We start from the raw sequence: 72,089 nt of genomic DNA, 5'->3' as shown, positions 1-72,089 counted from the left end.
GTTTTACGAGAATAGAATGACGGTGCTATATTTAGGAAGGCTGTGAGAGTGGCAGGAATTGATCTCGTGTTTCCCAGACTTTATACACAGGAACATAGGAACAGGAGGAGGCCATTTGGCAGCGAGTGGTTAAGATCCGGAATGCGCTGCCTGAAAGGGTGGCAGAGGCAGAATTAATCTTATCTTTCAAAATGGATTTGGATAAGTATCTGAAGGAAAAATATCTCAGGGGTACGGGTAAAGGCCGAAGGAGTGGGACTAGCTGAGAGTCGGCACGGGCTCGACAGGCCGAATGAACTACTTCCGTGCTGTAACCGTTCCATGATTCTATATTATGTTTAAACTTGCTGTCGATGAACAATCGGAGGCGAGCTTAGTTTCCTGGTAAAAACGCTGATGCTGTCTGACCAGCTGAGATTTCCAGCAATTCTGTTTTTATTTGTTATTTATGGATTGAGTCGGTACAACTAGAGCTTTCTGATTCAGAAGATTCGAGGGGCACAGAAAGTTGGGAGTTTAACGACTTTGAAAGGAACATTTTTGACTTGTGCAGCTTCGGTCAGAGAAATGTTTGTGCAATGATTTTTTCACAGAAAGGGATTCAGAATTACACCTTCTGGCTTCACACTTCTCTCTGGGCAGGAAGTTAAACAGGGTTTCCGTAGTGTCGCGGTTATCATCTTAGTTTCTCACACTCAAACGGTCTCATGTTCAAACACAGGCAGAAACATTATTTTAGAATATATTTGCTGTGAAATAAATTGAAACATCAACCTGCAGATGGCCACATACAGCATGAAATAGTCAGGATGGCCGAGCGGTCTCAGGTGCTGTGTTCAGTTTGTCGTTTTTTCTGGAAGTGCGGGTTCGAATCCCACTTCTTCCTTTTCGTCATTGAGCAAAACCCATTTGCTTGGCACCACGACCAATTCCTTTAAAGTGGGATTCAGCAGTTCACCTGCTCGCTTAACATTTCATTCTGACCTGGTGCTGAAAGTGGAGATGTTTCCACAGTGTAGCGGTTAACACGTTCGCCTCACACGCGAAATCTCACCGGGTGGGAATATTGAATATTTTCTGGAGCTTTCTCCTCATACATGCTCAGGGTTGCGTTTGTTCTTCTGTGGAAGGTCATAAGATCATAAACATGTAAGGATCAGGAGCAGGTAAAAATACATCTCCTCACCCCACATCCCCCGCCCCGGATTTTTCCTTTTTCCAATTATCTTCTGTCTGTGTCCTCTGGAAACAGTTTCCCAATAATTCTGAAAATCTCTATTAAATATCCCATTGACTGTGATTACTGGGGTTCAATGTGGGGAATGGTCAGTTCATCCACTTTGCACCGAAGAATGATCGACCAGTGCATGATCTAAAAACATTATGTTAGAGAAGAGTTTTTCTGTGAAATAGTTGCTCCTGTTAATTTGAACAAAAGTTGCACCGGATTCCTGGAGTCATAAGTGATACGTCCTTCCTGTACAGTTTAAATGCACACGAGGCCAATGCTTGAGAGAAGGTCAGTCTGTGACCTGTCCTTTATTCCTTAGCACACAAGTGATGGAAGTGAGTGGAGCTTCCCCTTTTATACCTGAACGTCCAGGTTAGGAGTGTCTCCCACAAGTTCACCACCGAGTGGTCATTGTTCTCACAGTGTACAACTTGTCAGTTTATACATGGGTTGCAATGCTGGTTGAATACATGACATCACCTCCTACGCCAAAGTCTTTTTGGGATCACAGGTTGAGTCTCTCTGGTGGTTTACGCTCTCTTGTAGAGCGCCTGAGTTGGGGCTCCGGTTGTTGGGCGCTGGCCTGCGTGTCTGCTGTTTGCGGTGCCACAGGCCTATCCGGACTGCTCACAGTGACTGGGCTCTCCTCCCTTTGGTTCCGATGTTCGGTCACCTGTGCTGGAGTGAACTCTATATCGTGTTCTTCCTCTGCTTCTACTATGGGGTTGCTGAACCTCCTTTTAGTTTGATCCACGTGTTTGCGGCAGATTTGTCCATTGGTAAGTTTAACTGCAGAATCCTATTGCCCTCTTTGGCAATCACAGTGCCTGCGAGCCATTTAGGCCCTGCAGTGTAGTTATGGACAACAACAGGGTCGTTTACACCAATATATCGAGCCCTCGCATTCCTGCCATCGTAGTTATATTGTGATTGGCGCCTGCTCTCAACAATTTCTTTCATGGTGGGGTGTATAAAGAATAACGGGTTTTGAGCGTCCTTATCATTAGCAGCCCTGCGGGTGGAACCCCTGTGAGCGAGTGTGGTCGGGATCTATTGGCCAACAGGAGGCGTGATAAGTGGCTTTGTAGGGAACCCCCTTGGATTCTGAGCATCCCCTGTTTGATTATCTGCACTTTTCGCTCTGCCTGGCCATTTGAGGCTGGCTTGAACGGTGCCTTTCTGACATGGTTAATTCCATTGCCTGCCATGAAGTCCTGGAATTCAGTGCTTGTGAAGCACGGGCCATTGTCGCTGACCAAGATGTCTGGTAGACCGTGGGCGGCGAACATTGCCCGTAGACTTTCTACCGTGGCAGAGGATGTGCTTGAATTTAAAATGTCACACTCGATTCATTTGGAATGGGTTTCTACTGCAACCAAAATCATTTTTCCGATGAAAGGACCTGCGTAGTCATCATGGATGCGTGACCAAGGCTTGGCGGGCCATGGCCAGGGGCTAAGGGGGGCTACCCTGGGTGCATTGCCCAGCTGGGCACACGTGTTGCACCTGCGAACACAAACTTCCAGATCTGCATCTATCCCTGGCCACCAAACGTGTGACCTGGCAATTGCCTTCATCATGACAATGCCCGGATGCTCATTGTGGAGTTCTCTGATGAACACCACTCTGCCCATCTGGGGCATGACTACGCGGTTTCCCCACAGTCGGCAATCGGCCTGAATCGAGAGGTTCATCCCTGCCCCTGTGAAATTGTTTAAATTCCTCAGGGCATGCCCTGTACGTGGCTGCCCAGTCCCCATTCAGGACACATTTCTTGACTAGGGTCTCTATTTGTCCAGACTTTAATCTGACGGGCTGTCACGGGTGAGCCATCGCTTGTGTAAGCTTCAACAGCCATGACCATCTCAGCAGCATGCTCGGTAGCCCCCTCAGTGGTGGCTAGTGGGAGCCTACTGAGTGCATCGGCGCAGTTTTCAGTGCCCGGTCTGTGCCGAATTGTGTAGTCATAGGTGGCTAACGTGAGTGCCCACCTCTGTATGCGGGCCGATAAGTTTGCATTTATGGCCTTGTTGTCGGCCAAAAGTGACGTGAGGGGTTTGTGATCTGTCTCCAGCTCAAATTTCCTGCCAAACAGGTACTGGTGCATTTTCTTTACCGAATATACACATGCGAGCGCCTCCTTTTCTATCATCCCGTAGCCCCTTTCGGCCTGGGACAGACTTCTGGAGGCATAAGCTACCAGCTGTAACTGACCCTTGGCATTGACCTGCTGCAACACACACCCGACACCATAGGACGACGCATCGCACGTTAACACAAGTTTCTTACATGGGTCATATCGTGTTAACAGATTGTTGGAACATCACAAATTGTGTGCTCTATTAAAAGCCCTTTCCTAGCTGTCCCCCCAGACCCATTCGCGACCTTTGCTTAGGAGGACGTGTAGCGGCTCTAGCAGCGTGCTCAATTTGGGAAGAAAGTTCCCAAATAGTTGGGGAGCCCCAGGAACAAACGCAGCTCCGTCGTATTACGGGTCTGGGTGCTCTCTGGATCGCTTCCGTCTTGGACACAGCAGGGCTCATCCCGTCTACTCCTACCCTCATCCTCAGGAATTCTACCTCTGGAGCTAGGAAGATGCACTTCGCCTTTTTCAGTCGCAGTCCAACCCGGTCCAGTCTGCGTCGCACCTCCTCCAGGTTGTGGAGGTGTTCTTCAGTATCGTAACCCGTGATGAGGATGTCGTCCTGAAAAACCACCGTCCCTGGAATCGACTTGAGGAGGCTTTCCATATTTCGTTGGAAGATCGCGGCGGCCAAGCTAATCCCGAACGGACATCTGTTGTACTCAAACAACCCCTTGTGTGTCGTGATGGTGGTCAGCTTTTTCAACTCTCTCGCCAGCTCCTGGGTCATGTAAGCTGAGGTCAGGTCCAATTTTGAAAAAACTTTGCCACCGGATAGTGTCGGAAAGAGGTCCTCCGCTTTCGATAACGGGTCCTGGTCTTGGAGTGACACCCGATTGATGGTGGCCTTTGTAATCAGCATATATCCTGACCGACCCAACCGCCTTGAGCACCGATACAATCGGGCACGCCCAGTCACTGAATTCGACTGGCAAGATGATGCCTTCTCTCAGCAGGCGGTCCAATTCGCCTTCTATTTTTTTCCCACATCACGTACGGCACCGCTCTGGCCTTGGGGTGCACTGGCCTGGCGTACCCCAGGTTCCTTGTCTTCTGAGCAATGAACATTTTAAACCAATTTCAAAAATTCAGAGTGTGTTAAGTCAGATAGGGAGTAAAATATCATCTATGATGAAAGCTCCTGAAATTATTACAGTTCAGTTATTTAAGTATTGACTGTAAGTCTGCAAAACAATCCGGGTGGGAATATTGGCCCAAAAATTCCGGTTGGAGGCTTCCCGCGGGCAATTCCTTTTCGATCGGTGATGTTTTAATCACCCCACCTCCCACAGAGTTTAATTAATTGCATGTAATTATTTGAAAAAAGTTTGAATTAAAAAGTTACTTTCCGAACTCGGGCTCCATCTGTGAATGCCTAACCACTAAACGAGCAGGATACACATTAAATAATTTCATTCCAGACTTCATATTTTCTTTGCTGTTTCACAATAACCAGACCTATGCTTCAAAATCTGTCTCACCGTTTCCCCGGTGTCGGTCAGAGAAGCACATGGGACTGAATCAGTGACTTTGCTTTTTCGTCCTGTCTTCTGAAGCGCCGCACGGTCCCACTCCGACAGTCAATGAGCTGTTGGGACGTTAGTGTATCCAGGCTGTGGGTGGCCACCCCGAGCGCAGCAGAGGGGTTTCTGCATTAGTTCTGGGTGGGGACAGTATTTCCCCTTCTCTCTTCCTCTTGTCTGTATCCCTCGGCTTTGTTTTCTGTATTTATTCCACCGGCCTCATTTTATGTGTTTAAAAGGGAACAAAAGATGAAGTGGGCGACACTCTGGAACAATTTCTCTCACTCAAATATATCTATTTAGTGACGTGAAATAAAGAGCAATTAAAGAATAAGGGAGAAGCGCACTGTCGCCCTTTTGACAGCAGAATAAACTCGCCCATGGTTGTTCATCCACAGCAAGTTTTAACATAATATTTCTGTGCGGGATCCTTTCACGTGGAAAGCAAACGTGATAACGGCTCCACTGCGGAAACCACTCTGACCAGAAGTACAGCAGAGGGCAGCTGACCAGTGAATGCCTTCTGTGCTGATCGGGAATGTGTTGGCTCACCTTAAACAACTTCTGTCCCTCACTGACAGCTGTCAATCCTTCTCCTCCGCTGCCCTTTACACAAACATGTCACTGATCCCCACCCACCGCCCCACATCCCACATCCCCATCGTGTTATCTTCCATGTTAGCACAGTGGGGCCGGGGAGGCACCTACTCTCTCCCCGCGGTTAGTGAACTCAGTCAGTCTGTAAAATTAAAGGGGAACAAGTGTTCCGCAAAGGGTACGGGAAGGAAGAGAGTCTGTAACCTTGGTTTAATTGTTTGTCAAAGGCTACCCGTCCTGTTGTGTATTTCCAGCAGTTTCCTACCTTCACAGGTGGAGATACCGGGGCTCGACCATGCTCCTAAAATACAATGAGGTCGGGATAAACGTTCCTCACGTACACAGGGCAAAATAAATGATTGAAGTTCTACAATGGATTAATTAATGATGTTTAAATCAATGAATCTTTTTTTCACATGAGATGCATGTAACTCTTTCTTCTAAGGTTTTAATTTTGATGGAAGTGCAATTTCCCTTGCCGGAAATCGACCCAGGGCCGCGGTGGTGAGAGCGCCGAATCCTAATCACTGGACCACCAGGGAACGCTGCATTGCTGCATCGCTGCATCGTAATGCTTGGTGTCATTAATATTCTTTTCAATCCACTTGTTTCACACCGAAACACATCGTAATCTTGATCTGAATTTAACGTCACGTGATTCTTTGAAATCACCTTTAAATGATTGGGTAAAACCACCCCTTATACCACCGAAAAACAGCTTCGATTCCAGGTCAGGGCGGTAACTTCTGTATCAGCTTTTTTCAATTCAAAACCTTATAAAATTGACGACATGCAGCTAATATGAAAACATAAGAATTCATTTAATCACAGTTAAATAACCGATAAACTTTTTCAGGATGAAATAAATAATAATATTGTTACTGAGGGACAGTAGTATCTTTAATCATTCATTTTCTCTTTACATGTGATGAACTTTTATCCCTATCTCATTGACATGCTGTATGAGAAATTGTAAGTGTTCATGACTCAGTTGTAAAACCATTGATTGTGTGTGTGTCTATTCTTGATAGGAGGAGCACTTGAGACCAAAGTTCCAGTTCGATATATTTATCAATAGAATCAATTTTCACCAGTTCCTTTAAACCCAATAAAATAATTTATTTTGATTGGACTAGATGGAGGAACATGATCCATGTAAACAATTGTTTTCATTTTACTTGTGCTGAATGCTCATAAAAGTATTGGAGTGGGAACTCACTGCATAACAGCACAGCTGGCAATGTTTGCGGAATATATTCGTGCAGCCAAAATGCACAATGACAACCCGGAACTGTGCGGCACCGAATCCTCGGGGAAAAACATTAAAAGGCTTCGCCCGGAGATGGGTTTGGATTACCCACCTTTCAGTTACCAGCCGAATGCACTAAACCATTGCGCCACAGATACACACTGCAAGACATGCAAAACCAGGGTGTCAGTCAGTTAAAGCTTCAGATTGCTCTGACCGGGATGGAACTTATCCACTCTCAGTTGTACTTTTCCCAAGTAAAGGGTGGGACATTCATTGTGGATGTGTGGAAGCAGTCTGGTCCCGCACACTGCAGACACTTCCATGTCACCAACCAGCTCTCCCACAACCGGTGTGATCTACTTTCCAGCCTTCCAGTGCCTTGTCTGTGACGAAGTATGTTTCAAAAGTTTTGGCATAGTTGGTTCCATGGTGTAATGGTGAGCTCTCTTGACTTTAAATCCAGTGATCTGAGTTCAAATCTTGGTGAAACCTAAAGACTTGTTGTCCCAGCTGCTGAAAATTTGGGACAAACAAGTGAAAGACACCTGCTGCTGGTGGGCAGTTTTGTTGCCTTTTTCATTGATGCTTGATCTACAAGTCGAGTTATCAAATTGTGTGCTCAACCGTCAGTTATCTGCTCCAAATCAGCGGAGGACAAATCACTTTGTTGTCTTATGCTGCCTTTGCCTGCACAATGTGTGCTGAGATTATCTGTGCAATATGCATTCCGCAGGATGAATAAAAGCAATGCTTTTTGAAATGCAGACACTGCATGTTTTGCACTCGACAAAACGTTGCATTTTCTTTGCATTCATTTTACATTAATGCATTGCAATGCCAACGCACTTTTTACGTGGCAAGGTCGATAATTAGCAGAGCAGAATGAAGAGATCGCAATGTTTCTGTTTAAAGAATGGACTCAGTTGAGAATATTTTGTGGATTTTATTTTTCTGAGGCTATTTTCCCTGTGCTGGGGACACCCTGCGCATATATGTGAAAAAGCTGGTTTTGTTAAAACTCCAGAGACCGCATGAAAGTTAGCTGGGACAAAAGACCTGTCAGTCATCCATTGACAAAAGAGCTGTCGGCCAGGAAGGGGGGCCATTGACAAAGCCACTCTAATTTGTAAAAGCACTTCTCACCTCCATCTCAGAAGGAGACAGAGAACAATGAACCCACCAGCCTGGCCAGCCAAGGAGGAGCTGGGTCTTTCCCAACACAAAGGCTCAGAGAGATGCCCAGACTAAGGGCCATCAGCCCAATGCATGGGTGGGATGGCCCATCACTGACGAAGTACCCGTGCTTAGAAACAAAGGGGTTTTAAAGATTGGCGGGAAAGATAGGGGTAGCAAGACTCCCAGTAAGACAGGGTGCTTTCCACTTTATTTTTAGCTTGGAGCTTGGTGTGAAGCTTGAAGCTTGCAGCTTGCAGCTTGTGTCTAGAGAGAGCCCCCTCTCGCTCTTGCTCTCACTCCACCGATCGATGTACCAGAGGAAGGGGCCGCAGTACTGCAGAAGAAGCCACCGAGACTGAAGACCAGGCAGTGACTTCCCACAGCTGAGCTGAGCAAGGAAACCGGCTGCGTGTGTTGGTGAACATGGTCGCGAGTGTCCCAAGCCAGTAACCAGATATCCCAGGCCAGCTGGGTAAGGGCTCAGGGTTTTCTCAGAAGTGAAGCTTTTCAGGGCTATTCTGGGGAGGGTAATTCATTGGTAGGGGTGGGGTTAGAATCCACCAGGGAATTACTGCATGTTACTAGATTCATTTCTGTACTGTATGTATGTTGTTTGGAACCGGGATTTTATTCTCCACAGAGACAGTGATTTCATTTAGCAGTGCATGTTTTAGACAGTGTATGTTAGACCAAATAAATATCCTACGATGTATTACCGAAGCATCCCTTTCCGTGACTCATTTAATTTACACTCTGAATACTAATTCCCAGATCTAGAACTTTCGTAAGGTGGGGACGATTCAAACCGTCCGTCTGGCAATTGGGCGAGGATCACAAACACTTACAATATTTACGAAAGGATATACTTGCTTTGGAGGCAGTTCAGAGAAGGTTCACTGGGTTGACTCCGGAGATGAGTGGTTGACTTATGAGAAAATGTTGAGTCGGTTGGGCCTCTACTCATTGGAATTCAGAAGAATGAGAGGTGATCTTATCGAAACGTATGAGGTAATGAGGGAGCTTGATAAGGTAGATGCAGAGAGGATGGTTCCACTGATAGGGGAGACTAAAACTAGGGGGCATAATCTCAGAATAAGGGGCCACCCATTTAAATCTGTGATGAGGAGGAATTTCTTCTCTCAGAGGGTTGTAAATCTGTCGAACTCACTGCCTCAGAGAGCTGAGAAAGCCACGACATTAAATAAATTTAAGACAGAGATAGCTTCTTAACTGATAAGGGAATAAGGCTTATGGGGAACGGGCAGGGATGTGGACTTGAGTCCATGATCGGATCAGCCATGATCATATTAAATGGCGGAACAGGCTCGAGGGGCCATATGGCCTACTCCTGCTCCTAGTTCTTAAGTTCTTATGTTCTGAATAGTGACAAACAAAAAAATGCTTTGAAATGGTTACACCTTATCTTCACGTTTGTCAAACAGTTGGCTCGTTGGTCTCGGGCTGTGATTCTCCCTTCGGAATTGTTAATTGAAATTTACGAGGGGTCCCAGAGGAGCCCTGATATTGCTCGCAAATTTTTAAATTGCATCGAACTTTTGCAAAGAAGGACTTGCATATCTGCAGCGCCTTTCAGGAACTCATGATGCCCCAAAGCGCTTTACAGCCATTGAGTTATGTTTGAAGTGTTGTAGTTTGGGGAAAGATGTGCCCAGATCACCAAACATGAACCTCAACTCTTTGCAAAGAGTTTGGTGCAAATAATCAGGCGTCTCAGGGACTTGGAATTTCTTTGAATAAGTTCTGCTTGTACCTGCATTCAAGCTTGAAACAGCAACTGGGCTTCCATCTCACGGGACGTTTGGGGTTGATGTGCGTCGCTTTCAATCTTTGAAATTTCACCAAGCAAAGAAACGGTGAATCCAACTGTCCCTGTAAACATTTAGTTCCCGTTTAATCACAGGAATATCTGCAGTCAGGAGCTGAAAAGGAATTCAAACCTAATACCGGCTTCGGGACAATCAGAATACTTTGTCACAGACAAGGCACCGGAAGGCTGGAAGGTAGATCACACCGGTTGTGGGAGAGCTGGTTGGTGGTGACATGGAAGTGTCTGCAGTGTGCGGAACCAGACTGCTTCCACGCATCCACAATGAATGTCTCTCCATTTATTTGGGAAAAGTACAACTGAGAGTGGACAAGTTCCATCCCGGTCGGAGCAATCTGAAGCTTTCACTGACTGACACCCTGGTTTGTGATGTCGTGCACATTATACTTCCATCAGTCTCTGTGGCGCAATGGGTTAGCGCGTTCGGCTGTTAACCGAAAGGTTGATGGTTCGAGCCCACCCAGAGACGAAGCCTTTAACTGTTTTTTCCCGAGTATTCGGTGCCGCACAGTCCCAGGTTGTCATTGTGCGTTTTGGCTGCATGAATATTTTCCACAAATGTTGCCAGCAGTGCTATTATCCAGTTAGTTCCCACTCCAATATTTTATGAGCATTCAGTTCAAGTAAAACGATAACAATGTTTTACATGGATCATATTCCTCCATTCAGCCCACTAGAAATAAATTATGTGATTGGGTTTAAAGAAACTGGTGGAAATTGATTCTATTGATACATTTCTGGGGCCCAAGTTTCCACATGATTTGCGCCTGATTTTTGGGAGCAACTGGTGGAGAACGGACTATCTGAGAAATCGCAATTCTCCACATTTTTTTTTCTGCTGTTCCAGTCAGGTAGAACAGTTCTACTTTGGAACAGAATTTTTTCTTCAAAAGGGTGCGTGTCCGGCCACTGACGCCTGATTTGAAAGTTTCCACAGTGAAAACGTACTCCAAACTAAGTTAGAATGTAGCAAGTGAAGATTTTTGTAGAACTGAAAAAACCTGTTCTACACATTAAAAAATCAGACGTAGGTTACAAATTAGGCGCCCAGAACGAGGTGGGGTGGGAAGGGAAGTCATTAAATTGTACAATAAATCCTTATTTATACTTCTACAAATATTATACAAATAAATCCAACCTGAATAAACATTTATAAGCAAAGATAAGATTAAATAAACCATCTTCCTACCTGTGTGAAAGTGCTTCAGGCACGGAGAATGCTGCAGTCAGCCTGAGGCGCCCGTTCTTTCCGCGGTGGGGGGGGGGTAGGAGGTGCCCGTTCTTTCCCGCGGGGGGGGGGGGTAGGAGGCGCCCGTTCTTTCCCGCAGGGGGCGGGGTATGAGGCGCCCGTTCTTCCCGCGGGGGTGGGGGGAGGGAAGAGGAGGCGCCCGTTCTTCCCGCGGGGTGGGTAAGAGGCGCCCGTTCTTCCCGCGGGGGGTGGGGGAGGGGAGAGGAGGCGCCCGTTTTTCCTGCAGGGGTGGGTAAGAGGCGCCCGTTCTTCCCGCGGTGGGGGGGAAGGAGACAGTGAGAAGGCTGATGTGCTAATGGCAATGTGCTTTTATTAAAAAAATGTTCAAAAATTAAACAGCTACAAAGAACTACAAAAATGGCCGAGTGCCAATGTTTTTTTCACACTGAGCATGCGCGAACGCTGCAAAGTGCACGCGCAGCGTTGCCGGCAGGAAAAAAACTAATTTAAATAGTATTCGCCCCCTCCCACTTACAAAATCGGCGCGAGTGTAGGCTCCGCCCCCCTGGGCGCTGCGCCAGGCAGACAAGGAGCTGCAGAACGCTCCAGAACCGCAAGGTTTTTTTTAGGCACCGTTTTAGGCGCGAAAAACGGGCGCCCAGCTCGGAGGGGCACCCGTTTCTTATCGTGTGGAAACTTGGGCTCATAGAACTGGAACTTCGGTCTCAAGTGCTCCACCTATCAAGAATAGACGCACACACAATCAATGGTTTTACAACTGAGTCATAAACACTTACAATTTTAAACCATTCTCATACAGCGTGTAAATGAGACAGGGATAAAACTTCATCACATGTAAAGAGAAAATGAATGATTGAAGATAACACTGTTCCTCAGTAATTATATTATTATTTATTTCATTCTGAAGAAGATTATCGGCTAATTAACGGTGATTAAAAGAATTCTTACTTTTGCACGTTGGCTGCATGTCATCAATTTTATAAGGTTTTGAATTTAAAAATGGTGTTACAAAAGTTATCGCCAAGACCTGGAATCAAAGCTGTTTTTCGATGGCATAAGGAGTGGTTTTACCCAATCATTTAAAAATGATTTCAAAGAATCACGTGGCGTTAAATTCACATCACGGTTACGATTTATTTCGGTGTGAAACAAGTGGATTGAAAAGGACAATAATGTGAAATAAAGAGTAAAGCTACCACTACACAGTCACATCAAAGCCTCCCAGGACAGTTACAGCACGTGTTAGACACAGAGTAATGCTCCCTCGACACTGTCCCATCAAACCCTCTCAGGACAGATACAGCCCGTGTTAGATACAAAGTAAAACTCCCTCTACACTGTCCCATCAAGCTCACCCAGGGCAGGTACAGTACGTGTTAGATACAGAGTAATGCTCCCTCTGCACTGACCCATCAACACTCCCAGGGCTGGTACAGAACGGGTTAGATACAGAGTAATGCTCCCTCTGCACTGACCCATCGACACTCCCAGGGCTGGTACAGAATGGGTAAAATACAGAGTAAAGCTCCCTCAATACTGTCCCATGAAACTCTCCAAGGGCAGGTACAGCATGCATTAAATACAGAGTAAAGATTCTTCTAAACTGTCCCATCAAACGCTCCAAGGGCAGATGCACCACGGGGTTAGATACAGAGGAAAGCTCCCTCTACATTGTCCCATCAAACTCTCAGGGCATGTACAGCACAAATTAGTTCCAACATAAATCTCCCGCTACACAGCCCCATCAAACTCTTCCAGGGGAAGATGCATGGTGCATATGCAATAACTCAGCAGGCTTACTACCGTGAACTCAATCAGGTGCATCCTGACCGTACTTTTCTAGCTCTCGAACAAAGGATTAAAGATGGAGGCTTTCTTTATATACAAGAGTTGCATGTGTGTGCCTGTGGCCCAATGACCTTCGACGGTCGGTCCCCCTGGTGGCAAGTAAACCCGGGCATATATACATTACAGTGCAGCACCTGTTTAAATCTCCCTCTACACTGTCCCATCAAACCCTCCCAGGGCAGGCACAGCACAGGATAGATACAGAGCAAAGCTCCCACTATACTGTCCCATCAAACCCGTCAGGGCAGGTACAGTATGGATTAGATACAGATTAAAGCCCCCTCTACAATGTCTCATCAAAGACTCAGAGGACAGGTACAGACTAAAGCTTCCTCGACACTGTCACATCAAACCCTCCCAGGGCAGGTACAGTATGTGTTATATACAGATTAAAGCTCCCCCTATATTGTCCCATCAAAGACTCACAGAGCAGATACAGCCCATCTAAGATATACAGTAAAGCTTCCTCTAACCTGTCCCATCAAACCCTCCCAGGGCAAGTACAGCATGGGTTAGATACCGAATAAATCTCCCTCTCCAATGTACCATCAATCTCTCCCAGGACAGATCCAGCACGGGGTTAGATACAGAGTAAAGCTCCCTCTACACTGTCGCATCAATCTCTCCCAGGACAGGTACAGCACGGGGTTAGATACAGAGTAAAGCTCCCTCTACACTGTCCCATCAATCTCTCCCAGGGCTGGTACAGCACGGGGTTAGATACAGAGTGAAGCTCCCTCTACACTGTCCCATCAATCTCTCCCAGGGCAGGTACAGCACGGGGTTAGATACAGAGTAACTCTCCCTCTGCACTCTCCCATCAATCTCTCCCAGGTCTGGCACAGCACGGGGTTAGATACAGAGTAAAGCTCCCTCTACACTGTCCCATCAATCTCTCCCAGGGCTGGTACAGCACGGGTTATGTTAGCACAAATCTTTTCCTGGAAGAATCACTCGACACTCGCGTCGGTTCCAATGCCAAAATGGCCTATATTACACCGGCGGGGAGAGAGCCTCTGGTCCAACTCAGGCACTCCACTCCACCGAACAAAGAAATTCATCGATATTTATATGTTTTACAAACAGTTCATTACAATTACTTAGCCCATGTCGGCAGGACACAATCCAATCTTAAGGACTATAAATTATAAATCGATTCCACTGGGCCAATGGAATTGGCCCCCAGGCACCAGGGGACTGCGTGATCACCTCATGTTTTAGCTGGGCCTTATTCATGGCCTAGTGAGATTCTCCAGATCCCCTTATCTCTACTGTCCTTGCGTTCTGTCTGCACCTAACCTCCTTATCCTTACACAGTCACAGGAATTTCTTTGTTCAGTATTCTGCTAGGACATCTTGTCTGTGGTTTGTTGCTTAAGGATGGTCTGCTGAGCTCGCTCTTTCCAGTGTTCCTGTACACGGAACTGCAGTGTCATCAGCTACCCAAAAATGTAGTCAAGCTAAATATTAGCTGAATTCCCCTAGTGCTTTGCAGAATCCCTGGCAGCCATTTTATATCTGTCTACCATTTTACACATACATATATGCATACATATATTCAGCAGGTGCCTTTGCCTTTGCCCTACAACAATCCTACCTTTCGGTAATGGACTAATCCTAGTCTCCTTTAACCGACAACATAATTTGTTGCTCGACTTATATTTTTATGTACCACCCGGTACTTCCTGCCTCAACGTGCTGGCATTGTAAGCCATTGTACCAATATAAATGTACCGTGGTAGAGACACAGTATTTTCCTTTGCCCCCGGAATCTGTTCTGGCAAAATGTCTGGGGGCAGGTACTATTTCCAATACATATCCATCGGTTGGATTAAATCCACATTCGACTAGTTCTCCCTGTCCCACCGGGTGAGGGCACACCGTAATGTCACCCGTCTGCTTGCATCCCGTCAGGGCGATCCCATAGATTGTGTTGTCTCTGCGGACAGCAGGGGCTGCGGTCAGATAGTAATGGAGGGAGGTGTTTTCCCGTATGATCCCGATATTCTACAGTTGATAAAGGGGAAACGGTCCTGAATCTTGTGTGACTATAGGTATCATCAGGGCTATTCAAACTCCGGCAGCTTTGCCCATTCGGCAGTTTGGGATCACTGGGCATACTCTGGTTTGTCCCTTCAGAGTGCAATTACCCAGTGTCCCCTTCAGTTTGGCCAACTGAGCCAGATGTGGGCTGTCTATCCAGTCTGGCAACTCCCCCCTTTGGATATGATCGAGGTTGTGTCGTATCTGTCCTACCATCCATAGGCCATAAGCGTGACAGAGTTGTCCCTGTCTAAGTTTTGTGGTATCTTCTCTCTCTCTGTTGATAAGGTGATTGATTGTTTTTGCCTGAGCTTCTAGGACCGAGAGGCCATCCAATTGGATTTCAGCACCCTCTCTTCCAAGTTCGGATTGACCTTCCTGAGTCTGCTCTGCCCGTTCTAATAATCCCTTCATCACCCCTTTAAGCTGCTCCACCCTTTCATTTAGCCTTTGTATGTCCAGTGAGTTTACTATGGTGGTTCCAGCATTAAAACCGGTCGCAACATCATTAACTATTTCCCTATTAGTCCTATGAACTGGCTCCTGACCTCGGAATCTACTGGCACCCATGGTATCGGCAGCCTGCTGCATTACAACTTTACTTAATACATTATACATATTTCTTGCCTGTTCTGTACAATATTCCAGCATCTGTATACCTGAGATATTGATCAGGACAGGCACAATTTCATGCTTGACATTATCATACAATAGTTCACCCTCGTTGGACAGCACAATCCCATTTTCCAGTCCCCTTATAATTGTTGGACATGGCAATTCCATGGGGAGTGTGGTGGTTCTTATGGGGCACGGTGTCGGAGGGGGTGAGAAGCATACATACAATGATATTGCGGCAGCCTCTACCTCCTCATAGTATCCACACAGCCCCACCCCCTCTTTGTGGGTGACTAACGGTTGTGGCTGGGCAGGAGGCGCGCAAATTATTCCAAAGGTACATTCATCGGGCCCCCCCGGCCTCCCTTCGTCTAATGCAACTGCTTCTTGTACCCGTGGAGCATCGCACACATACTCTATTCTTATCCGGATTCATTTGCAGCCACGCGTTAAAATAAGTTCTGTCCTTGCTCCAGTCCTTGGCTGCTGGAATGCATATTTCGTCAGTCAAAGTAAACAAAACCCCATAGTTGGTGCAGTTGTGTCTTTCTTGCGTGTGCTGTACCTCTCGTAGTCGGTCTGTATTATCCAGTGCTTGTGTGGGCCTCAAGGTTCCCAGTATCATGAGTCCCCAGAGTCGAAGTCAGCACTGCGGTCCCATCTCTGTGATGGTTGTATCTGCAAATTTTAAACAGATAGCCTGGGCGTCACCAGGTTTTAGGTTCTGGTCTACTTGTGTCGCGGTCACTCTGTGGAATCGGAGGTAAGGGTTAGGTTATCCATATTCTTTATAGTCGTACCATCTCGATCACTTCATGTCCCTGTCTGGGCTGCCGTTGGTTTTGTATTTGAGCCTGCTGTGCTCGAGCCTGCACGATGACCCATCTAAATATTATCCAAACTCTAATCAACACCAATGCCACCACTATTCCTCCAAACATCGCAGTGTGCTTTACTGTTCGGTTGGGTTTGTGGACTACATCTACCCACCGTGGGATACATTGGCTCGATTGCCATAGGTGATAGTGCTTTGGCTGCACACTGCACTATCCGTCTGCTCCTGTTTTTTAAATCTCTTCCAGCTTATTTATCTTAGCTTTTAACTCTTGACCAGCTAGTTCTGTTTTATTTTTATTCTGACTATCCCACCATTTCCACAGTCTGTCAGGTGAGTCTTCTTTATTTTCGGAAGAAATTCAAATTCGGAAGGTCCAGTGTAAAACAGCTGTCAATGGATAGGGTTAACTCCTTTACAGGTTTGTAAGAAGGCCTGATGTCATTACGTGACTTCGCGTAATCATCCAAATCTTTGTGTCTTCTAAACTTGCTTAGATATTAGGAATCCGTTAAAACAGCAGAAATCATTAGTAAACTGGTCATAATAAAAATCTTGTCATCGGGAAAGACAGCATTTTAGATTAACTCCAATTTTTTCCTGAACATCTAATTCAAGTACTTGCCTAAGATTTTTTTTTAAATGAGAGCACACATTTTTAATAGCTATTTTGTTGATTGAAATCCAATTTTTACACAAGCTGTATACATGCTAACATTTCGTTTATTTTTTAACGGTCCCGTTCATTGCGCAAATCTTGTGTTTAATATCTCTCTCCGCTGAGTTCGCATAGCTTAGATCTTTTCTCCTCGTTATTTTCAAAACCCTCCTGCTTGTTTAGACTGTTTGGGACTTTTCTTGATTAACAACGTCCATTCTGGAAATCTTTTCAAACTGCAGTGAAACTTTCTCGTAATTTAAAATCATTATCAATGGAGAGTGTCTTTTACCTCCTCCAATTTTTTTTTCCTTTTCCCAATTAAACCAATATCTTTTTCACAGCCAATATCAACTAGTATTTAGTAAGTTATGTCTTTTTCCATCGCAAACGCTTTTTTTTCAGCACTTATTTATTCGTACATTACGTCATTTTTTCCAAACCTTTTCGTTTTATTTTTTAAAAGAGATCAGATTTAACTTTTTGTTTTAAACGTATCGCATTTTCTTAACCAGTGGTACTTGAAATCTTGACAACAAAATTAACTCTTCACTGTTCCCATCCTAATTTCTGCTCCCCTTTTGTAGAATTTGTATTTATTATTGAATTTCAAAATGTCAAATATGGTATTACTGGATTTTTTTGCCTAACTTCCGTTTTAGAAGCTGATCAAAAACTCTAATCTTTTGCTCTGTAACTTCAATTTTGTGGTACTATATCTCATTAATTACATCTTTTTTAAGCTTCAGTTCCTGATGCAGTATGTGTACTTTTATTAAAAAGGCTTCCAAACCCAAGATTTTCCTATACAACCAAAATGTTTATCAACGAGAATCGCCTGAAATATCTCAAAATCCCAATTCAATATTGTACTGAAAATCTGCAATTTAAAAATCTCTTTCCTGAGCGAAAAGCTTTCGCATCAAGGTTTGACACAAAGGAAAAAGGGGAGCGTACTTCCCCAGCCTGCAGCCTCCAGAGACACAGGCTTTTTTAAAAGGCATTACAGCTTCCCTTCTCCATTCTTTATCTCATTCCTACACATTCACAAATGTCTCTTTTCATTCAACAAAGTTTATTGTTTGGCTGGCTCTATTATTGGATCCATACTTCTTTTCAGATAATCACGATCAGGTTTTTTTTATTTCTTACATACTGATTAACTTCCTCTGTTAATTTTATGTGGGCTTGAAGAATCAAGACCACGGCTTTCTCATCTTTATCTTTCCTTTCCTTCTCCCACCATTCCCGTTGATTTGCTGGCGGTTCCTGGGGGTTCCATCCTGACTTAATCATCTTCTCAATTAGTTTATTTTGTTTTTACGCCAGATGGCGGGTAAGGGACCCTTCTAGTCCCCCTCGAGATTACTTGCTGTATTGGCTATTCCTGGGTAGGACTAGAACCGTTAGGAATCGACTCTCAGAGATCCACTTTCTTCCTAGCGTAACTTGTAGCAGACCGTCTCCTGGCTACTGTCAGGTCACAAGTTCTGCTATTACACAAACTTATACAATTCTTAAAACGCGTTTAAGAAATTCCCGCAGTGCCCCACACCTCCTTAACGACTACCTATCACCGTTTTGTCTGTCGGTCCGACCCCGTTCACAGGTTTGGTTTCCTTTGGTCGCTGTGCACCGCCTGGTCTCCGGGGTATATTTTCAAATCACACGACTGGGTCTGGGAGATGTCGCTCGGTATCACAATCCCACGGTCTAAGTGCGTTCCCTACGCCTACTTAGTTCCTGGCCGTCACGTGGGACAAAAGTCCTCTTAATTCAGGCTCAGGCTAGGCGTTTGAGATATTAGACTGTCTCGTCGTGTCGATCAACCGGCCTCCACCTTCCGCACCCTTAATAATTAAAACATTTTTAGACTCACCCGGGTTTTTCCAAGGACGTCCAGCGACTCCGGGAAATCCTGTTCGTGACACCACTGTTAGCACAAATGTTTTTGTGGAAGAATCACTCGACACTCGGTGTCGGTTCCAATGCCAAAACGGCCTTTATTACGCCAGCGGGGAGAGAGCCTCTGGTCCAACTCCAGGCACTCTACTCCGCCGAACAAAGAAATTCATCGATATTTATATGTTTTACAATAGTTCATTACAGTTACTCAGCCCACTTCGGCTGGACACAATCCAATCATAATGATTATAGATTACATATAGGTTTAAATGGGCCAATAGAATTAACCTTGGTACATCAGGGGGCTGCATAATCAGTTCATGACAGTTGGGGGCTGATTCTTATCCATGTGATGTTTTCCAGACCCCCCTTATCTTCGTTAATCATGGGTTCCGCCGGTGCCTAGCTACTTATCTCCGTGGTTGCTCGGCACCCCATCTGGGGGTCACTGACTTGAGGACATTCCGTACTAGGTATCGCAGTGTTCTGTATACTATCTTGCCTCAAGTTGTTGATTCAACACATTCCTGGTACCAGGCTCTGCAGGGTCAGCGCTCAGTCAGCAGTTTTAGCTAACTTGGCTTACCGAGTCCCCATCATGCTTTGCTAAGCCCCCTGGCAGCCATTTTATATTTGGCTAACATTTTAAACATACATACATTTATATATTCAGCAGGTGCCTTTGCCTTCCTACAACAGTGTCTTTCAATGTGTTTATTTACCCTTTTTACCTGCTTGTTTTCTCTCTCTTTCAAACTCACTTTCTTTAATTTTGCTTTCTAATTCCAGCATTATTTCCTTGCCTATTGAATCTATTCTCACGTTCCAATCTCGCTGCCAAACTAGTTTAAACCCTCCCCAACAGCACGAGCAAACCACCCCGTGAGGATATTGGTCCCGGCTCTGTTTCGGTGCAACTGTCCGGCTTGTACAGATCCCACCTCGCCCAGAAGTGGTCCCGATGCCTCAGGAAACTAAAGGCCTCCTGCCTGCACCATCTCTCCAGCCACGTATTCATTTGCTCTATCCTGCTATTTCTGTACTCACTAGCTCGTGGCACCGGATGTAATCTGGAGATTACTACCTTTGAGGTCCTGCTTTTTAATCTCTCTCCTAGTTCCCTAAACTCTGTCTGCAGGACCTCATCTCTCTTGCTACCCATGTCATTGGTCCTGATATGGACCATGACCTCTGGCTGTTCACCCTCTCCCCCGAGAATGGAGGTGATGGTGTTCCCATGTGCCTGCTGCCCTTGTCCTTCTAGGCGGCAGAGGTCACGGATTTGGGAGTAGCTGCCGAAGAAGCCTTGGTGAGTTGCTGCAGTGCATCTTGTAGATGGAACACACTGCAGCCACGGTGCGCCGGTGGTGGAGGGAGTGAATGTTGAAGGTGTGGGCTGCTTTGTCCTGGATGGTGTCGAGCTTCTCGAGTGTTGGAACCGCACTCATCCAGGCAAGTGGAGAGTATTCCATCAGACTCCTGACTTGTGCCTTGTAGATGGTGGAAAGGCTTTGGGGAGTCAGGAAGTGAGACACTCGCCGCAGAATACCCAGCCTCTGACCTGCTCTTGTTGCCACAGTATTTATGTGGCTGGTCCAGTTAAGTTTCTGGTCAATGGTGACCCCCAGGATGTTGATGGTGGGGGATTCGGCGATGGTAATGCCGTTGATAGCCGGGCCTGCTTAAGTTGCATGTTCCTGTCGCTGATTGCTGCCAGGTGACTATTGGCTCCGCCCCGTGGGTTTACCTCGAACTTCAAACCACAAAATCAGTTCTCCTGAATCCCAAGTTGTGTACGGAAATCAACCATCAAATGCCCTGTCATTAACCCCGGGGATTCCGGCAATTTTCTGATCACAAAGCGCTTTCAGTCCTTGTCCTTGTCCAGAAAATTGCAGATGTGAAAATTCGGGAGTTTAATGACTTTGAAAGGAGAACATTGTTGTTTGGTGCAGTTCTGGTCAAAGAAATGTTTGTGAAAGGAACTTTTTGCAGAGAGAGGGATTGAGCATTTCAGCTTGTTGCTGAACACTTCTGTCTGGGCACTGAGCTAAGCAGCAGCTTGCGAAGTGCAGTGGTGATCACGTTCGCCTCACATGTGAAAAGTCCGCAGCTCGATCACGGACAGAAACATTGTTCTTGAAACAAAAACATGTCTGCAATAAAATTGTACAAAAGCATTCCAGGGTAAATTGATCCATGATGCAAACTACCTCAGGCCTGGGCCAAAGCTTCCTGTACACCGAGCACAGGCTGAGGAAAACCCCAGGGAAGAGAATATCCTGGTCACTGGGACTTCCAGCAACACTGAAGAAGTGCCCATTCTGAAACTATCCAGAGTAATAACTTGTAAAAAGAACATCCAACAGTTAGGATGGCTGAACGGTCTAAGGTGCTGTGTTCAGGTCACAGTCTTCTCCGGAGGCATGGGTTTGAATCCCACTCCTAACATTCATTGTGTTTAATTACAAAATCATTTGTTTTGACACCACTCTGAAGTGCTTTGGGACATCCATCTAATGTAATAAAATTACTCCACTTCAATTACAAAAGGTGATATCAAATTTACTTCCCAAACCAGGAATCGATCCCAGGTGGCTGTAGCGAAAGGAATAGTTTTGTGAAGCATTGAAAGGTGCCCTCTAAATATCTCGCACTGCTAATTTAAAAACACGGTTATAATTTGTTTCGGTGCAAAAGAAGGCAGGCTCGTAGGGCCAAATGGCAGACTCCTGCTCCTCGTTCTTGTGTTCTTATGCAGATCACAGAACAAATTATTAAATTATCAACTCTCCCTCAGTTTGCATTCCTTTTATTGTGCAAAGAAGATCATGGGTTCATTAAAGATGTTTTCCCGTGAATGCAACATAAAGTTTAAGGAAAATAATTCGCTCAAATCGAACCCACAACTTTGAGATCATGAATCTCATGCTCTACCAACTGAGCTAGCCGGGCTGCTCAACATTTATCTTGTCAATCCCCTTCAGAATATTATCCGTTTCAATGAGAATGTAAATGTAGATTCTTTTCTCTCAATCTGGTTCAGTAAAATTACTGAGTCGAATACCTCTTGTGCTTTGAACAAAGCAGTCTTTATTTTACCGGCTGGCAAGACTTATCAGACAGAAGACATACTTTCTCGATCGAGCGTACACACTTCCTACGGATACGTGAAGTTACATCGTAAAGCGACAACAGTTATACAGTTTTGAAAATAGATAACAACATACAATTAGATTGACATTCTAACTCAGCCACTCATTAGTCAATCTATATGAGATGTTTTTACTTTTGTAGCGGATTTTCCGCATCCGTTGTTTTATCCAACTGATTACCCATTTTCACGCTGTCCCTCGTATTACCGTGTTGTTACGCGTTCACGTAGTCGTGCGATTTAAACAAACTTAAAACTTTCAGACATTACTAAAACTAACACAAAGCCACGTCGCCCCGCGGCTCGTGTCGCCGCGCGATTCTAAACACTTGAAGTAAACAGACTTAACAAACTTACTAAACTAACACAAAGCCACGTCGCCCCGTGGCTCGCGTCGCCGTGCGATTCTAAACACTTGAAGTAAACAGACTTAACAAACTTACTAAACTAACACAAAGCCGCGTCACCCCGCGGTTCGCGTCGCCGCGCGACTCAAACTTGAAACAGACTTAACAATCTTACTAAACTAACACAAAGCCGCGTCGCCCCGTGGCTCGCGTCGCCACGCGATTCAAACTTGAACAGACTTAACAAACTTACTAAACTAACACAAAGCCGCGTCACCCAGCGGTTCGCATCGCCGCGCGATTCCAAGTTGAAGTAAACAGACTTAACAAACTTACTATAAACGGACCTACAAAAATCAGCACTGACTTGATGTTATTTCGTGGTTCGCGTGGCTGCGCATTCGCATCGGCCCACGTTCACTCGGGTGCACGCTTGCACCGCCGCACGTCTCGCGTCACCACACGTTAGCGCCGCTGCGCGTCTGCGTCAGCCTTACCTTTCGAGTTGCTGCATGATTTAAATTCAATCAGTGCCGAGACGGGCCAAGTGATATACAAGGTCGACGTCACACCTGATTTGAACACCTATCCTCTATTTAATTCCCCATAAGCCTTATTTAATTCCCTGTGAGCCTAATTTTCCAAATTTAATTTCTTTTCGTCTCCAAATTTCCCTATCCTTTCGCGTCACTGCGCAGTTTAAATTCAATCAGTCAATGAAAGCCCTAATTTAATGGAGTTTTTCTGACAACTAGACAGGAGTGATTCTTTTATTTTACACTGCAGTGGAATTTTGCTCATAATTTAAAATCTCAGAACATTTTGTTTCAGCACCTATTTAGTACGTTACTTTTTTTTGTCTTTTCCATAACTAGAGAGAAGTCTGGCACAGAGGCTGTGGACTACTTTTCGTTACCTCAATTGCTCCAGCCTCAAGGTCATGTTATTTAATATAATATTTTTTTTGAATCCTTTTGAATCCATCTCAGTTGTTTTGCTGTGCCTTCTCTGAATGTGTTCTTTCGACAAGTAAGTGAGCATGTTAAATCCTTTTTTTTAACCACCAACAAACCTATCCTTTGTGCATTTCCTGGCTCCGTAACTTATCATCCGAATATATGTAATTCAATAAGGTTCACACTCTTAAACTTCCCACAGACAAGAAAACTTTCATTCTGTTTGAGATAAAACAAACCACAACTCCACGGCTTTTTTTTTACAGTAAAAATCACAGAAGCATTTCTCATTTAAACAGACGTTCACAAGAGTCTCTTTTCTTTCCTATTAATTTTTGGATCCATGATTGAACATCTATCCCTATCTAGCTCTAACTATAACCTATCTTTCCAAGTCGCCGCTTGGTTTGCGTCATCGCGCAATTTCCCTATCTCTATCCCTATTCTAAGTTTGAAAGGTATTCACCAGATTGTCCTGGATCTCGTTCAGACACTACCTGAGAACCAGCGAGTGGCTAAACTTTCCTCAGACTTTTGAAACCGGGGGAAACTGGAGCAGTATTGAAATCATACTCACTCCAGTGGCCACTTTCCCCTCGTCTCGTCCAAGGCTAGTCTGGCTCTTAATTCGCAGGTTTTCGGCAGTCGTCCGTTGAGATCCCACTTGTGACACCAAATGTAAATGTAGATTCTTTTCTCTCAATCTGGTTCAGTAAAATTACTGAGTCGAATACCTCTTGTGCTTTGAACAAAGCAGTCTTTATTTTACTGGCCGGCAAGACTTATCAGACAGAAGATATACTTTCTCGATCGAGCGTACACACTCCCTACGGATAAGTGAAGTTACATCGTAAAGCGACAACAGTTGTACAGTTTTGAAAATAGATAACAAAATACAATTAGATTGACATTCTAACTCAGCCACTCATTAGTCAATCTATATGAGATGTTTTTACGAAAGCTCAAGCATTGCCTCTGAATGTTTCAATTTATGGTGTGACTACCAGCTGAGACCTTGCAATTCTGCAGATTTATCCATATATTCATTTCATGTTACAATTTATGTTATTGGCAGGATTAGTAACTTGAAACCTTGAGAAAGACTGTTAACTGTGCTGATGTTGCACTATTTGCAATCTGACATTCTCCCAGCAATTCTACCATGGCTTTATACATTTTCATATATCCAGTTGACTTTACTGTCCTTAATTCCATATATTCCGTTCAGATATCCACAAGATCACCGATCATTCTTCGAAACTCCAGAGAGTATGAGCATATTCTACACAATCTCTCACCATAGGACAGTCCTCTCACCCCAGGAATCAATTTGGTGAACCTCTGTTGTACCACCTCCAAGGCAAGTATATCCTTCCTCAGATAAGGAGACCAAAACTGTGTGCAGTACTCCAGGTGTGGTCCCACCAGTGCCCTGCACAATTGTAGCAAGGTTTCCTTACTCTTATACTGTGGGCTATATATTAGGTACTATGGGCCGAATAACCTGTTTTTCTGCTGATTCTACGGTTGTATAAAAAGTTATGAAAATTCGGCCATCGCTCAGCAAACATATTAGTATTTCCTTCAGTGTGCAACACATGTGGGTGGAATAATGATGATTGAAACAATTATTCAGTATCTCACAGGCTTGAATTATATTTGTCAACTTGCTCTGCAAAAATGCTTTCCCTGACCGGGAATCGAACCCAGGTCACGGCAGCAAAAGCACCGAATCCTAACCACTAGACGACCAGGGAACACTGTTTGCACTCTCTGCAATAGCTTTAAATATAGTCAGCTTACAATCACAGCTGAGAATATTGCGGTGACACGGCGTGTAACTGGATTTGCTGGGAGCAGCGTGGAGGCCCCGACCTGCGTGAGAACACCTGCGGCAGGTCGGGGCCATAAAAGGAGCGGTGAGCGGTGGCCTGGGAGCAGCGTGGTGGTGTACCACGGCAAGGTACAGCGCGAGCTGGTGCAGGAGGGCGACGGCAGCGAAGAGTGATGTCATCAAAGTCCAGGTCGGTGATTGGAGCGTGGGCAGGTACAGCAGGAGCAGTGAGAGACTGTGGAGGGATGTGATCGGGGCCCAGTTGCGGCGTGAGTTCAGGGCCAGGGGTCCAGGGGCAGCACGGGCCAGCCCACACTGCGATATGTGTGTGCACTGGGTCCGTGCAGCAGAGCTGGTCTCCAGTCATCTTGGATAACCCTTGCCACTGGACCAAGACCTCGCTCTGTCAAGCCCGTGTGATGGCTGGGGTGCAACGGCCACCACACGTTAAAAAAATCCACGCACAGGCATCTTCCACCTTTCAACATGCAGTTCGGGACCTGGAATATTAGGTCCATCATTGAAACACCTGTGAACTCATCCTTTTTTGGCATGGAAGCAAGTCATCCTCGCTTCGAGGGACTGCCTATGATGATGATGAACTGGATTTGCTGCAGTCCGCGGGCAGCAGGTGATGAAAGCGGTCGTGAGAGGGTGAGTGACAGGTGGGCACTGCTTCTGATGCTGTCTGACCCACGGTGGGAGTGGCCGGGAATTTTAAAGCCCTTTCATTGCACCAATGCAGGGCAAATGAAACTGTGTTTCAGGATCCTTCATGTATACAAACATGGGCACTCTGCACTGTAGACCTCGTGGTGCAACGGTCGTGTGTCTGACTCCAGATCAGAAGGCTGTGTGTTTATATCACGTCGGGGTCACTGTACTTTTCCATATTGTTCTTCCGGAATTGAGATTTACTTTGCTGTGTCACAATGTACTTTCCCACCATCTTTTTATCATCAGCAAACTTGGCTCCATTACACTCGGTCCCTGTATGCTTGGGATAGGGGAGGGAAGACACACCGGAGAAGTGTGAGCTTGTGGACCGGAGAAGTTCAGCTGCTGGAGCTGTGCATTTTATCGGGGAGGGACGGGGGGAGAGCCCGCCGAGCGACCGGAGAAGCTGAGAAGCTGCTGTGCTTTTCATCGGGTTTGACACTGTTTAAAAATGGCAGAGTGACGAGTTTTCTCTCCCTACTGCGCATGCGCGAAGGTGCCGGCAGTGTTTTCGGCGCAGGAATTTGGCTCCGCCCCCCACTTCACCATCGACACCACGCCAGGACACCGGGGACTGAACACAGCGGCCAGGATGTGGCGAGTTTTTCCGCGAGCCGTTTCCAGCGCGCAAAGTCGGTGCGCTTGAGGTCAGTGCGCCGACAAAACTGCTTGGGGCAAATCTAGCCCTTGAAGAGTAAGGAGTACACTGAAGGAAATACAAATATGTTTGCCGAGCAACTGTCAAATTTTAATAACTTTTTATACAACCATCGAATCAGCAAAAAAACAGGGCACTCACCCCATAGTACCTAATATATAGCCCACAGTACAAGAGTAAGGAAGTCTTGTTACAATTGTACAGGGCCCGGGTGAGACCACACCTGGAGTACTGCGCACAGTTTTGGTCTCCTTATTGAAGGAAGGAAATATTTGCCTGGGAGGTGGTACAACAGAGGTTCACCAGATTGATTCCTGGGAGGAGAGGACTGTCTTAAGTTGAGAGATTGTGTAGAATGGGACGATACTCTCCGGTAGTTTAGAATAATGAGAGGTGATCTCATTGAAGCACACAATATTCTGAAGGGGATTGACAGGGTAGATGCTGAGAGGTTGTTTTCCCCGGGCAGGAGTGTCGAAAACCAGGGGGCACAGTCTCAGGTTAAGGGGTCGGCTATTTAAGACAGAGATGAGGAGGAATTTCTTCACTCAGAGGGTTATGAATCTGTGGAATTCTCTGCCCCACAGGCCTGTGGATGCTGAGTCTCTGAATATATTCAAGGCTGCGTTAGATCAATTTTTGGAGTCTCGGGGAATCAAGGGATCGGGAGATCGAGCGGGAAAGCGGAGTTGAGTTCAACGATCAGTCATGATCTTATTGAATGGTGGAGCACGCTTGAGGGGCCGTATGGCCTACTACTGCTCCGATTTCTTATGTTGTTACCTGTGCTGGCTGTGTGAAAGAAAATACCAATTAGTCCCATTCCTAGCATCCTGCAAATGTTTCTTTTTCAACTATATTTCCCTTTGGAAAGTTAATATTAAATCTGCTTCCAAAACCCTGTCAGGCAGCAAAATATTCACATTAATTTTATACGGTCCCATTTTAAACAGGCTTTGCATGACATGAGTTATTATCCCTTCCCATTTTACACACCGCATTTTAGGACATTGCTTTCAAATGTTTGGTGCCTGTGACACCAGCCATTGTTAGATTTAGACACACACCATCCTGACTTGGAAGTATATCGGTCGTTCCTTCATCGTCACTGGGATAAAAGCCTAGAACTCCCTCCCTACCAGCTCTGTGGGAGCATCTTCACCACACGGACTGCAGCGGTTCAAGATGATGCCTCACCACTATTGTGTTCCTCACACAGATGAGGCTGCACACAGTGAGATTAAAGTAACAGTGACCTCAGTCTTTAAAAGACATTCCAGTGTGAGGAACAGGCCTGAGGTGCCGGCTTAGAAATAGTGTTCCCAAGGGATGTTGGGATCCCTTGGGACTTCAGGGGATGAGCTCCCTCGTGGTGGAACATGGGAGTGCATGCTTTACAGATACACAATATCACTGCCCCCCCAAAGTCAAATGAAAATTTTTTACAAGGTGACGCGGTCGGGAATGTTGGCTGTGCCCTCGTTGGGCTGGCATGTTGTTGGCCCTGCAGGGCTGCTGGGTGAGCCTGGCCTTGCTGGGCTGTTGGGCGTGATGGGTTCGATTTCCTGGTCCGGCGTGGTGTCGTTGATCCTTTGGGTGTGTGTTGTGGGCTCGAAAAAGGTGATGTCTGCTGTGGGTTGTTCAGGGCAGTCTGTGAACCGCAGCCTCATTTGTTCCAGGTGCTTTCTGCAAATTTGTCCATTGTCCAATTTGATGACAAACACCCTATTCCCTTCTTTCGCTATCACCATGCCTGCGATCCACTTGGGACCATGTCCATCGTTTAGCAAATAAACAGGGTCATTCAGATCAATTTCCCGTGACACAATGGCGCGACCATCGTTTACATTTTGCTGCTGCCACCTGCTCTCTACCTGATCATGCAGGTTGGGGTGAACCAGCGAGAGTCTGGTTTTAAGTGTCCTTTTCATGAATAACTCAGCCGGGGGCACCCCTGTGAACGAGTGGGGTCTCGTGCGGTAGCTGAGCAGTACTCGCGACATGCGGGTTTGCAGTGAGCCTCCTGTGACTTGTTTAAGGCTCTGTTTGATGGTTTGTACTGCCCACTCTGCCTGCGCATTGGAGGCTGGTTTAAACGGGGCCGAGGTGACATGTTTGATCCCGTTGCGGGTCATGAATTATTTAAATTCGACACTGGTGAAACATGGACCGTTGTCAATGACCAGTAGGTCAGGCAGTCCGTGGGTGGCAAACATGGCCCTCAGGCTTTCAATGGTGGCGATGGCGGTGCTTCCCGACATTATTTCACTTTCAATCCATTTTGAAAAAGCATCAACCACCACCAGGAATATTTTACCGAGAAACGGGCCAACATAGTCGACATGGATCCTCGACCATGGTCTCGAGGGCCAGGACCACAAACTTAGTGGTGCCTCTCTGGGCGCGTTGTTCAACTGAGCAATATGCTGCATTGCCATACACAGGACTCTCAGTCAGAGTCGATACCGGGCTACCACGCGTGGGATCTGGCTATCACTTTCATCATTACTATACCCGGGTGTGTGCTGTGGAGATCCGAGATGAATGTCTCCCTGCCCTTTTTTGGTAGCACTACGCGGTTACCCAACAACAGGCAGTCTGCCTGAATGGACAGCTCGTCCTTTCGCCGCTGGAACGGCTAGATTAGCTCTTGCATTTCAACGGGGATGCTGGACCAGCTCCCATGCGGTACACAGTTTTTTATGAGGGACAGCAGAGACTCTTGGCTGGTCCAAGTCCTAATCTGGCGGGCTGTGACAGGTGATTTATAATTTCCAAACGCTTCCATGACCATCAACATGTCTGCGGGCTACGCCACCATCAACAAGTTTGCAGGCTGCACCATTTCCACTCCTGTAATGGGCAATAGTAGCTGACTGACAGCATTCTCACAGTTCTTGGTGCCTGGCCTGTGGCAGATGGTATAGTTATACGCTGATAGCACGAGTGCCCACCTTTGTATGCGGGCTGAGGCATTCGTATTTATCCCCTTGTTTTCAGTGAACAGGGATGTGAGGGGCTTGTGATCGGTTTCCAGCTCAAATTTGAGGCCAAACCAATACGGATGCATTTTCTTTACCACAACACACACACTAACGCCTCTTTCTCAATCATACTGTAGGCCCTCTCGGCCTTAGACAAGCTCCTGGAATAATAAGCGACAGGTTGCAACTTCCCCGCAACGTTAGCTTGTTGTAATACACACCCGAATGCGTACGACGACGCGTCACTTGCTCGCACAAGTCTTTAACACCGCTTATACAATACAAGCAGCTTGTTGGAGCATAACATGTTTCTGACTTTCTCAAAAGCATTTACTTGTCTTTTTCCCCATACCCAGTTCTCACCTTTGCGCAATAACACATGTAGGGGCTCTAAAAGGGTGCTTAACCCTGGTAGGAAGTTACCAAAATAGTTGAGGAGGCCGAGAAACGGGCGCAGCTCCATGACGTTCTGTGGCCTGGATGCGTTCCTGATAGCCTCTGCCTTCGCTGCGATCTTTCTCCCCAAATACTCCACTTCTGTTGCCATGAAGACACATTTCAACCTCTTCAGCCACAGCCCTTCGCAATCCAGTCGCTGGAGGACCTCCTCCAGGTTTTGTAGGTGCTCAGCGGTGTCCCGACCCATGACCAATATGTCGTCCTGAAAGACCACTGTGCGTGGTACGGAATTGAGTAGACTCTCCATGTTTCTCTGGAAGATCGCTGCAGCCGACCGAATTCCAAACGAGCATCTGTTATAGATGAACAGTACCTTGTACATGTTGATGCAGGTGAGGCCTTTCAAAGCCTCCTCCAGCTCCTGCATCATGTAAACCGAAGTCCGGTCGAGCTTGGTGAACGTCTTGCCTCCTGCCAGCGTCGCAATTAGGTCGTCTGCCTTAGGTAGCGGGTATTGGTCCTGTAGCGAGAAACGATTAATAGTTACTTTATAATCGCCGCAAATCCTGACTGTGCCACCACTTTTGAGTACTTGAACAATCGGGCTGGCCCACTCGCTGAATTCCACTGGGGAGATGATGCCCTCGAGTTGCAGCCTGTCCAGCTCCATTACCACTCTCTTCCTCATCATGTGAGGTACTGCTTGCGCCTTGTGGTGAATGGGTCGTGCCTCTGGGACCAAGTGGATCCGCAACTTCGCCCTGGAAAAGTTTCCAAATCCTGGCTCAAAAAGGGAAGGACATTTTTTCAGAACCTGGATACATGAGGCCTCGTCGACATGTGATAGTGCTCGGATGTCATCCCAGTTCCAATGGATTTTGCCCAGCCAGCTCCTTCCAAGCACTATGGGGTCATCGCCCGGGACAATCCAGGATGGCAGTACATGCACCATGCCCTTGTAGGTGACCTTGACCATGGCACTGCACAGGACAGTGATAAGCTCTTTGGTGTATGTTCTCAGTTTCGAGTGGATGGGGCTCAGGGCTGAACTGAATGCCTTGTTGCATCACAGTTTCTCAAACATCTTTTTTCTCATGATGGATTGGCTGGCGCCAGTGTCCAGTTCCATGGCTACGGCTAAGCCATTCAATTTTATATGCAGCATAATAGGTGGACATTTCGTCGAAAATGTGTGCACCCCGTGTACTTCAGCATCTGCCTCCTCTCTCGAAGGCTCTAAATTGCTTTGATCCACCATGGACCGATCTTCCTCCGCCACGTGGTGGTTAGCAGGTTTTGCAGAGCTTGCAGCTCGTTTGCAAGCTCATTGGAGGTGCTCCATTGTTCTACAGCACTTGAAAACACAACCTTTGAAGCGTCATGAATAGGCTGAATGGAAGCCTCCACAACGCCAACAAGCTGTGAATTGCCTTGCATTTATTCTTTGTTGGGGACTCTGAGTCATCTGGATCACCTGAGGCCTGCTGGCCAATACAAACTCGTGGGTTCTGCCCTGTACATTTCTGCTCGCAAACACAGTTCCAGTTAATTTATGAACATTGCTAGCACTTGTGTGCTGAGAGATTTGTTGGGTGTTATCACTGGTGGACATAAACGCCTGTACTGTCGCAATGGCCTTATTGAGGGTCGGTGTCTCTCCAGTCAAAATTTTACGTAGGATGGTCTCTTGCCTAGTACAAAAAAGTCTCTGAGCATTTGCTCCGGGCAGCCATCAAACTCATATTGTCCTGCAAGTTGCATTAGCTCGGCGACGTAGCTCGCCACTTCCTGACCGTCAGATCGCTGGCACTTGGAGAACCGATACCGCACCATCAGCAAGCTCTCACTCGGGTTAAGATGCTCCCGAACCACTGTTCGCAGCTCCTCATATGGCTTATCTGTGGGTTTCACCAGAGCCAGAAGATTCTTCATGAGGCTGTAGGTCGGTGCCCCACAGACTGTGAGGAGGACCGCTTTCCTTTTTGCAGCGCTTCCTTCTCCATCCAGCTCGTTGGCTACAAAGTACTGGTCCAGCCGTTCGACATAGGCTTCCCAGTCCTCACCCTCCGAGAACTTCTCCAGGATGCCCACAGTTTGCTGCATCTTTGCGTTGGATTCGTATTCTCGTCGCCAGGTATTGTGTTCCTAACACAGATGAGGCTGCACACAGGGAGGTTAAAGTAACAGTGACCTCAGTCTTTAATAAGACACTCCAGAGTGAGGAACAGGCCTTGGGGGCGGGCTTATATACAGTGCTCCAAAGGGATGCTGAGATCCCTTGGGACTTCAAGGGATGAGCTCCCTGGTGGTGGAACATGGGAGTGCATGCTTTACAGATACACAACAACCACCAGCTTCTCAAGGGCAATTACGGTTGGGCAATAAATTCTGGCCTTGCCAGTGACACCCAGATCCTGTGAACTCATATAAAAAAACAGTATTTTAGGAGTCTGGTTCAAAATATTCATTGCTGACGACACCAGGAATCTGGGGCAACTTTTGTCAAATTGGGCTCAAAACTGGAGCGGTAGTTCTACCGTGCACAGATAATAGAATCAGTATTCAAGGTAAAATCACATGGTGCTCATTTTCAGAATCAACGCAGTAAGTTTTGAAATAAAGTGAAGGAATTTTATGGTGAAAGGATTTGGAAATTAAATGTGACTTGTACTTCGCTCTTTAATTAAACTTTGTGGCGTCTGTCTGCCGTTCATGTCTCTGTTGAATAAGGAAGGAGGGGTTTGACATTGACCAGACTGCACTGCTCCTGATATTTGTGAGCTCATTGGTTAAAATGAGGTGTCTTTACCCATTGGTCAGTTTCAACTTTAGCTCAGCTGTTGCTTCGTAATACCTACTTTGTGAAAAGTTTGAATTGGTCTTAATGCAGTCACTGCCTGGTGTTTTTGTTGTCATTGCAATCCCCTTCTTTCACACTGAAACAAATCGTAACCGTGTTTTTAAATTAGCAGTGTGAGATTTTTAGAGAGCATCTTTAAATGCTTCACTAAAACCATTCCGATCCCTTCAGCTTCCAGGGTTTGATTCCCAGTTAGGGAAGTAATTTTGCTTCCACCGTTTTTAATTAAATTGAAGTAATTTAACTAAATTACATAGATGACCCAAAGCATCTCAGAGTGGTGTCAAAACAAATGAGTTAGTAATTAGAAATAAGGAATGTCAGAAGTTGGACTTGAGTTTCTGGGATGGAGTATAAATAACACTCTGTGCACTGGAACTGGGAAGGGTGAATAATGAATGAGTTGTTTCCGGGTTTGAAATGCGGCTTAGATCTGCTGGTATTAACCGATAGCATTGTTGAGCAGAATGAAAGAAATGCTAACATGATCACTGAGGGTCAGTCGAAACTTCAACAATTTCATTTTCATAATTTGTGAAACTTTAATCATTGAGGAAGTTTTATTCCCTTTCTGATTTTACACACTCTGTATTTTAGGAGACTGGTTTTAAATGTTCTTCATGGAATCAGAGAAGTTTACAGCACAGAAGGAGGCCATTGTCACATGAGCAATGAACATTTAAACCCAGTTTTTGTTTCAAAAATAAAGTTTCCGTTCGGGCTTGAACCGGGGACTTTTCGCGTGTGAGGCAAACGTGATAACCGCTACACTACCGAAACTGCTGCCTAGTGCAGTGCCCAGAGAGAAGTGTTCAGCAACAAGCTGAAATGCTGAATCCCTTTTTCTGAAAAAATTCCTTTCACAAACATTTCTCTGACCGAAACGGCACAAAATAAAAATGTTCCTTTCAAATGTGCCGATTATTTTCGTTAAACTTTTATTTTGCTTTCATGGGATAACATAATCAATGATTCGATAATTTTCTTTTGCACAATGAAAGAAATACTAACTGAGGGAGAGTCAATACATTAATAATTTGTTCTGTGCTCTGCATGTTTGTAATGTCGCCAAGTTTGCTGCTGATACAAAGATAGGTGGGAAAGCAAGTTGTGAGGTGGACGCAAACCATCTGCAAAGTGATATAGATAGGGTCAGTGGGTGGGCAGAAATTTGTCAGATGGAGTATAATGAGCGAAATATGAGGTTATCCACTGTGGTAGCAATAATAAAAAAGCAAATAATGATTTAAATGGGGAGAGATTACGAAATGCTGCGGTGCAGAGGGACCTGGGGGTCCTTGTACATGAAACACAAAAGGTTAGTATGCAGAAACATCCTCTCTGCATCCACCTTGTCAAGCCCCCTCATAATCTTACACGTTTCCATAAGATCACCTCTCAATCTTCTGAATTCCAATGAGTAGAGGCACAACCTACTCAACCTTTTCTCATAAGTTAGCCCCCTCATCTCCAGAATCAACCTAGTGAACCTTCTCTGAACTGCCTCCAAAGCATCTATATCCTTTCTTAAATATGGAAACCAAAACTGCACGCAGTGTTCCAGGTCTGGCCTCACCAATACCCTGTATAACTGCAGCAAGACTTCTTTGTTTTATACTCCATCCCTTTTGCAATAAAGGCCAAGATTCCATTGGCCTTCCTGATCACTTGTTGTACCTGCATACTAACCTTTTGTGTTTCATGCACAAGTACGCGCAGCTCTCGCTGGACTGCAGCACTGTGCAATTTTTCTCCTTTTAACTAATAACTTGTTCTTTAATTTTTTCTGCCAAAATGCATAACCTTGCACTTTCCAACATTATACACCATCTGCCAAATTTTCCCCACTCACTTAGCCTGGCTATGTCTTTTTGCAGATATTTTGTGTCCTCCTCACACATTGCTTTTCCTCCCATCTTTGTATCATCAGCAAACTTGGCTACATTACACTCGGTCCCTTCATCCAAGTCGTTAATATAGATTGTAAACAGTTGGGGTCCCAGCACTGATCCCTGCAGCACCCCATTAGTTACTGATTGCCAACCAGAGAATGTACCATTTATTCCGACTCTCTGTTTTCTTTTCGTTAGCCAATCCTCTCTCCATGCTAATATATTACCCCCAACCCCGGGAACTTTTATCTTCTGCAGTGATCTTTTATGTGGCACCTTGTCAAGATGCCTTCTGGAAGTCCAAATACACGGCATCCACTGGTTCCCCTTTATCCACCCTGTTCATTACACCCTCAAAGAATTCCAGCAAATTTGTCAAACATGATTTCCCTTCCATAAATCCATGCAGACTCTGCGTGACTGAATTATTTTTTTCCAAAAGTGGGAGGAGCAGTGACCGCAGGAGGTGTGAGCAGCGGCCTATAAAGGCCCAGCGGGAGTCCGGGGATCGGCGGTAGTCGGAGGAGCAGCGGCTGGAGGAGCAGCGAGCAGCGAGCATCAGCTGGTGCAGGGTCAAAAGTAAGAAAGAAGTCACAAGTAATCAAAGGGTGACGTCACAGCCAAGAGGGTAAGTGATTGGCTGGTTGAGTGGTGAGTAGTTTTCTGTTTCTTGGATTTCTTCTTGTTCTTAGCAGCAAGGAAACTTTGGAATTGTTGCCAAATTAAGTAAATCTAATGGTTAAGTCATAGCAGGAGAGCTCGGACACATGTCATGCTCCTCCTGTGCTATGTGGGAAGTCAGGGACGCTTCCAGTGTCCCTGATGACTACATGTGCAGCAAGTGTATCCATCTGCAGCTCCTGACAGGCCACATTGCGGCACTGGAGCTGCGCACGGATTCACTCTGGAGCATCCGCAATGCTGAGGATGTCGTGAATAGCACGGTTAGTGAGTTGATCACACCGTAGGTAAAGGTTACTCAGGCAGAGAGGGAATGGGTAAACATCAGGAAGAGCAGTGGAAGGAAGACAGTGCAGGAGTCCCCTGCGGTCATCCCCCTGCAAAACAGATACACCACCTTGGGTACTGTTGGGGGAGATGACTCATCATAGGAAGGCAGCAACAGCCAAGTCCATGGCACCATAGGTGGCTCTGCTGCACAGGAGGGCAGGAAAAAGAGTGGGAGAGCTATAGTGATAGGGGATTCTATTGTAAGGGAAATAGATAGATGTTTCTGCGGCTGCAATCGAGACTCCAGAATGGTATGTTGCCTCCCTGGTGCAAAGGTCAAGAATGTCTCGGAGTGGCTGCAGCGCATTCTGGAGAGGGAGTGTGAATAGCCAGCTGTCGTGGTGTATATAGGTACCAACGGTATAGGGAAAAACGGGATGAGGTCCGAAAGCTGAGTTGAGGGAGCTAGGAATTAAATTAAAACGTAATAATCTCAGAATTGCTACCAGTGCCACGAGCTAGTCAGAATAGGAAATGCAGGATAGCGCAGATGAATATATGGTTTGATGAGTAGTGCAGGAGGGTGGGATTCAAATTCCTGGGACATTGGAACCGGTTCTGGGGGAGGTGGGACCAGTACAAATGGGACAGTCTGCACATGGTCAGGACCGGAACCAATGTCTGGGGGAATGTTTGCTAGTGCTGTTGGGGAGGGGTTAAACTAATATGGCAGGGGGATGGGAACCTATGCAGGGAGATAGAAAGAAGTAAAATGGGGGCAGAAGCAAAAGATAGAAAGAAGAAAAGTAAAAGTGGAGGTAGAGAAACACAAGGCAAAAATCAAAAAGGGCCACATTACAGCAAAATTCGAAAGGGACAAAGTGTATTAAAAAGACAAGCCTGAAGTCTCTGTGCCTCAATGCGAGGATTATTCGTAATAAGGTGGATGAATTCACTCAGAGGCAGCAATTCACGAAATTGTTATAATTGGGATTCCAGAGACATGGCTCCAGGGTGACCAAGGCTGGGAACTCAACATCCTGAGGTATTCAACATTCAAGAAGGATAGACAGAAAGGAAAAGGAGGTCGGGGAACGATGCTGGTTAAAGAGGAAATTAACGCAATATTAAGGAAGGACATTAGCTTGGATGGTGTGGACTCTGTATGTATAAGCTGCGGAATACCAAAGGGCAGAAAACACGAGTGGGAGTTTTGCACAGACCACCAAACAGTAGTAGTGAGTTTGGGGACAGTATCAAACAAGAAATTATGGCTGCGTGCAATAATGATACAGCAGTTATCATGGGCGACTTTAATCTACATAAAGATTGGGCTAACCAAACTGGTAGAAATTCGGTGGAGGAGGATTTCCTGGAGTGTATTAGGGATGGTTTTCTGGACCAATATGTCGAGGAACCAACTTGAGGGCTGGCTATCCTAGACTCGGAGATGTGTAATGAAAAAGGACTAATTAGCAATCTTGTTGTGCGAGGCCCCTTGGAGAAGGATGACCACAATATGGTAGAATTCTTTATTAAGATGGAGATTGAAACATTTAATTCAGAGACTAGGGACCTGAACTTAAGGAAAGGTAACTTCGATTGCATGAGATGTGAATTGGCTAGAATAGACTGGCAAATGAGACTTAAAAGGTTGACGCTGGATAGGCAATGGCAAACATTTAAAGATCACATGGATGAACTTCAACAATTGTACATCCCTGTCTGGAGAAAAAATAAAAACGGGGAAGGTGGCTCAACCGTGGCTAATAATGGAAATTAGGGATAGTGTTAAATGCAAGGAAGAGGCCTATAAATTTGCCAGAAAAAGCAGCAAACCTGAGGACTGGAAGAAATTTAGCATTCAGTAGAGGAGGACAAAGGGTTTAATAAGGAGTGGGAAAAAAGAGTATGAGAGGAAGCTTGCTGGGAACATAAAAACTGACTGTGAAAGCTTCTATAGATATGTGAAGAGAAAAACATCAGTGAAGACAAACGTCGGTCATTGCAGTCAGAATCAGGTGAATTTATAATGGAGAACAAAGAAATGGCGGACCAGTTAAACAGATACTTTGGTTCTGTCTTCACGAAGGAAGACACAAATAATCTTCCTAATGTACTCAGGGACCGAGGGTCCAGCGAGAAGGAGGAACTGAAGGAAATCTTTATTAGTCAGGAAATTGTGTTCAGCAAATTGTTGGGATTGAAGGCTGATAAATCCGAGGGCCAGATAGTCTGCATCCCAGAGTAGTTAAGGAAGTAACCCTCGAAATAGTGGATGCATTGGTGATCATTTTTTAACAGTCTATCGATTCTGGATCAGTTCCTATGGACTGGAGGGTAGCTAATATAACACCACTTTTTTAAAAAGAAGGAAGAGAGAAAACGGGTAATTATCGACCGGTTAGCCTGACATCAGTAGTGGGGAAAATGCTGGAATCAATTATTATGGATGAAATAGCAAAGCATTTGGAAAGCAGTGACAAAATCAGTCCAAGTGAGCATGGATTTAGAAAAGGGAAATCATGCTTGACAAATCTTCTAGAATTTTTTGAGGATGGAACTCGGAGAGTGGACAAGGGAAAACCAGTGGATGTAATGTATTTGGACTTTCAAAAGGCCTTTGACAAGGACTCACACAAGAGATTAGTGTGCAAAATTAAAGCACATGGTATTGGGGGTAATGTATTGACATGGAAAGAGAACTGGTTGGCAGACAGGTAGCAGAGAGTCGGGATAAATGGGACCTTCTCAGAATGACAGGAAGTGACTAGTGGGGTGCTGCAGGGCTCAGTGCTGGGACCTCAGCTATTTACAATATACATCAATGATTTTGATGAAGAAATTGAGTGTTATATCTCCAAGTTTGCAGGTGACTCTAAGCTGCGTGACGGTGTGAGCTGTGAGGAGGATGCTAAGAGGCTGAAGAGTGACTTGGAAAGTTTAGGTGAGTGGGCAAATACATGGCAGATGCACTATAATGTGGATAAATGTGATGTTATCCACTTTGGTGGCAAAAACGTGAAGGCAGATTATTATCTGAATGGTGGCAGATTAGGAAAAGGGGAGGTGGAACGAGACCTGGGTGTCATGGTACATCAATCATTGAAAGTTGGCATGCAGGTACAGCAGGCGGTGAAGAAGGCAAATGGCATGTTGGCCTTCATAGCTGGAGGATTTGAGTATTGGAGCAGGAAGGTCTTACTGCAGTTGTACAGGGCCTTGATGAGGCCTCACCTGGAATATTGTGTTCAGTTTTGGTCTCCTAATCTGAGGAAGGATGTTCTTGCTACTGAGAGAGTGCAGCGAAGGTTTACTAGACTGATTCCCTGGATGGCAGGACTGACATATGAGGAGAGACTGGATTGACTGGGCCTGTATTCACCGGAGTTTAGAAGAATGAGAGGGGATCTCAAAGAAACATATAAAATTCTGACAGGACTGGACAGGTTGGAGGCAGGAAAAATGTGCCCGATGTTGGGGATGTCCAGAACCAGGGGTCAGAGTCTAAGGGATAAGGGGTAAGCCATTTAGGACCGCGATGAGGAGAAACTTCTTCACTCAGAGAGTTGTTAACCTGTGGAAATCTCTGCCGCAGAGAGTTGTTGATGTCAGTTCATTTGATATATTCCAGAGGGAATTAGCTGTGGCCTTTATGGCTAAAGGGCTCAAGGGGTATGAAGAGAAAGTAGGAAAGGGGTACTGAGGTGAATGATCAGCCATGATCTTATTGGAATGTAGAAACATAGAAATTAGGTGCAGGAGTAGGCCATTCGGCCCTTCGAGCCTGCACCACCATTCAATGAGTTTATGGTTGAACATGCAACTTCAGTACCCCATTCCTGCTTTCTCGCCATACCCCTTGATCCCCCGAGTAGTAAGGGCTACGTCTAACTCCTTTTTGAATATATTTAGTGAATTGGCCTCAAACACTTCCTGTGGTAGAGAATTCCACAGGTTCACCACTCTCTGGGTGAAGAAGTTTCTCCTCATCACGGTCCTAAATGGCTTACCCCTTATCCTTAGACTGTGACCCCTGGTTCTGGACTTCCCCAACATTGGGAACATTCTTCCTGCATCTAACCTGTCTAAACCCGCCAGAATTTTAAACGTTTCTATGAGATCCCCTCTCATTTGTCTGAACTCCAGTGAATCCAGTCTTTCTTGATATGTCAGTCCTGCCATCCCGGGAATCAGTCTGGTGAACCTTCGCTGCACTCCCTCAACAGCAAGAACGTCCTTCCTCAAGTTAGGAGACCAAAACTGTACACAATACTCCAGGTGTGGCCTCACCAAGGCCCTGTACAACTGTAGTAACACCTCCCTGCCCCTATACTCAAATCCCCTCGCTATGATGGACAACATGCCATTTGCTTTCTTAAACGCCTGCTGTACCTGCATGCCAACCTTCAATGACTGATGTACCATGACACCCAGATCTCTTTGCACCTCCCCTTTTCCTTATCTGTCACCATTCAGATAATAGTCTGTCTCTCTGTTTTTCAACCGAAGTGGATAACCTCACCTTTATCCACATTATACTTCATCTGCCATGCATTTGCCCACTCACCTAACCTATCCAAGTCACTCTGCAGCCTCATAGCATCCTCTTCGCAGCTCACACTGCCACCCAACTTAGTGTCATCTGCAAATTTGGAGACACTACATTTAGTCCCCTTGTCTAAATCATTAATGTGCAATGTAAACAGCTAGGGCCCTTGCGGTACCCCACTCGTCACTGCCTGCCATTCTGAAAAGTACCCATTTACTCCTCCTCTTTGCTCCCTGTCTGCCAACTAATTTTCAATCCACGTCAGCACACTACCCCCAATCCCATGTGCATTAACTTTGCACACTAATCTCTTGTGTGGGACCTTGTCGAAAGCCTTCTGAAAGTCCAAATACACCACATCAACTGGTTCTCCCTTGTCCACTCGACTGGAAACATCCTCAACAAATTCCAGAAGATTTGTCAAACATGATTTCCCTTTCACAAATCCATGCTGACTTGGACCTATCATGTCACCTCTTTCCAAATGCGCTACTATGACATCATTAATAATTGATTCCATCAATTTCACCACTACTGATGTCAGGCTGACCGGTCTATAATTCCCTGCTTTCTCTCTCCCTCCTTTTTTAAAAAGTGGGGTTACATTGGCTATCCTCCACTCCATAGGAACTGATCCAGAATCTATGGAGTGTTGGAAAATGACTGTTAATGCATCCACTATTTCCAAGGCCACCTCCTTAAGTACTCTGGGTGCAGACCATCAGGCCTGGGGATATATCGGCCTTCAATCCCATCAGTTTCCCCAACACAATTTCCCGACTAATAAGGATTTCCCTCAGTTCCTCCTTCTTACTAGAACCTTTGACCCCTTTTATATCCGGAAGATTGTTTGTGTCCTCCTTAGTGAATACCGAACCAAAGTACTTGTTCAATTGGTCTGCCATTTCTTTGTTCCCAGTTATGACTTCCCCTGATTCTGACTGCAGGGGACCTACGTTTGTCTTTACTAACCTTTTTTTCTTTGCATATCTATAGAAGCTTTTGCAGTCCATTTTAATGTTCCCTGCAAGCTTCCTCTCATACTCTATTTTCCCTGCCCTAATCAAACCCTTTGTCCTCCTTTGCTAAGTTCCAAATGTCTCCCAGTCCCCGGGTTCGCTGCTATTTCTGGCCAATTTGTATGCCACTTCCTTGGCTTTAATACTATCCCTGATTTCCGTTGATAGCCACGGTTGAGCAACCTTCCCTTTTTTATTTTTACACCAGACAGGGATGTACAATTGTTGCAGTTCATCCATGCGGTCTGTAAATGTCTGCCATTGCCCATCCACTGTCAAACCCTTAAGTATCATTTGCCAATCTATCCTAGCCAATTCATGCCTCACACCTTCAAAGTTACCCTTCTTTAAGTTCTGGACCATGGTCTCTGAATTAACTGTTTCATTCTCCGTGGTGGTGCGGCTCGAAGGGCCGAATGGCCTTCGCCTGCACCTATTTATTTCTGCACGCAGAGGGTTGTGGGGGTCTGGAACTCACTGCCTGAAAGAGTGGTAGAGGCAGAAACACTCACCACATTTAACAGTGCTTGGATGTGACCTGAAGTGCTGTAACCTGCAGGGTTATGGGCCTAGAGCTGGAAAGTGGGATTCGGCTGGAGAGCGTCTTGTTGGCCGATGCGGACACGATGGGTCGAATTGGCCTCCTTCCGTGCTGCAAACTTCTATGATTCTATGAACTCCTTCACAAAGAGTTGAGGTGCGTGTGGGGTGATTTGGGCACATTTTTACTCACGTGACAACATTTGAAAGGTAACTCAACGGCTGTAAAGCGCTTTGGGGCGTTATGAGCTCCTGACAGACGCTGCAGAAATGCAAGTCCTTCTTTGCAAAAGTTCGATGCAAATTCAAAATTCACGGCAAAAAAAGGGCTCGCCCGGGATCTCTCGCAAACCCCAAAGTGAGAATCATACAACTAGACCAACGAGCCAATTGCTTAGTAAATATGGAGATAAAGGCCTTACGAAGTGCTATCTGTTAATAAACCTCCAGTCAAATCTTCTCAGATTATTAAAAGCATTGCCAAAGGAAAAGCATGAGTTTTATCCGATATCTCAAGGGATATCTTGGTGACTGCAATCAAGAGTTGCCACAATAAAGTAGCACAAATAGAACTTTGATGGGAAGAATGTATTCGCACTACCGTTGTGGTGTCTTTAGACTGTAGAGGCTGCACGGAGATAAAGTGTAACCATTATTGAAGCATTTTTAGTGTGTGTTGTTATTCTTGTTCGGAGGAGCACATGAGACGGAATCAGTGACTTTGCCTTTTCGACGTGTTTTCTGAAGTGCCGCACAGTCCCACTCCTGCAGTCAATGAGCTGTCGGGACGTTAATGTATCCATCATCATCATCATCATCATAGGCGGTCCCTCGAAACGAGGATGACTTGCTTCCACGCCGAAAAAGGATGAGTTCACAGGTGTTTCAATGAAGGACCCGAACTACATCCCAAAGGGTGGAAGATGCCTGTGCGTGGATTTTTAAAAATTGTGATGGCCGTTGCACCCCAGCCATCAAACGGGCTTGACAGAGCGAGGACTTGGTCCAGTGGCAAGGGTTGAGCAGGTTGACTGGAGACCAGTTCTGCTGCACGGACCCAGTGCACACACATATATCGCAGTGTGGGCTGGCCCGTGCTGACCCCGGGCTCCTGGCCCCGAACTCATGCCTCCTCTGGGCCCTGATCACATCCCTCTACAGTCTCTCGCCGCTCCTTCGCCCCGATCTCGCAGCTCCTGATATACTTGCCCACGCTCCAATCACCGACCTGAACCTTGATGACGTCACTCTTCGCTGCAGCCGCCCTCCTGCACCAGCTCGCACTGCTCCCGGGACTAGTCTCCCGGGACCTCCAAGCTGCTCCCAGGGCCGCTCGCCGTTCCTTTTATGGCCCCGACCTGCCGCTGGTGTTCTCCCGTTAGTGCATCCAGGCTTTGGGTGGCCGCCCCGAGCGCAGCAGAGGGGTTTCTGCATGAGTTCTGGGTGGGGACAGTATCTTTCCCCTTCTCTCTTCCTCTTTCTATATCCCTGTGCTTTTATTTCTCTATTTATTCCCCCTGTCTCAGTCTCTAGCGTTTGAAAGGGAACAAAAGATGAAATGGATGTCACTGTGGAACAATTTCTCTCACTCAAAGTTAGATGCACTTCCATTGCACCATGAGGTCTAGGTAGCTAGCCATTGATATTCAGGTTCAAATAAGAATATATATAAATATATCTACTTGTATCATAACTGTTCCCTGGTGGTCGAGGGTTTAAGATCCGGTGCACTAACCTGGTTTCAATTGTCGATAAATTCATCGCATAAAAATAATTGAGGTCTGTGAGACGATTAATAATTGCTGTCATCACCATGAATACCAATACTTTCTGTGATAGACCGAACTGACAGACTATCTGGCTTCTCCTGCCCTTTGCAGAGCACGTGTTCCGGGTTTAATTTAGTAAACAGGGCGAGTTCGCTGATGGCGGGGAGACGGTAGGAACCTCTGTGGCCCCACTGTGAGGATGTGGAAGTGAACACGGTGGCTGGGTGATCCGTGACATTTCTGTAAAGGGCAGTGGAGGAGAAGGATTGAGAACTTTCAGTGTGGGACAGAAGTTGTTTGAGGTGAGCCAACACATTCCCGATCAGCACAGAGGGAGATCACTGGTCAGCTCCCCTCTGTTGTGCCAGCTGTGCCAGAGGTTTCTGTAGCGTAGTGGTTATCACGTGTGCTTATCACGTTTGCATTACACATGAAAGGTATGAGGTTCGATCCCGGGAAGGAGCATTATGTTTAAACTTGTTTCGAGGAACAATCAGAGGCGAGTTTCGTCTCCTGGCAAATGCTGCCTGACCTGCTGAGATTTCCAGCATTTGCTGTTTTTATTTGCTATTTATTCTCCTGGCAAAAGTGATCCCTTATTCCTTAAGTGCTCTTTATTTCACTTCAATAAATAGATAACTTTCAGTGAGAGAAAACGGATCCACCGGGGACCTTTCGCGTGTGAGGCCAACGTGATATCCGCGACACTGCAGCCCATCAAAGGGCGAGAAACCACTGAATATAAAGGATGAGCTCACAAATATCAGGGGCAGTGCAGTCTGGTCAACGTCAAACCCTCCTTTCTTATTCAGCAGAGGCACGAACGGGAGTCAGACGCCACAAAGTTTAATTAAAGACACAAATACAATAACACTTCCAAAACTTTTCACTGAAAATTCTTAAACTTTATTTGAAATCCTACTGCGTTGAATATGAAAATGCGCACTTCACTACTGATTTTATTTTCTGTGCATGGTCGGAATAACCGGTGCTGTTAAATTTGAAAAAAGTTGCCCCAGATTCCTGATGTCATCGGCAATGAAGATTTTGAACCAGATCCTAGAATACAGTGTGTAAAATGGGTCAACATGCAGAATAACATAAGAACATAAGAAATAGGAGCAGGAGTCGGCCATACGCCTCTCGAGCCTGCTCCGACATTTAATGCGATCATGGCCGATCCGATCATGGACTCAGGTCCACTTCCCTGCCCGCTCCCCAAAGCACAGGACAAATGATTGAAGTATCGACTGTCCCTCAGTTAGCATTTCTTTCATTGTGCAAAAGAAGGTGATGGGTTAATTAATGATGCTTTCCCATGAAAGCAACACAAAAGTTTAAGAAAAAAACATACAGTGACTGGGAGGTGAGCGCTGCTTCTGACAGCAGGTGGGAATGGGCGGAGATTTTAAAGCTCATTTGTATTGTGACACCTTCATATCGACGAACATCTGAGTCTTATGACGTAGACCTCGTGGCGCAATGGTAGCGTGACTGATTTCAGTTCCGAAGGTAGCGTGTTTAAATCACATCAGGGTTACTGTACTTTTAGATATTGTTCTTCCACAATTAATATATTCTTTGCTGTTTGGCAATAACCAGACCCTTGCTCCAAGGTCTGTCTCACTGTTTCCCCGGTGTCAGGCAGAGATACGCCTGCTGCCCTCATTTATTTCATGTGACAGGATACAAAAGTTCAAAATCAACCTGCAGATGGCCACATACAGCATTAAATAATCAGGATGGCCGAGCGGTCTCAGGTGCTGTGTTCAGGTTGCAGTCTTCTCTCGAGGTCTGTGTTTAAATCTGACATTTCTTATTTTTAATCATTAAGTGAAACTAATTGTTTGACACCACGATCAACTCCTTCAAAGTGGGATTCAGCAGTTCACCTGGTCGCTTAACATTTCCGTCTGACCAAGTGCTGAAAGTGGAGATGTTTCCGCAGTGTAACGGTTAACACGTTCGCCTCACACGCAAAAGCTCACCGGGTGGGAATATTTTCTGGAGATATCTCCTCATGTATGCTCAGGGGCGAGTTTGTTCTCCTGTGAAAGGTCATAAGGTAATAAACATGTAAGGATTAGGGGCCGGATTAGGCCATTCGGCCCCTCGAACCTGGTCCACCATTCAAGAAGATCCTGGCAGTTCCTTGACAGCAAGTTTAAACATCTGGGGCGGAGCCAACAGGCGCCTGGCTGCAATCAACGACAAAAACGTCTATTTGGTAGAAGCCCCACGAGATCAATCGGTCGAGCATGAGAATCTTAATCTCGAATTTGGGGGTTCGAGCCCCACGTTAACTGTTAAAGCATGTCCCATTTTGCACAGTGTGTTTTCGGTGTCTGGTTCAAAATGTTCATTGCTGGTAACATCAACAGGAGACTGGGGAAATAGTGAGAAAGACTTTAGAGCAAAGGTCTGGTTATTGTGAAACAACAAAGGAAATATAAATTCAAGAAACATATAAAACATAGAAAATAGGTGCACGGTTCGGCCATTCGGCCGTTTGAGCCTGCACCGCCATTCAATGAGTTCATGGCTGAACATGCAACTTCAATACCCCATTCCTGCTTTCTCGCCATAGCCCTTGATCCCCCTAGTCTGAAGGACTACATCTAACTCCTTTTTGAGAAGAATAACCTCGAAAAGAAATGTGACCCCGACACCCAGGAAGAAGTGTTAAGGCAGAAGATTAAATGCTGCATTCCTCTGTTCAAAAAATTCCTTTCACAAACATTTCTCTGACCGTAACTGCACAAAACAAAAATGTTCCTTTCAAAGTCATTATACTTCCGAATTTCCGCGCCCCCCGAATCTCCTGAATCAGATGCCTCTAGTTTTGCCGACTCAATCCATGTCCCTTTGAAATGTTCTGCTTCCACCCACACTATGAAATGTGCTACGAACTTATAGAATCATGGAATGGTTACAGCACGGAAGGCCATTCGGCCCGTCGAGCCCGTGCCGAATCTCAGCGAGTCCCACTCCCCCGCCCTTTCCCTGTAGCCCTGCAATTGTTTTTCCTTCAGACACTGATCCAGCTCCCGTTTGAAAGATAAGATTGAGTCTGCCTCCACCACCCTTTCAAGCCGTGCATTCCAGATCTTAACCACTCGCTGCTAAATGGCCACCTCCTGTTCCTATGTGTAAAGTCTGGGAAACACTAGATCAATTCCTGCCACACTCACAGCCTTCCAAAATATAGCACCATCACTCTATTCTCATAAAACCAGGTCCTGAAGTATAGGCCAGCTGTGCAGGTTAAAGCTCTGGTTATGTTCCGAACATTGCTGTAGTGTTTCCGTAATGTAGTGGTTATTAGATTCACCTCACACGCGAAATGTCCCTGGTTCAAAACTGCGCGGAAACATTTTGAAAACATGTTCAATTAAATATTTGAAGAAATGGATTTATTCATAATAGTGGTTCAATATTAACAAAAAGCAATGTCCCACAACCTTGTTAAATTTTCTGATATCTCTGTTCAGTTCTGTATACACTCAAACTGAATGCTCATAAAAGTATTGGAGTGGGAACTCACTAGATAACAGCACAGCTGGCAATGTTTGTGGAATATATTCGCGCAGCCAAAACACACAATGACAACCTGGAATCGTGCAGCACCGAATCCTCGGGGAAAAACAGTTAAATGCTTCGTCTCTGGGTGGGCTCGAACCACCAACCTTTCGGTTAACAGCCGAACACGCTAACCCATTGCGCCACAGAGACTGACGCAATTACATCGTGCAAGACATCCCAAACCAGGGTGTCAGTCAGTTAAAGCTTCAGATTGCTCTGACCGGGATGGAACTTGTCCACTCTCAGTTGTACTTTTCCCAAGTAAAGGGTGGGACATTCATTGTGGATGCGTGGAAGCAGTCTGGTCCCACACACTGCAGACACTTCCATGTCACCACCAACCAGCTCTCCCACAACCGGTATGATCTACCTTCCAGCCTTCCAGTGCCTTGTCTGTGACGAAGTATTCTGATTGTCCCGAAGCCGGTATTCGGTTTTAATTCCTTTTCAGCTCCTGAATGTGGATATTGCCGTGATTAAACGCGACTTCAACTGTAATATCCCCTGAGCCTCCCATTACTAACTGAAGATCCCTTTAATCACGACAACTAAGAGAATGCTCACCCCTCGAACTGATGTGTGGGAAACACTTCTTCCAACAACTCAGCCAACTTTCTGCTTCACGTCGGGGTCTTCGAATAAGCGAACGAACTTTTGAAAATCACGTCGGGGTCACCAAAATGTTGTAAACAGCTGTCTTGCTCTTTTCGCTTCGTTGCTTTTAACGTCGAATTTCCCGCACACACTCCGTTGTAGTAAAGGCAGGATCGGGTCTTTTAGTTAAACATTCATACTAAACAAACCAAGTATGAAAGTTACTGAGAACACTTCACAAAGGCAGCTTGCTTCGATTTCCGTGGCTGCTTGAGACACACACCTTCCAAATGTCCAGTGTCTCTGGTGTCTGTGTCTCTGCAGTCCATAAATGTCTCATATTTATACTGAAAAAGCCTTTGAACTCTTATTCTTTGCATTTAGACAATCCAGACGAATTGCTTTCTGAATCGTTTAACAGACAGACTTAATATTGCTTGTTTAACCTACAGATCTCATTATATAGTAACAAGTTTAAACTCAAATACAGAACATACAGACATCGTCAAATCGTTTAGTCCTGAATTTCCATTATTCCCACCGTAACAAGGTACTCAAATATATAACATCCAGACAATGACCAGTTACTCATCTCACTGGCTGAAGGCACCACATTGTCTAACAGTCTCTTTTCCATCCAAACTTCAATCTTCCTGTTTTTTAATCCAAACTTCAGACTGCATGCTGAAGCAAAGAGTTCAGCAATGCGGGACTGTGCTCCCACAGAGAACACGATTTGACAACGAGACTTGTCGATCAAGCATCAATGATAAAGGCAATAAAATTGCCCACCAGCACCAGGTATCTTTTACTTGTTTGTCCCAAATCTTCAGCAGCTGGGACAACCAAGAATTGAAGTTCCACTGAGATTTGAACTCAGATTGCTGGAATCAAAGTCCAGAGTGCTCACCATTACACCATGGAACCAAACACACAAAAATATTTGAAAAAATTCTCAAAAACAACAAAATCATTGCCACCATTACACTTTGGCTCGGCCTTTTCTCATGTCTCGCATCAGTTTCCCTTCTTTACGCTCTGCTAATTATCGGCGCAGAGCAATTCACATAGATGCCGTCGAGGCTATGGTTTCTCAAGTAGTTGTTTCTGTTTCACACTGTTCATCACAGCTTGTACTTCAGTCTTGCCAGGTAAAAAATGCTTTGGCATTGCAATGCATTAATGTAAAATGCTTGGCATGAAAAGAAAACGTTTTGTCGAGTGCGAAGGTTCACTAGACTGATTCCCAGGATGGCAGGACCGACATATGAGGAGAGACTGGATCGACTGTGCCTTTATTCACTGGCGTTTAGAAAGATGAGATGGGATCTCATAGAAACATATAAAATTCTGATGGGACTGGACAGGTTAGATGCAGGAAGAATGTTCCCAATGTTGGGGAAGTCCAGAACCATGGAACACAGTTTAAGCCATTTAGGACCAAGATGAGGAGAACATTCTTCACTCAGAGAGTTGTTAACCTGTGCAATTCACTACTGCAGAGAGTTTTTGATGAAGGTTCGTTGGATATATTCAAGCGGGAGTTAGATGTGGCCCTTCCGGCTGAAGGGATCAAGGGGTATGGAGACAAAGCAGGAAATGGGTACTGAGGTGAATGATCAGCCATGATCTTATTGAGTGATGGTGCAGGCTCGAAGGGTCGAATGGCCTACCCCTGCAAGTATTTTCTGTGTTTCTTTGATTCTATGCAGTGCCTGCATTTCAAACAGCATTGCTTTTATTGATCCTGCGGAATGCATATTGCACACATAATCTCAGCACACATTGTGCAGACAAAGGCAGCATTTGACGACAAACCGATTTGTCCTCCGCTGATTTGTAGCAGATAACTGATTGTTGAACACACGATTTGACAACTAGACTTGCAGATCAAGCATCAATGACAAAGGCAACAAAACTGCCCACCAGCACCAGGTGTCTTTTACTTGTTAGTCCCAAATTTTCAGCAGCTGGGACAAAAAGCATTCAGGTTCAACTGAGATTTGAACTCAGATCATTAAATTTAGAGTCCAGAGTGTTCACCATTACACCATGGCAACAACCATGACAAAATCTTTGAAACATTTCTCAAAAACAACAAAACCATCTGCAACATTACAATTTGGCTCGGCCTTTTCTCTTCCATCGCATCAGTTTTCCCTCTTTACGTTCTGCTAATTATCGATGCAGAGCAATTCACACAGATACCGTCGAGGCTATGGGTTCTCAAGTAGCTGTTTCTGTTTCATACTGTTCATCACAGCTTGTACTTCAGTCTTGCCAGGTAAAAAGTGCATTGGCATTGCAATGCATTAATGTAAAATGCTTGGCATGAAAAGAAAATGTTAATTTTTTCGAGTACAAAACATGCAGTGCCTGCATTTCAAAAGCGTTGCTTTTATTCATCCTGCTGAATGCATATTGCACAGATAATCTCAGCACACATTGTGCAGCTAAAGGCAGCATTAGATAAAAAACTGGTTTCTCCTCCGCTGATTTGTAACAAGTAACTGATGGTTGAGCACATGATTTCACAACTAGACAAAGCAACACTGACAAAGGCAACAAAACTGCCCACCAGCACCAGGTGTCTTTCACTTGTTTGTCCCAAATTTGCAGCAGCTGGGACAGCAAGAATTGAGGTTCCACCACAATTTGAACTCAGATCACTGGTTTACTGAGTCCAGAATGCTCACCATTACACCATGGAACCAATCATGCCAAAGTTTTTGAAACATAGAAACATCGAAACATAGAAACATAGAAAATAGGTGCAGGAGTAGGATGGCAAAAATTCGTGGGACAACCTCCCCTGTGTTTGGACTCATTGGAAAGGAAATTTAATTTGGAACTATCAACCAGAAAGTTTGGGATCTAACTGGAAGAAACTACGAGTTTTAATCGAATTTGGGATTTTACAAGGCAGATTGGGTCCGTGTGGAAAGGGCTGAGAACTAAAGGATCGTTCAAAGAAACCAGTTTGGGTATTGGAGCTGTCTGGGATATTGAAGCTGAACAAATTGTCTGGGGAATTGTGTAAACTCGAAAACCCATCTCCCCGGGAGACATTAACATAGCAACAATCAACCCAGAGATAGCCAGCCATCACTCAGAGCAGGAAACCCATCCAGCGGAAACATAATGACAATGGCCCATCCATCCCGCATGGAAAATCCAGGCCGAGGCTGACATTGCAAATACCAAAAATCTAATTTTCCCGATCAAGAAACAAATTCAAAAGATCGACACATCTGAGACAGGTTACCATTAATGGGCCCACCAAAATATAACAAAGAGATATCAAGCCCAACCAAAATTAAAATCAAAGAATCGGGGCTCATTTGGCACGCAGATTAGAATGGCTCCCAAATTATAACTGGGGCCCTGTTTTTTAACGAAAGAAGGAGAAGGGGAACGAGGGAAAAAGAAGAGAGACCACTGCAGCAGTTTGTAATAAGCCTTCCAGAGAGATTGCTACACAGCCTCCGATGCAGGTCTTCTGAGCTCCGACATCTTCAGCCTCGACGACACTCCTGGACCACACTGCCCTGCTACCGAAGGAGAAGGAAGAACATCATCACAGCAGAGAAATCAGTTCCCAGTAACTTCCGACATCATAATCGCGGCAGCAACTGACCACAGCCAACGTGGTAACATCGATAACATCGCGACCGACAAATTCTAAGATAAACAGTCCTCAAGAAGAAACCGAAGCTTCGAAAGTTTCCCCTCTACAATCTGTTCCTCGGTAACAACAGGTGAAACATTACCCAAAAGAACTTTAAAACCAATTGCTGACAGAAGAAAGTGGGTACTCACCCATAAATCCAAAATGCGCCCTGCCGCATCAGCGGACACCACCCAACTGAAGACTACGCAGCAAGAAGTCTTTCACAACATTCAGGGTATGGCAAGCAGAACTTACAGCGTCCAGTGAACCCCAATATTGCGAACCACCGCCAACTGACAATAAGAGGATTGGTGAGCATAATCCCTGTTTGCCCGAGAGTTTGACCTAGTCAGAGTTAGGCATTGGGATGTGGGAGGTGTATTATTATTCTGTAACCCCATGAATGTTTGGTAAAGTGTTTTTTTATTCTAGTAATTACAAGCTTGACATTGTACATTCTTAACCTTGTTAAAATTGAGGTTCTTTGCACCAAAACTAGTTGTCTCTTGTTCTTTGTCACATCGCCAAATAAATCTAAAGTCTAGAACCCAGGAAGTGCGAGCGATTCAATGCGCTCAGAACGTCAGAGGTGAACTTGATCCCACACACCACCCCCAAGAGAATGGCGACCACGGCAGGACTTTGCTGTAAAGGATGTGATGCAGAGATTGCTGTTTTGGAGGAAAGAACCAATATGACAGAAAGGATTTTCTCCGATGTGTATAAGAAAGTGAATGTCACTCATCAATGCTTGAAACTATCATTAAGGAAGAAATAGCGGGACATCTAGATAGGAAGAGTGCAATCAAGCAGACGCAGCATGGATTCATGAAGGGGAAATCATGTTTAACTAATTTACTGGAATTCTTTGAGGATATAATGAGCATGGTGGTTAGAGGTGTACCGATGGATGTGGTGTATTTAGATTTCCAAAAGGCATTCGATAAGGTGCCACACAAAGGTTACTGCAGAAGATAAAGGTACGTGGAGTCAGAGGAAATGTATTAGCATGGATAGAGAATTGGCTGGCTAACAGAAAGGAGAGAGTCGGGATAAATGGGTCCTTTTTGGGTTGGAAATCGGTGGCTAGTGATGTGCCACAGGGATCGGTGCTGGGACCACAACTGTGCACAATATACATAGATGACCTGGAGGAGGGGACAGAGTGTAGTGGAACAAAATTTGCAGATGACACAAAGATTACTGGGAAGAAAGCGGGTTGTGTAGAGGACACAGAGAGGCTGCAAAGAGATTTAGAAAGATTAAGCGAATGGGCTTAGGTTTGGCAGATGGAATACAATGTCGGAAAATGTGAGGTCATCCACCTTGGGGAACAAAACAGTAAAAGGGAATATTATTTGAATGGGGAGAAATTACAACATGCTGCGGTGCAGGGGGACCTGGGGGCCCTTCTGCATGAATCCCAAAAAGTTAGTTTGCAGGTGCAGCAGGTAATCAGGAAGGCGAACGGAATGTTGGCCTTCATTGCGGGAGGGATGAAGTACAAAAGCAGGGAGGTCCTGCTGCAACTGTATAGGGTATTGGTGAGGCCGCACCTGGAGTACTGCATGCAGTTTTGGTCACCTTACTACAGGAAGGATATACTAGCTTTGGAGAGGGTACAGAGACGATTCACTATGCTGATTCCAGAGATGAGGGGGTTACCTTATGATGATAGATTGAGTAGACTGGGTCTTTTCTCGTTGGAGTTCAGAAGGATGAGAGATGATCTTATAGAAACATTTAAAATCATGAAAGGGATAGACAAGATAGAGGCAGAGAGATTGTTTCCACTGGTCGGGGAGACTAGAACTAGGGGGCACAGCCTCAAAAGATGGGGGAGCCAATTTAAAAGCGAGTTGAGAAGGAATTTCTTCTCCCAGAGGCTTGTGAATCTATGGAATTCTCTGCGCAAGGTAGCAGTTGAGGCTAGCTCATTGAATGTATTCAAGTCACAGATAGATAGATTTTTAACCAATAAGGGATTTAAGGGTTATGGGGAGCGGGCGGATAAGTGGAGCTGAGTCCACGGCCAGATCAGCCATGATCTTGTTGAATGGCAGAGCAGGCTCGAGGGGCTAGATGGCCTACTCCTGTTCCTAATTCTTATGTTCTTATTTAATGGGTGCTTGGTCTGTTGCGCGCTGAGCATCCAGGATACGCTGCGGCCCTGGACACCCAGCAAGGACCATAAGGAATCAGTAGAAAAGACAATTTGGTTGGCCTGCCTACAGCGACAGGTCCAACTCCTAGATAAGAACATCGAGTCACTGCAGGCAGAACGATGTGAATGTGCAGAAACATCACATGACAGGGCTATAGCAGAAGAAAGATGTTGGGGGGAACTCCGTAAACTAAAACATGGAAAGACACAACGAATGGAAAGGTTCAAAAACAGCCAGAACTATTTTCAGTGTCAGGTTACCGAGGCTAAGAATAATGAAAAGATACTGTGGGAGGAAAACACTCGCCTCACCCTTCAAGTAAAAGAGTTGGAGGAGAAGTTAAGAGACGTACAACAGGGGTGCCCCCGGCTGAGTTATTCATGAAAAGGACACTTAAAACCAGACTCTCGCTGGTTCACCCCAACCTGCATGATCAGGTAGAGAGCAGGTGGCAGCAACAAAATGTAAACGATGGTCGCGCCACTGTGTCACGGGAAATTGATCTGAATGACCCTGTGTATTTTCTAAACTATGGACATGGTCCCAAGTGGATCGCAGGCACGGTGATAGCGAAAGAAGGAAATAGGGTGTTTGTCATCAAACTCGACAATGGACAAATTTGCAGAAAGCACCTTGACCAAACGAGGCTGCGGTTCACAGACTGCCCTGAACAACCCACAGCAGACACCAGTTTTTTCGAGCCCACAACAGACACCCAAAGGATCAACGACACCACGCCGGACCAGGAAATCGAACCCATCACGCCCAACAGCCCAGCAAGGCCAGGCTCACCTAGCAGCCCTGCAGTGCCAACAACACGCCAGCCCAACGAGGGCACAGCCAACATTCCCGACCGCGTCACCTTGTAAATAGTTTTCATTTGACTTTGCGGGGGGGAGTGATATTGTGCATCTGTAAAGCATGCACTCCCATGTTCCACCACCAGGGAGCTCATCCCCTGAAGTCCCAAGCGATCCCAACATCCCTTGGGAGCACTATTTCTAAGCCGGCCCCTGAGGCCTGTTCCTCACACTGGAATGTCTTATTAAAGACTGAGCTCACTGTTACTTTAATCTCACTGTGTGCAGCCTCATCTGTGTGAGGAACACAATAGTGGTGAGGAATCATCTTGAACCGCTGCAGTCCGTGTGGTGAAGATGCTCCCACAGAGCTGGTAGGGAGGGAGTTCTAGGCTTTTATCCCAGTGACGATGAAGGATGGTGTGTGTCTAAATCTAACAATGGCTGGTGTCACAGGCACCAAACATTTGAAAGCAATGTCCTAAAATGCGGTGTGTAAAATGGGAAGGGATAATAATTCATGACATGCAAAGCCTGTTTAAAATGGGACCGTATAAAATTAATGTGAATATTTTGCTGCCTGACAGGGTTTTGGAAGCAGATTTAATATTAACTTTCCAAAGGGAAATATAGTTGAAAAAGAAACATTTGCAGGGTGCTAGGAATGGGACTAATTGGAAATTTCTTTCACAGAGCCAGCACAGGTAACAACATAAGAAATCGGAGCAGTAGTAGGCCATATGTCCCCTCAAGCCTGCTCCACCATTCAATAAGATCATGACTGATCGTTGATCTCAACTCCACTTTCCAGCTCGATCTCCCGATCCCTTGATTCCCCGAGACTCCAAAAATTGACCTAACGCAGCCTTGAATATATTCAGAGACTCAGCATCCACAGGCCTGATGGGCAGAGAATTCCACAGATTCATAACCCTCTGAGTGAAGAAATTCCTCCTCATCTCTGTCTTAAATGGCCGACCCCTTAACCTGAGACTGTGCCCCCTGGTTCTCGACACTCATGCCCAGGGAAAACAACCTCTCAGCATCTGCCCTGTCAATCCCCTTCAGAATATTGTGTGCTTCAATGAGATCACCTCTCATTCTTCTAAACTACCGGAGAGTATCGTCCCATTCTACACAATCTCTCAACTTAAGACAGTCCTCTCATCCCAGGAATCAATCTGGTGAATCTCTGTTGTACCACCGCCCAGGCAAATATTTCCTTCCTTAAATAAGGAGACCAAAATTGTGCGCAGTACTCCAGGTGTGGTCTCACCAGGGCCCTGTACAATTGTAGCAAAACTTCCTTACTCTTGTACTGTGGGCTATATATTAGCTACTATGGGCCGAGTGCCCTGTTTTTTTGCTGATTCGATGGTTGTATAAAAAGTTATTAAAAATTGACAGTTGCTCGGCAAACATATTTGTATTTCCTTCAGTGTACTCCTTACTCTTCAAGGGCTAGATTTTCCCCAAGCAGTTTTGTCGGCGCACTGATCTCAAGCGCATTGACTTTGCGCGCTGGAAACGGCTCGGGGAAAAACTCGCCCCATCCTGGCCGCTGTGTACAGTCCCCGGAGTCCTGGCGTGGTGTCGATGGTGAAGTGGGGGGCGGAGCCAAATGCCTGCGCCGAAAACACTGCCGACACCTTCGCGCATGCGCAGTAGGGAAAGAAAACTTGGCACTCTGCCATTTTTAAACAGTGTCAAACCCGATGAAAAGCACAGCAGCTTCTCAGCTTCTCCGGTCGCTCGGCGGGCTCTCCCCCGTCCCTCCCCGATAAAATGCACAGCTCCAGCAGCTGAACTTCTCCGGTCCACAAGCTCACACTTCTCCGGTGTGTCTTCCCTCCCCTATCCCAGGGATACAGGGACCGAGTGTAATGGAGCCAAGTTTGCTGATGATAAAAAGATGGGTGGGAAAGTAAATTGTGATACAGCAAAGAAAATCTCAATTCCGGAAGAACAATATGGAAAAGTACAGTGACCCCGACGTGATATAAACACGCAGCCTTCTGATCTGGAGTCAGACACACGACCGTTGCACCACGAGGTCTACAGTGCAGAGTGCCCATGTTTATATACATGAAGGTTCCTGAAACACAGTTTCATTTACCCTGCATTGGTGCAATGAAAGGGCTTTAAAATCCCCGGCCACTCCCACCGTGGGTCAGACACCATCAGAAGCAGTGCCCACCTGTCACTCACCCTCTCACGCCCACTTTCATCACCTGCTGCCCGCGGATTGCAGCAAATCCAGTTCATCATCATCATAGGCAGTCCCTCGAAGCGAGGATGACTTGCTTCCACGCCAAAAAAGGATGAGTTCACAGGTGTTTCAATGATCGACCTAATATTCCAGGTCCCGAACTGCATGTTGAAGGATGGAAGATAACTGTGCGTGGATTTTTTTAACGTGTGGTGGCCGTTGCACCCCAGCCATCACACGGGCTTGACAGAGCGAGGTCTTGGTCCAGTGGCAAGTGTGATCAAAGACGACTGGAGACCAGCTCTGCTGCACGGATCTGGTGTACACACATATCGCAGTGTGGGCTGGTCCGTGCTGTCCCTGGACCCCTGGCCCTGAACTCACACCGCCCCTGGGCCCCGATCACATCCCTCCACAGTCTCTCGCTGCTCCTGCTGTACCTGCCCACGCTCCAATCACCGACCTGGACTTTGATGACATCACTCTTCGCTGCCGTCGCCCTCCTGCACCAGCTCGCGCTGTACCTTGCCGTGGGACACCACCACGCTGCTCCAGGCCGCCGCTCACACTCCTTTTATGGCCCCGACCTGCCGCTGGTGTTCTCACGCAGGTCGGAGCCTCCACGCTGCTCCCAGCAAATCCAGTTACACGCCGTGTCACCGCACAATTCTCAGCTGTGATTGTAAGCTGACTATATTTAAAGCTATCGCGGAGAGTGCAAACAGTGTTCCCTGGTCGTCTAGTGGTTAGGATTCGGTGCTTTTGCTGCCGTGACTTGGGTTCGATTCCCGGTCAGGGAAAGCATTTTTGCAGTGCAAGTTGACAAATATAATTCAAGCCTGTGATACACTGAATAATTGTTTCAATCATCATTATTCCACCCACATGTGTTGCACACTGAAGGAAATACAAATATGTTTGCTGAGCGATGGCCGAATTTTCATAACTTTTTATACAACCGTAGAATCAGCAGAAAAACAGGTTATTCGGCCCATAGTACCTAATATATAGCCCACAGTATAAGAGTAAGGAAATCTTGCTACAATTGTGCAGGGCACTGGTGGGACCACACCTGGAGTACTGCACACAGTTTTGGTCTCCTTATCTGAGGAAGGATATACTTGCCTTGGAGGTGGTACAACAGAGGTTCACCAAATTGATTCCTGGGATGAGAGGACTGTCCGATGGTGAGAGATTGTGTAGAATATGCTGATACTCTCTGGAGTTTCGAAGAATGATCGGTGATCTTGTGGATATATGAACGGAATATATGGAATTAAGGACAGTAAAGTAAACTGGAGATATGAAAATGTATAAAGCCATGGTAGAATAGCTGGGAGAATGTCAGATTGCAAATAGTGCAACATCCGCACAGTTAACAGTCTTTCTCAAGGTTTCAAGTTACTAATCCTGCCAATAACATAAATTGTAACATGAAATGAATATATGGATAAATCTACAAAATTGCAACGTCTCAGCTGGTAGTCACACCATAAATTGAAACATTCAGAGGCAATGCTTGAGCTTTCGTAAAAACATCTCATATAGATTGACTAATGAGTGGCTGAGTTAGAATGTCAATCTAATTGTATTTTGTTATCTATTTTCAAAACTGTATAACTGTTGTCGCTTTACGATGTAACTTCACTTATCCGTAGGGAGTGTGTACGCTCGATCGAGAAAGTATATCTTCTGTCTGATAAGTCTTGCCAGCCAGTAAAATAAAGACTGCTTTGTTCAAAGCACAAGAGGTATTCGACTCAGTAATTTTACTGAACCAGATTGAGAGAAAAGAATCTACATTTACATTTGGTGTCAGAAGTGGGATCTCAACGGACGACTGCCGAAAACTTGCGAATTAAGAGCCAGACTAGCCTTGGACGAGACGAGGGGAAAGTGGCCACTGGAGTGAGTATGATTTCAATACTGCTCCAGTTTCCCCCGGTTTCAAAAGTCTGAGGAAAGTTTAGCCACTCGCTGGTTCTCAGGTAGTGTCTGAACGAGATCCAGGACAATCTGGTGAATACCTTTCAAACTTAGAATAGGGATAGAGATAGGGAAATTGCGTGATGACGCAAACCAAGCGGCGACTTGGAAAGATAGGTTATAGTTAGAGCTAGATAGGGATAGATGATCAATCATGGATCCAAAAATTAATAGGAAAGAAAAGAGACTCTTGTGAACGTCTGTTTAAATGAGAAATGCTTCTGTGATTTTTACTGTAAAAAAAAAAGCCGGGGAGTTGTGGTTTGTTTTATCTCAAACAGAATGAAAGTTTTCCTGTATGTGGGAAGTTTAAGAGTGTGAACCTTATTGAATTACATATATTCGGATGATAAGTTACGGAGCCAGGAAATGCACAAAGGATAGGTTTGTTGGTGGTTAAAAAAAAGGATTTAACATGCTCACTTACTTGTCGAAAGAACACATTCAGAGAAGGCACAGCAAAACAACTGAGATGGATTCAAAACGATTCAAAAAAAATATTATATTAAATAACATGACCTTGAGGCTGGACCAATTGACATAATGAAAAGCAGTCCACAGCCTACGTGCCAGACTTCTCTCTAGTTATGGAAAAGACAAAAAAAAGTAACGTACTAAATAGGTGCTGAAAACAAAATGTTCTGAGATTTTAAATTATGAGAAAAATTCCACTGCAGTCTAAAAGAAAAAAATCACCCCTGTCCAGTTGGCAGAAAAACTCCATTAAATTAGGGCTTTCATTGACTGATTGGATTTAAACTGCGCAGTGACGCGAAAGGATAGGGAAATTTGGAGACGAAAAGAAATTAAATTTAGAAAATTAGGCTCACAGGGAATTAAATAAGGCTTATGGGGAATTAAATAGAGGATAGGTGTTCAAATCAGGTGTGACATCGACCTTGTATATCACTTGGCCCGTCTCGGCACTGATTGAATTTAAATCACGCAGCAACTCGAAAGGTAAGGCTGACACAGACGCGCAGCGGCGCTAACGCGTGGTGATGCGAGAGGTGCGGCGGCGTGAGCGTCCGGCCGAGTAAAGGAGGGCTAACGCAGACGCGCAGCGGCGCTAACGCGTGGTGACGCGAGACGTGCGACGGCGCAAGCGTGCACCCGAGTGAACGTGGGCCGATGCGAACGCGCAGCCACGCGAACCACGAAATAATATCAAGTCATTGCTGATTTTTGTAGGTCCGTTTATAGTAAGTTTGTTAAGTCTGTTTACTTCAAGTTGGAATCGCGCGGTGACACGAGCTGCGGGGCGATGTGGCTTTGTGTTAGTTTAGTAAGTTTGTTAAGTCTGTTTCAAGTTTGAATCGCGCGGCGACGCGAGCCGTGGGGTGACGCGGCTTTGTGTTAGTTTAGTAAGTTTGTTAAGTCTGTTCAAGTTTGAATCGCGCGGCGACGCGAGGCGCGGGGCGACGCAGCTTTGTGTTTGTTTAGTAAGATTGTTAAGTCTGTTTCAAGTTTGAATCACGCGTCGACGTGAGCCGCGGGGCGACGCGGCTTTGTGTTAGTTTAGTAAGTTTGTTAAGTCTGTTTACTTCAAGTGTTTAAAATCGCGCGGCGACGCGAGCCACGGGGCGACGCGGCTTTGTGTTAGTTTAGTAAGTTTGTTAAGTCTGTTTATTTCAAGTATTTTGAATCGCGTGACGATGCAAGCCATGGGGCGACGTGGCTTTGTGTTAGTTTAATAATGTCTGAAAGTTTTAAGTTTGTTTAAATCGCACGACTACATGAACGCGTAACGACATGGTAATATGAGGGACAGCGTGAAAATGGGTAATCAGTTGGATAAAACAACGGATGCGGATAGTCCGCTACAAAAGTAAAAACATCTCATATAGATTGACTAATGAGTGGCTGAGTTAGAATGTCAATCTAATTGTATTTTGGTATCTATTTTCAAAACTGTACAACTGTTGTCGCTTTACGATGTAACTTCACTTATCCGTCGGGAGTGTGTACGCTCGATCGAGAAAGTATATCTTCTGTCTGATAAGTCTTGCCAGTCGGTAAAATAAAGACTGCTTTGTTCAAAGCACAAGAGGTATTCGACTCAGTAATTTTATTGAACCAGATTGAGAGAAAAGAATCGACATTTACATTCTCATTGAAACGGATAATATTCTGAAGGGGATTGACAAAGTAGATGTTGAACAGCCCGGCTAGCTCAATTGGTAGAGCATGCGATTCATGATCTCAAAGTCGTGGGTTCGATTTGAGCAAATTATTTTCCTTAAACTTTATGTTGCATTCACGGGAAAACATCTTCAGTGAACCCATGATCTTCTTTGCACAATAAAAGGAATGCGAACTGAGGGAGAGTTGATAATTTAATCATTTGTTCTGTGATCTGCATAAGAACACAAGAACCAGGAGCAGGAGTCTGCCATTTGGCCCTTCGAGCTTGCCTTCTTTTGCACCGAAACAAATTATAACCGTGTTTTTAAATTAGCAGTGTGAGATATTTAGAGGGCACCTTTCAATGCTTCACAAAATGTTCCTTTCGCTACAGCCACCTGGGATCGATTCCTGGTTTGGGAAGTAAATTTGATATCACCGTTTGTAATTGAAGTGGAGTAATTTTATTACATTAGATAGATGCCCCAAAGCACTTCAGAGTGGTGTCAAAACAAATGATTTTGTAATTAAACACAATGAATGTTAGGAGTGGGATTCAAACCCATGCCTCCAGAGAAGACTGTGACCTGAACACAGCACCTTAGACTGTTCGGCCGTCCTAACTGTTGGATGTTCTTTTTACAAGTTATTACTCTGGATAGTTTCAGAATGGGCACTTGTTCAGTGTTGCTGGAAGTCCCAGTGACCAGGATATTCTCTTCCCTGGGGTTTTCCTCAGCCTGTGCTCGGTGTACAGAGAGCTTTGGCCCAGGCCTGAGGTAGTTGCATCATGCATCAATGTACCCTGGAATGCTTTTGTTCAATTTTATTGCAGACATGTTTTTGTTTCAACAACAATGTTTCTGTCCGTGATCGAGCTGCGGACTTTTCACATGTGAGGCGAATGTGATCACCACTGTACTTCGCAAGCTGCTGCTGAGCTCAGTGCCCAGACAGAAGTGTTCAGCAACAAGCTGAAATACTCAATCCCTCTCTCTGCAAAAAGTTCCTTTCACAAACATTTCTCTGACCAGAACTGCACCAAACAACAATGTTCTCCTATCAAAGTCATTAAACTCCCGAATTTTCACGTCTGCAATTTTCTGGACAAGGACAAGGACTGAAAGCGCTTTGTGATCAGAAAATTGCCGGAATCCCCGTGGTTAATGACAGGGCATTTGATGGTTGATTTCCGTACACACCTTGGGATTCAGGAGAACTGATTTTGTGGTTTGAAGTTCGAGGTAAACCCACGGGGCGGAGCCAACAGTCACCTGGCAGCAATCAGCGACAGGAACATGCAACTTAAGCAGGCCCGGCTATCAACGGCATTACCATCGCCGAATCCCCCACCATCAACATCCTGGGGGTCACCATTGACCAGAAACTTAACTGGACCAGCCACATAAATACTGTGGCAACAAGAGCAGGTCAGAGGCTGGGAATTCTGCGGCGAGTGTCTCACCTCCTGACTCCCCAAAGCCTTTCCACCATCTACAAGGCACAAGTCAGGAGTCTGATGGAATACTCTCCACTTGCCTGGATGAGTGCGGTTCCAACACTCGAGAAGCTCGACACCATCCAGGACAAAGCAGCCCACTTAATGGGCACACCATCCACCACCTTCAACATTCACTCCCTCCACCACCGGCGCACCGTGGCTGCAGTGTGTACAATCTACAAGATGCACTGCAGCAACTCACCAAGGCTTCTTCGGCAGTTACTCACAAATCCGTGACCTCTGCCGCCTAGAAGGACAAGGGCAGCAGTCACATGGGAACACCATCACCTCCATTCTCGGGGGAGAGGGTGAACAGCCAGAGGTCATGGTCCATATCAGGACCAATGACATGGGTAGCAAGAGAGATGAGGTCCTGCAGACAGAGTTTAGTGAACTAGGAGAGAGATTAAAAAGCAGGACCTCAAAGGTAGTAATCTCTGGATTACATCCGGTGCCACGAGCTAGTGAGTACAGAAATAGGAGGATAGAGCAGATGAATACGTGGCTGGAGAGATGGTGCAGGCAGGAGGGCTTTAGTTTCCTGAGGCATCGGGACCACTTCTGGGCGAGGTGGGACCTGTACAAGCCGGACAGTTTGCACCTAAACAGAGCCGGGACCAATATCCTCACGGGGTGGTTTGCTCGTGCTGTTGGGGAGGGTTTAAACTAGCTTGGCAGCGGGATTGGAACCTGAGAATAGATTCAATAGGCAGGGAAATAATGCTGGAATTAGAAAGCAAAATTAAAGAAAGTGAGTTTGAAAGAGAGAGGAAACAAGCAGGTAAAAAGGGTAAATAAACAAATTGAAAGACACTGTTGTAGGAAGGCAAAGGCACCTGCTGAATATATAAATGTATGTATGTTTAAAATGTTAGCCAAATATAAAATGGCTGCCAGGGGGCTTAGCAAAGCATGATGGGGGCTCAGTAAGCCAAGTTGGCTAAAACTGCTGACTGAGCGCTGACCCTGCAGAGTCTGGTACCAGGAATGTGTTGAATCAACAACTTGAGGCAAAATAGTATACAGAACACTGCGGTACCTAGTACGGAATGTCCTCAAGTCAGTGACCCCCAGATGGGGTGCCTAGCAACCACGGAGATAAGGAGCTAGGCACCGGCGGAACCCATGATTAACGAAGATAAGGGGGGGTCTGGAAAACATCACACGAATATGAATCAGCCCCCAACTGTCATGAACTGATTATGCAGCCCCCTGATGTACCAGGGTTAATTCTATTGGCCCATTTAAACCTATATGTAATCTATAATCATTATGATTGGATTGTGTCCAGCCGAAGTGGGCTGAGTAACTGTAATGAACTATTGTAAAACATATAAATAACGATGAATTTCTTTGTTCGGCGGAGTTGAGTGCCTGGAGTTGGACCAGAGGCTCTCTCCCCGCTGGCGTAATAAAGGCCGTTTTGGCATTGGAACCGATCCCAAGTGTCGAGTGATTCTTCCACAAAAACATTTGTGCTAACAGTGGTGTCACGAACAGGATTTCCCGGAGTCGCTGGACGTCCTTGGAAAAACCCGGGTGAGTATAAAAATGTTTTAATTATTAAGGGTGCGGAAGGTGGAGGCCGGTTGATCGACACGACGAGACGGTCTAATATCTCAAACGCCTAGCCTGAGCCTGAATTAAGAGGACTTTTGTCCCACGTGACGGCCAGGAACTAAGTAGGCGGAGGGAACGCACTTAGACCGTGGGATTGTGATACCGAGCGACATCTCCCGGACCCAGTAGTGTGATTTGAAAATATACCCCGGAGACCAGGCGGTGCACAGCGACCAAAGGAAACCAAACCTGTGAACAGGGTCGGAACGACAGACAAAACGGTGGTAGGTAGTCGTTAAGGAGGCGTGGGGCACTGCGGGAATTGCTTAAACGCGTTTTAAGAATTGTATAAGTTTGTGCAATAGCAGAACTTGTGACCTGACAGGAGTCAGGAGACGGTCTGCTACAAGTTATGCTAGGAAGAAAGTGGATCTCTGAGAGTCGATTCCTAACGGTTCCAGGAATGGCCAATAAAGCAAGTAACCTCGAGTGGGGACTAGAAGGGTCATTACCCGCCATCTGGCGTAAAAACAAAAGAAACTAATTGAGAAGATGATTAAGTCAGGATGGAACCCCCAGGACCCGCCAGCAAATCAACGGGAATGGTGGGAGAAGGAAAGGAAAGATAAAGATGAGAAAGCCGTGGTCTTGATTCTTCAAGCCCACATAAAATTCACAGAGGAAGTTAATCAATATGTAAGAAATAAAAAAACCTGATCGTGATTATCTGAAAAGAAGTATGGATCCAATAATAGAGCCAGCCAAACAATAAACTGTGTTGAATGAAAATAGCCGTTTGTGAATGTGCAGGAATGAGATAAAGAATGGAGAAGGGAAGCTGTAATGCCTTTTAAAAAAGCCTGCGTCTCTGGAAGCTGCAGGCTGGGGAAGTACGCTCCCCTTTTTCCTTTGTGTCAAACCTTGATGCGAAAGCTTTTCGCTCAGGAAAGAGATTTTTAAATTGCACATTGGCAGTACAATATTGAATTGGGATTTTGAGATATTTCAGGTGATTCTCGTTGATAAACATTTTGATTGTATCGGAAAATCTTGGGTTTGGAAGCCTTTTTAATAAAAGTACACATACTGCATCAGGAACTGAAGCTTAAAAAAGATGTAATTAATGAGATATAGTACCACAAAATTGAAGTTACAGAGCAAAAGATTAGAGTTTTTGATCAGCTTCTAAAACGGAAGTTAGGCAAAAAATCCAGTAATACCACATTTAACATTTTGAAATTCAATAATAAATACAAATTCTACAAAATGGGAGCAGAAATTAGGATGGGAACAGTGAAGAGTTAATTTTGTTTTGAAGATTTCAAGTACCACTGGTTAAGAAAAGGTGCAACAAAATGCGATACGTTTAAAACAAAAAGTTAAATCTGATCTCTTTTAAAAAATAAAACGAAAAGTTTTGGAAAAAATGACGTAATGTACGAATAAATAAGTGCTGAAAAAAAAGTGTTTGCGATGGAAAAATACATAACTTACTAAATACTAGTTGATATTGGCTGTGAAAAAGATATTGGTTTAATTGGGAAAAGGAAAAAAAAATTGGAGGAGGTAAAAGACACTCTCCATTGATAATGATTTTAAATTACGAGAAAGTTTCACTGCAGTTTGAAAAGATTTCCAGAATAGACGTTGTTAATCAAGAAAAGTCCCAAACAGTCTAAACAAGCAGGAGGATTTTGAAAATAATGAGGAGAAAAGATCTAAGCTATGCGAACTCAGCAGAGAGAGATATTAAACACAAGATTTGCCCAATGAACGGGACCGTTAAAAAAAAAACGAAATGTTAGCATGTATACAGCTTGTGTGAAAATTGGATTTCAGTCAACAAAATAGCTATTAAAAATGTGTGCTCTCATTTAAAAAAAAATCTTAGGCAAGTACTTGAATTAGATGTTCAGGAAAAAATTGGAGTTAATCTAAAATGCTGTCTTTCCTGATGACAAGATTTTTATTATGACCACTTTACTAATGATTTCTGCTGTTTTAACGGATTCCTAATATCTAAGCAAGTTTAGAAGACACAAAGATTTGGATGATTACGCGAAGTCACGTAATGACATCAGGCCTTCTTACAAACCTTTAAAGGAGTTAACCCTTTCCATTGACAGCTGTTTTACACTGGACCTTACTCATTTGAATTTCTTCCGAAAATAAAGAACACACCTGACAGACTGTGGAAATGGTGGGATAGTCAGAATAAAAATAAAACAGAACTAGCTGGTCAAGAGTTAAAAGCTAAGATAAATAAGCTGGAAGAGATTTAAAAAACAGGAGCAGACGGATAGTGCAGTGTGCAGCCAAAGCACCATCACCTATGGCAATCGAGCCAATGTATCCCACGGTGGGTAGATGTAGTCCACAAACCCAACCTAACAGTAAAGCACACTGCGATGTTTGGAGGAATAGTGGTGGCATTGGTGTTGATTAGAGTTTGGATAATATTTAGATGGGTCATCGTGCAGGCTCGAGCACAGCAGGCTCAAATACAAAACCGACGGCAGCCCAGACAGGGACATGAAGTGATCGAGATGGTACGACTATAAAGAATATGGATAACCAAACCGTTACCTCCGATTCCATAGAGTGACCGCGACACAAGTAGACCAGAACCTAACACCTGGTGACGACCAGGCTATCTGTTTAAAATTTGCAGATACAACCATCACCGAGATGGGACCGCAGTGCTGACTTCGACTCTGGGGACCCATGATACTGGGAACCTTGAGGCCCACACAAGCACTGGATAATACATACGGACTACGAGAGGTACAGCACACGCAAGAAAGACAGAACTGCATCAACTATGGGGTTTTGTTTACTTTTACTGACGGAATATGCATTCCAGCAGCCAAGGACTGGAGCAAGGACAGAACTTATTTTAACGCGTGGCTGCAAATGAATCCGGATAAGAATAGAGTATGTGTGCGATGCTCCACGGGTACAAGAAGCAGTTGCATTAGACGAAGGGAGGCCGGGGGGGCCCGATGAATGTACCTTTGGAATAATTTGCGCGCCTCCTGCCCAGCCACAACCGTTAGTCACCCACAAAGAGGGGGTGGGGCTGTGGGGATACTATGAGGAGGGAGAGGCTGCCGCAATATCATTGTATATATGCTTCTCACCCCCTCCGACACCGCACCCCATAAGAACCACCACACTGCCCATGGAATTGTCATGTCCAACAATTACAAGGGGACCGGAAAATGGGATTGTGCTGTCCAACGAGGGTGAACTATTGTATGATAATGTCAAGCATGAAATTGTGCCTGTCCTGATCAATATCTCAGGTATACAGATGCCGGAATATTGTACAGAACAGGCAAGAAATATGTATAATGTATTAAGTAAAGTTGAAATGCAGCAGGCTGCCGATACAATGGGTGCCAGTAGATTCCGAGGACAGGAGCCAGTTCATAGGACTAAGAGGGAAATAGTTAATGATGTTGCGACCAGTTTTAATGCCGGAACCTCCATAGTAAACTCACTGGACATACAAAGGCTAAATGAAAGGGTGGAGCAGCTTAAAGTGGTGAGAGGGGAGCGGCCTATCAAAAGCCCAGCGGGAAATCGAGAGCCAGCGGCAGTTGGTGAGAGGGGAGCGACCTATAAAAGGCCCAGCGGGAGATCGAGAGCCAGCGGCAGTTGGTGAGAGGGGAGCGATCTATAAAAGGCCCAACGGGAGATCGAGAGCCAGCGTACCGGTGCAGCTACAGCGGGAGAGAAAGCAAAATAGAAGTAGAAAGGAATCAAAAAGTGACGTCACAGCCAATGGGATAAGTGATTGGCTGGTGATTGGTGAGTAGCTTTTCTTTGCTTTTTTATATCAGTAAGTGAACTGCAACATTGTTATTACCAATTTAAGTGTATCGAAGGTTAAGGCATGGCAGGAGAGCTCGGTCACGTGATATGCTCCTCCTGTACCATGTGGGAACTCGGGGACACTTCCGGTGTCCCTGGGCGCTACGTGTGTGGGAAGTGTATCCGCCTCGAGCTCTTGACGGTCCGCGTTGCGGAATTGAAGCTAAGGGTGGATTCACTCTGGAGCATCCACGATGCTGAGAATGACGTGAGTATCACGTGTAGTGAGATGGTCTTACCGCAGGAGAAGGGTCCACAGCCAGATAGGGAATGGAAGACCAGCAGGAAGAGCAGTGCAAGAAAGATAGTGCAGGGGTCCCCTGTGGTCATCCCCCTGCAAAACAGATACACTGCTTTGAGTACTGTTGGGGAGGATGACTCATCAGGGGAGGGCAGCAGCAGCCAAGTTCATGGCACCGTAGGTGGCTCTGCTGCAAAGGAGGGCATGAAAAAGAGTGGGAGCGCGATAGTGATAGGGGATTCGATGGTGAGGGGAATAGATAGGCGTTTCTGCGGACGCAACCGAGACTCCAGGATGGTATGTTGCCTCCCTGGTGCAAGGGTCAAGGATGTCTCGGAGCGGGTGCAGGACATTCTGAAATGGGAGGGAGAACAGCCAGTTGTCGTGGTGCACATTGGTACCAACGACATAGGTAAAAAAAGGTATCAGGTCCTACGAAAAGAATTTAAGGAGCTAGGAGCTAAATTAAAAAGTAGGACCTCAAAAGTAGTAATCTCGGGATTGCTACCAGTGCGACGTGCTAGTCAGAGTAGGAATCGCAGGATAGCGCAGATGAATACATGGCTTGAGCAGTGGTGCAGCAGGGAGGGATTCAAATTCTTGGGGCATTGGAACCGGTACTGGGGGAGGTGGGACCAGTACAAACCAGACGGTCTGCACCTGGGCAGGTCCGGAACCAATGTCCAAGGGGGAGTGTTTGCTAGTGCTGTTGGGGAGGAGTTAAATTAATATTGCAGGGGGATGGGAACCGATGCAGGGAGACAGAGGGAGAGAAAAATGAGGCAAAAGCAAAAGACAGAAAGGAGATGAGGAAAAGTGGAGGGCAGAGAAACCCAAGGCAAAGAACAAAAAGGGTCACTGTACAGCAAAATTCTAGAAGGACAAAGGGTATTAAAAAAGCAAGCCTGAAGGCTTTGTGTCTTAATGCAAGGAGTATCCGCAATAAGGTGGATGAATTAACTGTGCAAATAGATGTTAACAAATATGATGTGATTGGGATTACGGAGACGTGGCTCCATGATGATCAGGGCTGGGAACTCAACATCCAGGGGTATTCAACATTCAGGAAGGATAGAATAAAAGGAAACGGAGGTGGGGCAGCATTGCTGGTTAAAGAGGAGATTAATGCAACAGTTAGGAAAGACATTAGCTTGGATGATGTGGAATCTATATGGGTAGAGCTGCAGAACACTAAAGGGCAAAAATCGTTAGTGGGAGTTGTGTACAGACCTCCAAACAGTAGTAGTGATGTTGGGGAGGGCATCAAACAGGAAATTAAGAGTGCATGCAATAAAGGTGCAGCAGTTATAATGGGTGACTTTAATATGCACATAGATTGGGCTAGCCAAACTGGAAGCAATACGGTGGAGGAGGATTTCCTGGAATGCATAAGGGATGGTTTTCTAGACCAATATGTCGAGGAACCAACTAGGGGGGAGGCCATCTTAGACTGGGTGTTGTGTAATGAGAGAGGATTAATCAGCAATCTCATTGTGCGAGGCCCCTTGGGGAAGAGTGACCATAATATGGTGGAATTCTGCATTAGGATGGAGAATGAAACAGTTAATTCAGAGACCATGGTCCAGAAATTAAAGAAGGGTAACTTTGAAGGTATGAGGCTTGAATTGGCTAAGATAGATTGGCTAATGATACTTAAGGGGTTGACTGTGGATGGGCAATGGCAGACATTTAGAGACCGCATGGATGAATTACAACAATTGTACATTCCTGTCTGGCGTAAAAATAAAAAAGGGAAGGTGGCTCAACTGTGGCTATCTAGGGAAATCAGGGATAGTAGTAAAGCCAAGGAAATGGCATACAAATTGGCCAGAAATAGCAGCGAACCTGGGGACTGGGAGAAATTTAGAACTCAGCAGAGGAGGACAAAGGGTTTGATTAGGGCAGGGAAAATGGCGTACGAGAAGAAGCTTGCAGGGAACATTAAGGCGGATTGCAAAAGTTTCTATTGGTATGTAAAGAGAAAAAGGTTAGTAAAGACAAACATAGGTCCCCTGCAGTCAGAATCAGGGGAAGTCATCACGGGGAACAAAGAAATGGCAGACCAATTGAACAAGTACTTTGGTTCAGTATTCACTAAGGAGGACACAAACAACCTTCCGGATATAAAAGTGGTCAGAGGGTCTATTAAGGAGGAGGAACTGAGGGAAATCTTTATTAGTCGGGAAATTGTGTTGGGGAAATTGATGGGATTGAAGGCCGATAAATCCCCAGGGCCTGATGGACTGCATCCCAGAGTACTTCAGGAGGTGTCCTTGGAAATAGCGGATGCATTGACAGTCATTTTCCAACATTCCATTGACTCTGGATCAGTTCCTATCGAGTGGAGGGTAGCCAATGTAATCCCACTTTTTAAAAAAGGAGGGAGAGAGAAAGCAGGGAATTATAGACCGGTCAGCCTGACCTCAGTAGTGGGTAAAATGATGGAATCAATTATTAAGGATGTCATAGCAGCGCATTTCGAAAATGGTGACATGATAGGTCCAAGTCAGCATGGATTTGTGAAAGGGAGATCATGCTTGACAAATCTTCTGGAATTTTTTGAGGATGTTTCCAATAAAGTGGACAAAGGAGTACCAGTTGATGTGGTATATTTGGACTTTCAGAAGGCTTTCGACAAGGTCCCACACAGGAGATTAATGTGCAAAGTTAAAGCACATGGGATTGGGGGTAGTGTGCTGACGTGGATTGAGAACTGGTTGTCAGACAGGAAGCAAAGGGTAGGAGTAAATGGGGACTTTTCGGAATGGCAGGCAGTGACTAGTGGGGGACCCGAGGGTTCTGTGCTGGGGCCCCAGCTGTTTACATTGTACATTAATGATTTAGACGAGGGGATTAAATGTAGTATCTCCAAATTTGCGGATGACACTAAGTTGGGTGGCAGTGTGAGCTGCGAGGAGGATGCAATGAGGCTACAGAGTGACTTGGATAGGTTAGGTGAGTGGGCAAATGCGTGGCAGATGAAGTATAATGTGGATAAATGTGAGGTTATCCACTTTGGTGGTAAAAACAGAGAGACAGACTATTATCTGAATGGTGACAGATTAGGAAAAGGGAAGGTGCAACGAGACCTGGGTGTCATGGTACATCAGTCATTGAAGGTTGGCATGCAGGTACAGCAGGCGGTTAAGAAAGCAAATGGCATGTTGGCCTTCATAGCGAGGGGATTTGAGTACAGGGGCAGGGAGGTGTTGCTACAGTTGTACAGGGCCTTGGTAAGGCCACACCTGGAGTATTGTGTACAGTTTTGGTCTCCTAACTTGAGGAAGGACATTCTTGCTATTGAGGGAGTGCAGCGAAGATTCACCAGACTGTTTCCCGGGATGGTGGGACTGACCTATCAAGAAAGACTGGATCAACTGGGCTTGTATTCACTGGAGTTAAGAAGAGTGAGAGGGGACCTCATAGATACGTTTAAAATTCTGACGGGTTTGGCCAGGTTGGATGCAGGAAGAATGTTCCCAATGTTGGGAAATCCAGAACCAGGGGTCACAGTCTAAGGATAAGGGGTAAGCCATTTAGGACCGAGATAAGGAGATACTTCTTCACCCAGAGAGTGGTGAACCTGTGGAATTCTCTACCACAGGAAGTAGTTGAGGCCAATTCACTAAATATATTCAAAAGGGAGTTAGATGAAGTCCTTACTACTCGGGGGATCAAGGGGTATGGCGTGAAAGCAGGAAGTGGGTAATGAAGTTTCATGTTCAGCCATGAACTCATTGAATGGCGGTGCAGGCTAGAAGGGCTGAATGGCCTGCTCCTGCACCTATTTTCTATGTTTCTATGTTTCTATGAAGGGATTATTAGAACGGGCAGAGCGGAATCAGGAAGATCAAGCTGAACTCGGAAGAGAGGGTGCTGAAATCCAATTGGATGGCCTCTCGGTCCTGGAAGCTCAGGCAAAAACAATCAATCACCTTATCGACAGAGAGAGAGAAGATACCGCAAAACTTAGACAGGGACAACTCTGTCACGCTTATGGCCTATGGATGGTGGGACAGATACGCCACAACCTCGATCATATCCAAAGGGAGGATTTGCCAGACTGGATAGACAGCCCACATCTGGCTCAGTTGGCCAAACTGAAGAGGACACTGGGTAATTGCACTCTGAAGGGACTAAACAGAGTATGCCCAGTGATCCCAAACTGCCGAATGGGCAAAGCTGCCGGAGTGGGAATAGCCCTGATGATACCTATAGTCACACAAGACTCAGGATCGTTTCCCCTTTATCAACTGTGGAATATCGG

At 45.5% G+C, this 72,089-nt stretch overlaps 4 non-coding genes across 4 annotated transcripts; 1 reads left to right on the top strand and 3 right to left on the bottom strand.

Moving 5' to 3' along the window:
• Positions 1–10,163: 10,163 nt before the first annotated feature.
• trnan-guu (transfer RNA asparagine (anticodon GUU)) lies at positions 10,164–10,237 on the top strand. Its single transcript has one exon. It is a non-coding gene; the product is annotated as a tRNA-Asn (tRNA).
• A 14,787-nt stretch (positions 10,238–25,024) lies between these two features.
• On the bottom strand, positions 25,025–25,096 carry trnak-uuu (transfer RNA lysine (anticodon UUU)). Its single transcript has one exon. It is a non-coding gene; the product is annotated as a tRNA-Lys (tRNA).
• A 22,076-nt stretch (positions 25,097–47,172) lies between these two features.
• Positions 47,173–47,246, bottom strand: trnan-guu (transfer RNA asparagine (anticodon GUU)). Its single transcript has one exon. It is a non-coding gene; the product is annotated as a tRNA-Asn (tRNA).
• A 1,299-nt stretch (positions 47,247–48,545) lies between these two features.
• Positions 48,546–48,617, bottom strand: trnaq-uug (transfer RNA glutamine (anticodon UUG)). The gene has a single exon. It is a non-coding gene; the product is annotated as a tRNA-Gln (tRNA).
• Between the last annotated feature and the right edge of the window lie 23,472 nt (positions 48,618–72,089).

Source organism: Pristiophorus japonicus, unplaced genomic scaffold, assembly GCF_044704955.1.
Source record: "Pristiophorus japonicus isolate sPriJap1 unplaced genomic scaffold, sPriJap1.hap1 HAP1_SCAFFOLD_170, whole genome shotgun sequence".
Classification (NCBI taxonomy): domain Eukaryota; kingdom Metazoa; phylum Chordata; class Chondrichthyes; family Pristiophoridae; genus Pristiophorus; species Pristiophorus japonicus.
Note: the sequence above shows the minus strand (reverse complement) of the source record. Positions and strands in the feature narration are given on the sequence as shown.